Source organism: Miscanthus floridulus, chromosome 7, assembly GCF_019320115.1.
Source record: "Miscanthus floridulus cultivar M001 chromosome 7, ASM1932011v1, whole genome shotgun sequence".
Taxonomy (NCBI): Eukaryota; Viridiplantae; Streptophyta; class Magnoliopsida; order Poales; family Poaceae; genus Miscanthus; species Miscanthus floridulus.
Window position 1 is genome coordinate 123,472,403 of NC_089586.1, and position 68,186 is coordinate 123,540,588.

General features: G+C 45.4%; 8 protein-coding genes across 11 annotated transcripts in view; 6 read left to right on the forward strand and 2 right to left on the reverse strand.

Moving 5' to 3' along the window:
- Positions 1-6,447, forward strand: part of LOC136467828 (kinesin-like protein KIN-7D, chloroplastic) — a 16,574-nt gene extending 10,127 nt beyond the window's left edge. Inside the window, exons 9-23 of the mRNA XM_066466619.1 lie at positions 1-9; positions 472-534; positions 698-802; positions 1,444-1,548; positions 1,627-1,734; positions 1,838-1,984; positions 2,374-2,556; positions 2,693-2,848; positions 2,996-3,214; positions 3,646-3,786; positions 3,874-3,999; positions 4,085-4,135; positions 4,508-4,555; positions 4,641-4,832; positions 5,518-6,447. The exon at positions 1-9 is cut by the window's left edge and continues 59 nt beyond it. Of these exons, the coding sequence (XP_066322716.1) occupies positions 1-9; positions 472-534; positions 698-802; positions 1,444-1,548; positions 1,627-1,734; positions 1,838-1,984; positions 2,374-2,556; positions 2,693-2,848; positions 2,996-3,214; positions 3,646-3,786; positions 3,874-3,999; positions 4,085-4,135; positions 4,508-4,555; positions 4,641-4,832; positions 5,518-6,042 (2,178 nt within the window). The 3' untranslated portion in view covers positions 6,043-6,447. The remainder of the gene's footprint in view (positions 10-471; positions 535-697; positions 803-1,443; positions 1,549-1,626; positions 1,735-1,837; positions 1,985-2,373; positions 2,557-2,692; positions 2,849-2,995; positions 3,215-3,645; positions 3,787-3,873; positions 4,000-4,084; positions 4,136-4,507; positions 4,556-4,640; positions 4,833-5,517) is intronic.
- Positions 6,448-7,375: 928 nt separating this feature from the next.
- On the forward strand, positions 7,376-8,243 carry LOC136464575 (uncharacterized). Its single transcript, XM_066463523.1, has one exon. The coding sequence runs from the start codon at positions 7,461-7,463 to the stop codon at positions 7,911-7,913; it is 453 nt and encodes a 150-aa protein (XP_066319620.1). The 5' UTR covers positions 7,376-7,460; the 3' UTR covers positions 7,914-8,243.
- A 1,565-nt stretch (positions 8,244-9,808) lies between these two features.
- Positions 9,809-14,385, forward strand: LOC136464576 (replication factor C subunit 3-like). 2 transcript variants are annotated; one of them, XM_066463524.1, is made up of 9 exons: positions 9,809-10,135; positions 10,494-10,710; positions 10,811-10,890; positions 10,984-11,143; positions 11,598-11,679; positions 12,942-13,071; positions 13,156-13,219; positions 13,330-13,398; positions 14,012-14,385. In XM_066463524.1, the coding sequence occupies exons 1-9, from the start codon at positions 9,949-9,951 to the stop codon at positions 14,109-14,111; spliced, it is 1,089 nt and encodes a 362-aa protein (XP_066319621.1). In that variant the 5' UTR covers positions 9,809-9,948; the 3' UTR covers positions 14,112-14,385. The 2 variants fall into 2 exon arrangements, with proteins under 2 accessions (XP_066319621.1, XP_066319622.1); XM_066463525.1 differs by having other exon boundaries at positions 10,984-11,011.
- A 141-nt stretch (positions 14,386-14,526) lies between these two features.
- On the reverse strand, positions 14,527-15,489 carry LOC136464578 (metal tolerance protein 3-like). The gene is made up of 4 exons (XM_066463526.1): positions 15,356-15,489; positions 15,090-15,277; positions 14,912-15,004; positions 14,527-14,798 (listed from the first exon to the last, which is right to left on the reverse strand). The coding sequence occupies exons 2-4, from the start codon at positions 15,207-15,209 to the stop codon at positions 14,619-14,621; spliced, it is 393 nt and encodes a 130-aa protein (XP_066319623.1). The 5' UTR covers positions 15,210-15,277; positions 15,356-15,489; the 3' UTR covers positions 14,527-14,618.
- A 22,136-nt stretch (positions 15,490-37,625) lies between these two features.
- LOC136464579 (DNA-3-methyladenine glycosylase-like) lies at positions 37,626-40,198 on the forward strand. 3 transcript variants are annotated; one of them, XM_066463529.1, is made up of 6 exons: positions 37,626-38,031; positions 38,235-38,306; positions 38,406-38,526; positions 39,310-39,398; positions 39,516-39,573; positions 39,667-40,198. In XM_066463529.1, exons 1-6 carry the CDS (start codon positions 37,732-37,734, stop codon positions 39,828-39,830), a joined length of 804 nt encoding a protein of 267 aa, XP_066319626.1. In that variant the 5' UTR covers positions 37,626-37,731; the 3' UTR covers positions 39,831-40,198. The 3 variants fall into 3 exon arrangements, with proteins under 3 accessions (XP_066319626.1, XP_066319624.1, XP_066319625.1); XM_066463527.1 differs by having other exon boundaries at positions 38,406-38,522; positions 39,328-39,398; XM_066463528.1 differs by lacking the exon at positions 38,406-38,526 and having other exon boundaries at positions 39,328-39,398.
- A 3,259-nt stretch (positions 40,199-43,457) lies between these two features.
- LOC136467831 (uncharacterized) lies at positions 43,458-46,409 on the forward strand. Its single transcript, XM_066466622.1, has one exon. The coding sequence runs from the start codon at positions 43,583-43,585 to the stop codon at positions 44,051-44,053; it is 471 nt and encodes a 156-aa protein (XP_066322719.1). The 5' UTR covers positions 43,458-43,582; the 3' UTR covers positions 44,054-46,409.
- Positions 46,410-46,572: 163 nt separating this feature from the next.
- Positions 46,573-48,122, reverse strand: LOC136467830 (thioredoxin-like 3-1, chloroplastic). The gene is made up of 5 exons (XM_066466621.1): positions 47,564-48,122; positions 47,282-47,353; positions 47,053-47,119; positions 46,908-46,925; positions 46,573-46,784 (listed from the first exon to the last, which is right to left on the reverse strand). The coding sequence occupies exons 1-5, from the start codon at positions 47,872-47,874 to the stop codon at positions 46,686-46,688; spliced, it is 567 nt and encodes a 188-aa protein (XP_066322718.1). The 5' UTR covers positions 47,875-48,122; the 3' UTR covers positions 46,573-46,685.
- A 14,312-nt stretch (positions 48,123-62,434) lies between these two features.
- LOC136464580 (protein trichome birefringence-like 1) lies at positions 62,435-65,371 on the forward strand. The gene is made up of 6 exons (XM_066463530.1): positions 62,435-62,636; positions 62,751-63,704; positions 63,812-64,004; positions 64,110-64,306; positions 64,412-64,570; positions 64,657-65,371. Exons 1-6 carry the CDS (start codon positions 62,566-62,568, stop codon positions 64,997-64,999), a joined length of 1,917 nt encoding a protein of 638 aa, XP_066319627.1. The 5' UTR covers positions 62,435-62,565; the 3' UTR covers positions 65,000-65,371.
- The last annotated feature ends 2,815 nt before the right edge of the window (positions 65,372-68,186 follow it).

Below are 68,186 nucleotides of genomic sequence, written 5' to 3' on the forward strand. Positions count from 1 at the left end.
TTCACATTGGTAATGAGGCAGCACAATATGTGCAGAATAGTTTTTGTCTATCCGCTATGTGAAGAACAGTGATCTCATATTTGGTTTTGCATTGGTATATTGCAAGTCATTACTGTTGAAATATAAGTGAATTGCCTATTTTCCCCATCACTTAAGTTTTTGGGTTGAACTGGTTGGTGCATGCAATTTAATATGGTTCAGAGCCAGAGGGTCTTGAGTTCAAATCTTGGCTATCACAATTAAAGAAAATATTTGTTGCTCACTCCTGTTTACATGTTTGAGGCTTGAGGGCGCCTGCACGTGAGGTGGAGTATTGAAATACAAGTGAATTATCCACCTTTTCCTATCAGCTTAATCTTTTGGGTTAAACTGATCGGTGTATGCATCTCAATAATCAATTGTATCTACATAGCATGCTTTATTTGAAAGAGCTGAACATGATGCTTATGGATTCATTTTATTACGTGACAGACTATAGAGAGCAGCCCTTGTGGTGAGTCTAATGAAGGGGAAGCTGTCACTTTCTCACAGCTGGTGGGTTTCTTTCCTGCTATTTGTTACTGTTGATGACCACCTTAGTATGTAGTTACATATACTAGTGTAGATTTGTGCATTTTATTTTGTTTTGCATCCGGCACCTCTTGATGCTTGCAGCCAGAGCATAAATTGATTCTTTAATTGTGTCACTCATTTGCAGAACCTCATCGATCTGGCAGGTTCAGAGAGCTCAAGGGCAGAAACAACTGGAGTACGGCGGAAAGAAGGATCTTATATCAACAAAAGCTTGCTAACTCTTGGAACGGTAGGACTCACTAATAACACACATCATTTTAGTCGTGTATCACAATATTTTGAATCCGACCATTATCACTTTCATGTTTTATCCATTCTACCAATCATGGTCCAACATGTCACAGATTGACTTGATTTTTCATGAGTTCAATTCAGATGGATAAATTTGAAATGTTAAAAAGAAACTTGGGGGGGGGGGGGGGGGGGGGGACGCTGTCACCATGGTATTGTCTGGAAGAAGAAATCTCAGCCTTCGACTGACTGAGAACCCCCCTGGACCAAGACAGTAGACAATATCCTAAGATTCGCTCCCACTGGAGTTGAACCTAGAAACTAGAGGTGCTATTCAGGAGTCAAGCGCTGGCTATGAACCCTTTTGCATAAATTTAAAATGTTCACATAATGAAATCCATTTGAAACATTGGAAGCCTCCATATGGATGTGTGGACCTGTTTATTTACTTTGCGGGCACCATTGATTCAGTAAATCACATGTTTATGTGGTAAATATTAACTTCATGGGCAATTTTTTTTTTCAATCAAGTTGGATGAAAGAAGATTGCCTATTATCCCTTTTACCTTCAAGAATCTGGTTAAACAATGCTCTTTTTATTTTGCATGTCCGCTCTAGCTCATGTTTTCCCCATTTCAGGTGATATCAAAACTGACTGATGGAAAGGCTACACATATTCCATTTCGAGATTCAAAATTAACACGACTACTTCAGTCATCCCTCAGTGGTCAAGGACGTGTTTCAGTAAGTTGCTCATTGCATGGCGGATACTAATCGCTAATATTATCAGGATATTTTCATAACTGTTTTTTTCTTTCGCAGCTGATTTGCACAGTTACACCAGCATCAAGTAATTCTGAAGAGACCCATAATACACTAAAATTTGCCCACCGTGCGAAGCGCATTGAGATCCAAGCATCTCAAAACAAAGTAGGCCTGACATTTACTTGATAATTATTATTAGGTTGTATTTTATCCCTGATGTCAGTTGTTTCTGATATATATGCTCCTTATCTGTTTTTCTGTTTTGCAGATTATAGATGAGAAATCTTTAATAAAGAAGTACCAAACTGAGATTCGGAGATTGAAGGAAGAGCTAGAGCAGCTGAAAATGGGTATTATTACCGGCACACCGTCGAAAGATACCGAGGAAGATAATATCATTCTTTGGAAGCAAAAGGTGCTATGTTGTTTTATTCCAGTTTAACATCTGCTTGTGGCACTATGCTGGGCATAAGTGAATTTTGTTCAGATAGCCTTATGCCTTCAAGTGAAGGGCGGGCCTGGTGCAAGCGGTAGAGTCTTACCGCTTGTGACCGGAAGGTCCCGGGTTCGAGTCGCGGTCTCCTCGCATTGCATAGGCGAGGGTAAGGCTTGCCACTGACACCCTTCCCCAGACCCCGCACAGAGCGGGAGCTCTCTGCACTGGGTACGCCCTTTTTTTTTTTAGCCTTATGCCTTCAAGTGCTATAGACATAGTATAGATTAAGATTAATATAATGCCACATGTGTGCATTGTCAGCGTGCCCTCGAATCCTCCTAACAATTGTTTTTCCAACATATGAAAAGCTTGAAGACGGTAACGTCAAGCTGCAGTCTCGGCTGGAACAAGAGGAGGAAGCTAAAGCTGCTTTGCTTGCAAGGATCCAGCGTTTAACAAAACTTATACTGGTTTCTACTAAGGCGACTCCGACTTCCAGATTTTCTCCACATCCTGGACCAAGACGAAGACATTCTTTTGGGGAAGAGGAGGTTTGTCTATATATACTTACGAAATGATGATGGGGAGCATTCAACTAACTTCTGTATATAATTTTCTCTGTCCATGCCTTACCAGTGTTTCTGTATCAAACATAGAGTTGCTAAAGTTTGCCTGCTAATTTTGCAGCTGGCATACCTTCCGTATAGAAGACGAGATATAATGATGGACAATGAAAGAAATGAATTACTTCTTCCTGTCGAAGGGTTTGGTGTATCACTTGAAGATTCTTCGAAGGAAGAAAAAAAGAATAGGAAAGGACTTCTTAACTGGTTCAAACTCCGGGTATGCCAGCTTTCCACTACATTGCAGCTTGTGTGCGTGTCAATACTCCATAAACGCAACTTTTTGGACACTCCATAGAAGTTCTTATGTTGATTCCTGGTTTTAAATTTAAAAGCAAATCAATACATGTGCTACACTGATTTTCAGAAACGTGATGGAGCTTCTATTCTGACAAGTTCAGAAGGTGATAAGTTCAGTTTGACTAAATCAACCGCTCCTTCAACACCTATTGGGGAAAGCGTCAATTTTCCTGCTGAACCAAGAATATCTAATTCATTAGCTGGTGAGAATGTATCAGCTGATCTGTTTAGCATTGGTCATGGGGAATTTCCTTCTGGCAGCATTCATGGCGAAGAAACTCCTTTGGTATGTTTCTTTTAATCAGATGGTACATAGCAGTTCCAAGAATAAGAATTGCTGTATCACTAGTGAGTTTAGAGAAGAAAAAAGATGTTCAGAAGCATAGTTTTGTCTTGGAAAGGCCAATTATTGCGACTTCTCAGTTACCGTTCTAAATTTATGCCACATTTGTCAGGATAATTTTTCTACTACCATAGTATTTACTGTTCTTTATAGCTATATTAGAATATTAAGATATCAGCAGATCCTAGTCTTTGCAGTTACTGGATTGGCTTAGGAGTTTATAGATTGCATAAATGAAACTGTTAATTGTCTCACTGTCAACATTGAGATAGTGTTGCCCTGTTCAGGATCCAATGAGACCAGATATATATGCATTTTTTTTTGTTTCAATAGGTTTCTTTACTGACATGCTGTAATATTTGATGGGGTACCAGGCCAGTGGAAAAACGATGGACCATGTTGATTTGTTGAGAGAGCAGTTGAAAATTTTGTCTGGGGAGGTTGCATTTAATAAAAGTGCTCTTAAGCGCCTTACAGAGGAAGCTGGAAGAAGCCCAAAGAACGAGAAGATTCAGGTACTCTCTTACGGTCTTAGCTAGTGTTGTGTGCTTTTACAAGCTTTCTTTGATATTGTAACCTTTTACCATTTTTGGTATTCAAAGATGGAAATGAAGAAGAAGACTGATGAAATTAAGGGGAAGCAGAAGCAGATAGCATCTTTGGAGAGAGAGATAGCTCATGCAACATTAGGAACTCAAGGAAAGGTTGACAAGTTAGAGCTTTCACCGGTAATGTTCTATATTTGTTTTGGTTCTGTGCTATCTCTTTACTGAGCATTTCTAACAATTGGATGGTTCTTATTGATTTTTGCAGTCGTATCATGAACTACTTGAGCAGCTCAATGAGAAATCTTTCGAACTTGAGGTATTGATATAAAGTCTGCCTTGCTCAACTACCCCTGGACTAAAACTGATGCATTAGGTCACAAGTAGGAAAAATGTGTACCAATTTCAATTTCAATAGTTAACACCTTTTTTGAGACATTGATGACATGCCATAAGAAATTTAAGATTTATGAAGAAATTTCATCACTATGTTGTATGTTCATGCTGCATGTCACCTTAAAATTGAAAATTAGTATGCCTTTCAAATTGTTCTGAATTTAGTCCGCCCATCAATTACCCTTTTTTTATTTCATTTTATTGTAAAAAACGCGTGATTGCAATAATCCAATTATATTTCTTGGTCTTTTCATTCGATTGGTGTTTGGTTATCATTAAATATTTCTTATTGCAGGTGAAGGCTGCAGATAATAGAGTGATACAAGATCAGCTGAATGAGAAGGTTAGATGTGCAAGATTGTTTTAGATGAATGGTGAAATGATTACGGTCAATTTATGACACTTCTTTGAATTACTTCTGCTATCAGATAGGTGAATGCATGGAATTGCAAGCTGAAGTTACTCATCTCAAAGAACAGCTGTCCCAAGCTCTTGAAGCTAAGGATTTACTGTCGAATAGCATGACACAGAATAATAGAGATAACCATGAAGTTGAACACCATGCTGATCAATACGTTCCAAGAGAGAGCTCTTCTGAACCACAGCAAAAACCGCAGCAGGTTTGCTTTCTGTGCCCTAGTTTCCACTTCCTTAATAACTGGATCCTAGGGATTATATCTGTACACTAAAAAAACGGAATTTGCAGTTAGCCATTATATTTGTGGTTGGGCAATATTATGGCTTCATTAACACTCAATATTCAAAGTATACATGTAAGGATTATTAATCATAAACACTAAAGACTTGTTAGCACTATATATGCAAACTTCCATGAACGCTGCTTGGCTGCTGTTAGTTTTAGTGGCTGCATGCTTATAAAAACTATAACTTTATTTAAGGTATAAAACAGAAGCAAACACTTTTTCACTGAAAATTTCTATTGTCTTCTATCCTGTGGTGAATTTGTTGAAATAGGCAGTATTTAATCCACATTTTTGTGGTCATCCACTTCAGTGAAACAATTACTATGTTTGCAAATAGTAGATTATGAAAACATTCTTTGGTGTTACTAGTATCTGTGATGTTCAAATAGGCCCAATATCATATGAAAATTTTGCATTCTATATTGCAGTGTCTATCCCCTAGTTTGTAAGTATAGGACGTGTAGGCCAAGCTAATTAGTGAAAAGTGAACTAATTAACTTGTCTTAAACGTCATATTTTAAACGGAGGGAGTAGCATTTTTATATTTTCATTCTTATTTTTTTAGCTAACTTTTCCATCTTATTGGCACTATGGTTTTTAGTCAGTTGAAATCATTGAGCTGAAGCAAAAGGTGTCTGAACTCATTGAAATCAAAGCTCAACTTGAGGATCGCAATCAAAAGCTACTGGAGGAAAGTACATATGCAAAAGGCTTGGCTTCAGCTGCTGGTGTCGAATTGAAAGCATTGTCAGAAGAAGTGACCAAACTGATGAACCAAAATGAGAAGCTTGCGACCGAGTTGTCATCGCTGAGAAGTCCGACTCCAGCTCCACGCAGAGTTAGCAATGGACCAAGAGGTACTAGGAGGGAAAGCATGAGCAGGCGACACGAGCCAGCTAGCAGAAGAGACACGAATGCAAGCCATGAAAGGGAAAAAGCTCTAGAGACCATGCTTATGGAGAAGGAGCAAAAAGAAGCAGAGCTCCAAAGGAAAGTCGAGGAGTCAAAGCAGAAGGAAGCCTTCCTGGAAAGTGAGCTTGCCAACATGTGGGTTCTAGTAGCAAAACTGAAGAAGTCCCAGGGTTATGACCATGAGGATCCGGAGGCCAAACATGATGGCTCGTGACCTCGACATTTAAGATATCTAATCATGAAAAATCTGCTTGGCTTGGGTGTGGGTTTTCTGTATGTAAGTTTTTCGTATTGGGTTTTCTGTTTCTTAGCATGAATTAGTGTCTCATTCTGTATATTCTCCGCGTGATAAATATGCTAGTAGTGCCTTGCCTGACTGTGCCTAGAGCTTTCTATTGATGCTAGAGCGGCATTTTTGGTTCTTCAGGCACATAATCTGGGTTTGAAGAAACAATGGAAAGTGTTTGGAAATCTGACGGGCTTCTGATGCCCACTCAAATATCTAACATGTATTAGTCTGCTCATCCTGATCTTGGATATTGAAAGGATAACAATGTGAATATGCCATGAAGTGTGAGTTCTATTGTATCAGAACACTTTCGTTTCAACATCATCAATACTGTGTATTGCCTGCCTGCCTGCCTGCCCGCCATTACTTTTATGCTTCATATTCTTACCAGTTATGCTTGTTTTTGGTCTTTTTATGTGACGATGCAATGCAACGTTCTGGCCTCGACTAGCCTAACCTTGAAGTACGTTTTGGTTCTCTGGCGTTAGGGGGTGTTTGGATCTAGAAACCCTATCACATAGGACGTTTGCATGTTAATTAGAATGATTAAACACAAGCTAATTATAAAGCCAATTGCATATACTGAGGCTAACTTGGGAGATGAATCTATTGGGTTACTGTAGCATCACATTGTTAAATCATGAAGTAATTAAGTTTAATAGATTCGTCTGGCAAATTAGTCTTCATCTGTGTAATTAGTTTTTATAATTAGTCTATGTTTAATACTTTAAATTAGTGTCAAATATATGATGCAGAACAGGAAGACCAGTGATCAGCAGTCAAAAAACCAAAATGTGCGCGAGCGGACGGACCAAGTGGTCAACACAAGAAACCCTTTGCATCGCACGTCCGCCGTGAGCCCGTGATTCTCAAGACCGACCACAGCCGGCCAGATCAGGCTTGGGAATCAATCGCTCGCGCCGACGTGTGAGCAGCGCTTTCCAAGCCATCAACCACTCACCCTGAACGCCCTGTTCCATCCGTCAGTCAGTCGGCGCCTGCCGCCTCGTGGACTTGAGCGCCGCGCCAGCGCTTGCGCTTCCCAGATTCCAAGCCTTGTGACGGCCGCCAGCCCGGCTCCATCCGTCGGCGCTTGATCGGCTGCAGGGCACGCGCCCCCGCGCGGTTGGCTCCGTGTCGCGTCGCGTTCACCCCTTGGCGAAGGCATCGCGGAGTCCTCCCGTCCCAAGTAAAGCGCAGCTCGGTGCCTGCAGACTCCCCCTTCCCCTTCTCTGCCCATATATACCGCTCCCTTCTCAGCCTGCTCGGCACGCTCACTGGCACACACACGGACACACCACACGCGCGCACGGTGCACGAACACAACTGATCGAACAGCTAGCATGGCGAGCGGCGGCTACTACTACGACCAGAGCGCGGGGTACGGCGGCTCGGCGGCGCCGTTCCACCTCCTCGTGTTCCTGGGCACCGTCGCGCTGCTGGGCGCCACGTCGCTCTACTCGCGCTACGAGTCCGCGGTGGAGAGCCTGGTGGAGCAGGTCCGGTTCGCCGTCGTGCTGTCCCCGCTGCTACTCCTGCTCGCGGTCCAGTACTGGGCGGCCACGGCCGGGTCGCGGCGGCCGCGAGGCGGCGCCCTCTCGTCGCTGCTGGTCGGGGACCAGCCCTCCTTGTACGCCGGCGGCGGATGGGGCGGCCAGCACCACCAGCGGGACGGCGGCTCGGGGCCGTCGTCGTCGCCGTGGGGCGTGGCGCTCGCGCTCGCCCTCGTGCTGCTCCTCGTCTCCTACCAGTCCTGCTTCCAGGACCTGTGGTTCCCGCTGGTCAAACGCCGGTGAGCAGAGCTCAGTCCAAGCCTTGCAGGCTGCATGCGTCACCAGCTTCTTGCAGTGCTGCTCGATCGCGCGCGCGCCGGAGATGGGGAAGAATCACCAGCTAGCATCTAGTAGGATGCTCCTGCTAGCAGTGGGGGCGGTGTGATTTCGAGACACACACTAGCTAGCTAGCTACGTATACGTATTTAGAGCGGATTTATTTCGATGGACGGATTGTCAGTTAGTACATCTACACGGACTGTGATCAATAGTAGTATATAATGTAATTACTGTAATGATGATAGATACTGAATAATAATAACGAAAATGGCAGAAAATTCTTGCACCTGTCAAGTCATGTATACTCTTGAGCCTTACAGTATTACTATCTTCGTCCCAGAAAGAATACCATGGATTGCGTGCCACGTAAAGTGGTTCACGTGTGACTAAGTTTTTAATAAATAATATTTACATTTATTACTTTAAATTAATTTATTATAAAAATATATTTCGTAATTAATCTAATAATATTTATTTTATATTATAAATATTTATACTTTTTTTTTATCTATAATTGATCAAAATTGATATACTAACACGTGACGCTGTTCCAGAATTACATTTTTTTGGAACGGAGGGAGTATATATACTACTAGCAAACGACTTTATTTTAGATGCCCCACTTATAAGAATATCTTTTTTCTAGAAAAAGACTTGTAAGAGCCTCTTTTCTTGTTTATAACATGCCGTGCATGTATATTTTTTTTTTCACATTTCCTGTATTTTAGATGCCTGACTTCAGAACGTGAACATGTAACATTGAAATTGAAGCAGTCCTTTTTTCCGTTAAAAAGGAGCAAAAGTTATTACCACGGCCGGACAAAATGGACATATCGCTAGTACCCCGGCGCGCTCTTCTCGGGTAGGAGCGCGCAGACCGCAGCTCAGTTGTACCATTTATGTAATATCGAATTTCGAATTTGTATACTAGGAAGGTTCATACCTCCTAGGTCAGAGTGCGTCGTTAAACTCTTCCTCTTAATTAAAACGATGCGTAAATCTTTTGCGTATTAAAAAAAATGGACGTATTGAGACGTCTCGTCAAAATGGAGAGCGTGTGGTAAGAGACTAAGAGAGGTCGTTGAAGAGGATAAAATATGAAAAGACCAACAAGAGTTGTTGACATACATAAGGTAACCACCAGTTGCAAACGTTTACCGGATCTAGACGATGGAGAATTTCAAGACGTAGAGATGTGGAATCTAAGTCCTGGCTTTCGGCAACAAGACAAGAACCTTGCACTTTATTTCTCTGCTTTCGGCCGCTGATAGATGACTAAAGGAGCTTTCTGAGCTAATCACCGTGTGGGGCTTGAGCTACCAGCTTGCCACACATGCCACCCAAAACCCCAAACCAAAAAGACCCTACTATTCCAGAATCCAAATTCTTTTGTTAAGTGCCACTTTCAGGTCTCCCGTGTATGATTGTTCTATTCCCCAGATGATCGTCCACTACGGTTGTTCATTGCCGTAGTTTTACTAAGAGGAAAAACTCCTACCTTGGTACTATTACTCCATTATAAACCGTCCATTGAGCATGACAGGTATTTTCGTAATTGGATATTAGAAGTACAGAAATAAGCATCGTGATTGCAGAATTAATAATTCTACAGAAATGCCACTTAATTTCTATTACTAAAAGTACATATGGAATTATGGATACAATACAGTCCAGGAGAAACACCATCAGTCCTGACAAAAAGCCCATCAACGTTAGACTCCATATACAGTTTCACATGGGCTTTTATTTTTTTATAAGATGGGCTGGGTTAATGTCTCTCGTATCGGAGTCGAGCCCAAAAGCTTGGCCTTCTTCCAGCTACCATACTCCTGACTCCTGAGCCCTACGGCCGGCCGCAGCGCGGCGCGCGCTGACGTCTGACCACTCCGACCTCTCTCTCACTCGCCAAGGCCAAGCCGTCCTAGAGCGAGAGGGTTTCGAATTGGCGCCAAGCATTCCCCCCAAATCCCGCCAGCCAGCACTAGGGTTTCCCTCCGCCATGGCGGGAACCACCGCCGTCGCTCCCATGGACATCGACGCCGCCGCGCCGCCTCCCCCGCCGCCCGGGGCGGCGGCCAAGGGCAAGGCGCCGCTCTCCGCCGGCGGCAGGGCTGCGCCCTGGGTAGAGAAGTACCGGCCCCAGTCCCTCGCCGACGTCGCCGCCCACCGCGACATCGTCGACACCAGTAAGTGGCCGCGGCCGTTGTGCTCGTCCGATGCCTGCTGTGAGGTTTAGGGTTTTAGGAGGGATTTGGGTGGGGTTCTATTAGATTTGTGTTCCAGTGAACGCTAACTCACGGGGGCGTGGTCGATACGTTACCGTGATTTTCTTAACGCGTTATTATGTTATTCTTTGTGTCTCGTATAACCTGTATGTGGGTTGACTCTTGGCCCTGAATTTATGTCTATCTCCGCCACCACGTATTGTGTGATTCCTGAGCTATAACTTGTTACAGTATTGGCTACTAAATTCTTTGCACTGTGCTGTTTGTGACTGTAGCATATGTATGAGGTAAGCTGATGATTGCCATTTTCTTCTTGTAGTTGACAGGCTTACAAATGAGAATAGACTTCCACACTTGTTGCTATACGGGCCACCTGGCACTGGGAAAACATCGACGATTCTGGCTGTTGCGAGGAAGCTATATGGGTCTCAGTATAGCAACATGATCCTGGAGCTCAATGCATCAGATGAACGTGGTATTAATGTTGTCAGGCAGCAGATCCAGGATTTCGCTGGCGCACGCAGCCTCTCTTTTGGGTATGCATTAAGTCGTGCAACTTTTTTTTTCTTTTGGTAGGGAGTCTTTCAGACTTGATATACAATCAAGTAATGTTGCCTTCTATTTAAATTTCTACAGAGCAAGGCCTTCTGTTAAGTTGGTCCTCTTGGATGAAGCAGATGCAATGACAAAGGATGCACAATTTGCATTGCGAAGAGGTGTTTCTGTTGTTAAGACTTTACTTTGTTCATTGCCATGATATTGCTGTGCATTTTCTTCCTTACATCTATTTAATCTGCCCCTCCTTGCAGTCATTGAGAAGTATACAAGGAGCACAAGGTTTGCACTCATTTGCAACCATGTCAACAAAATTATCCCTGCACTACAATCAAGGTGCACTAGGTTTAGATTTGCTCCACTAGACGGCAGTCATGTTAGAGAATGTCTTCAACATATAATAAAATCTGAGGGGTAAGCACTTGTTTTCCTTCTAAGATTATACTCCCTCCGTTCCTTAATATAAGCCATATAGATTTCTAAAGAAAATTCCAAAATATAGGTATGTATCAGCTCCCACGCCGATTAGTTTGGAAACCTTCCCACCGTACATAGCACATGCCCCAGCCAATCCTTTAGATTTAGTAAGCAATCTGATTGGGAGAGAGAAGATGGCCTGATTTTTCTTTTTTCCTCGGTCTCACATCCTTCCCTAAGCCATGCATTAATATTGGTGCTAAAACCTATATGCCTTATATTAAGGAACGGAGGGAGTATAAGAATTCTCAATAATTATTTTGTGTCACTTGGGAACTCACTTATATTTTGTTCCGTTATATCATGCTTTGCAATCTTCACATTGTGGTATACTATACTGGCATAGGATTCTGGTCCTATCTGAAATGTTAATTTTTGCATGTACTTGCAGGCTCAGTGTAGATGAGGGTGGCTTGACAGCCCTAGTGCGGTTAAGCAATGGTGATATGAGGAAGGCTTTGAATATATTGCAGGTTATCCCTTAATTGCTATCACGCTGTGCATTTGACCCAACTGTTTTTGACCAGGAGTTTTGATATCTAGTAATTTAAAGATATAGAAGTTCTGCGCATGTGGGAGCAAGTTAAAACAAGGCACAAAAATGTTGATGTTTTAGATCTGAACAAATCATACATTCTGATTTGCATAACTGTTGTGTGTACTTCAAGTATTTGACTAATGCTATTCTTTCAATGTTAGCTATTACTAAGTTCAAAATTGAGATGAACCATAAACAATGTTCAAGAAGGCGCTAGGCGGTTTCTAGGCGACGAGCCGACGACCCACGGCCTAGAGCCTAAGCGAGCCTAGGCTAGCCTAGGCGTTTCAAGGCGTTTTCCTAATTTTGCATTCAGCGTGTAAACTAACAAGTGAGTAAGTGACAGCTAACTAGCTGAGCTATGCATTCAGTCAATCAGCTAACTAGCTAAGCTATACATTCAGTCCATCAGTCATTCAGTCAATCAGCTATACATTCCTAGTTCAGGCAATCACAGATACATACATGCAGCCATCAAAGGATCAGTCAAATAACAGAGGAGAGGAGCAGGCTTCAGATTCAGTCATTCAGAGGCTTCAGATTCAGTCATTCAGACCACTTCAAAGTTCAAAGAAAACAGAGGAGAGGAGCAGGGGAGGACAGACTGACCTGCTGGCTGCTGCCGCTTAGGGAGGAGACCGGCGGGGAGGGGACTGACCGGCGGGAGGAGCGCGCCCGACGGGGAGGCGGGCGCCCGGCGGGGAGGAGGGCGTTCGGCGGGAGGAGCTCGTCCGGCGGGGATGCGAGCGCCCGGCGTGGAGGAGCTCGTCCGGCGGGGATGAGAGCGCCTAGGGGTCCGCCTACCCCCATAGGCCAGGCGGGACCCCATCGCCCAGCGATTAGGCGTGCCTAGGCGGGGAGGAGGCGTCGCCTTTTTGATCCTTGACCATAAAGCATGCTAACTCTCCCAAAATTTAGCCACTTTTGGGTTTGTCTGAGGTCAAACTATTTTAGTTTTGACCAAGTTTATAGAAAAACAATTAACATCTATGAAACCAAATAAGTACATTGTATACTAATTTGGTGTCCTACATGTTTAAGTTTTGTACTATAATTTGGTCAAACCTAACACAATAGGACAAACCTAGAAATTTTGGGATGGAGTAGTTTTTTTCATTATATCAATTGTTTTGTTCTATAAACTAATCCGCCAATTACAATGGCTTTGACAATGACTTACCTTTTTTTTATGTGCAGGCAACACACATGGCATCCCAACATATGACAGAAGAAGCTGTCTATCTTTGCACAGGAAACCCCATGCCAAAAGATATTGAGCAGATATCATTTTGGCTATTAAATGAACCGTTTTCAACCAGCTTCAAATGTATTCTTAGCTACCATCTGTCAATATGATCCTTCTGATTATTCAGGATTCATTGTCTAAATGTATGTTTCCTTATCTGTTTAGATATATCTGACATGAAGATGAGAAAAGGGTTGGCCTTGGTTGATATCATACGGGAGGTTACTATGTACGCACTACCTGCTGCCTACTAGCTCATCATTCTTCATATTTTTTCTTTTGTAGCATTGAATTTGAACCCCGTGTAGCATTGTTCTAAATTTTGTGTCTTTTGTGCAGGTTTGTGTTCAAAATACAAATGCCATCTGACGTTCGTGTAAAGCTAATCAATGACTTGGCTGATATTGAGTATGTCCTTTATACACTTCTACAGTTGAATTGTGTCGTTCTGCACATAAATTAGCTTACCTGTCATTCTATGTCATAATTATGTTTTGTTGCTAATTCTACTCAGATTGCCAGAAGTAGTCATTTTAGTTCACACAAAATTATAGGAGGTAGGTAATTTGCCCAAATTGAGGATGCTATGATGGAAGACCAACAATGTATGGCCAAGCTAACTATTTACTTGATACGTCTTATAGTTAACTAAAGAACAACATTACGACTTTGTTAACTAAAATTGTCATGAATCATTAAATCAGCACATTGATATAGATGTATAGTTTAGCCCTTGCAACAGTGCTAAACTGGAACATGTTTTTGTATTCAGCAAACTCTGGATGCAGTAGTTCCCCACGTGTAAATCTCCTTTCAGAGAGTGGAAACTATAGCTGTTTCCATGAAGCGATTACTTAAGAGCCCACTCTTTTTTTTTTTGGAGGGAAGCTCACTCCAATGTTTGAGATAGTGACCTGTGATTGAGCTTATGATCAGTTGGGAGAACTGTGATAACTCTTTCTGGTATCAATTTTTTTGTTTGTTAGCAACATAATTTATGGCTTTTGTCTTTGATATGCAGGTACAGGCTAAGCTTTGCATGCAACGATAAACTGCAGCTGGGCGCACTGATCTCAACTTTCACGGATGCTCGCACGGCTATCGTTGCTGCTGCCAGCTAATTCCAGTAAAGTGAACGATCTTTTTGCTGCCCCCCTCTGGAATCTGAAGATGAAGCGCAGCTACATTTTGTTGGTCCTTGCCTGTATTAGCAAGCTGAAAGGTTTGGTGAGGGTTGTCTTGGATCTGTATGCCTGCTGGACGTGATGTGGTAACTGCCTGGAACTTGGGAGTACTTGTAATGACTGAACGCTGCCAAGCGTTCTTAAGTTATGCGTGTAAGATTTTATCCAATAGTGAAGCTATTATAACCCGACCCAATCTTTGATGATGTTACATGCCATTGCAAATGTAACGGAGATTTATGGTCTTCGACTACGGAAGCGTGATTAGGATCAGTTAACTGGAAAAGTTAATCCTGTATTATTTATTCCATTGAGGAATATGTGATGCTCATATTTTATTTTACAGGTGAAGTGAAGGGAATTATTACATGTAACCATTGAAGAAAAACACCGCGCTATTTAGCTAACTCCTAACAATGTACTACATGGGCATGAGGAAATCTGTCAGGGATCAGTAGACGGCAGCCTGCTCCTGACTTTGTGCTCAGGCTTATGAGTGCTCTCGAAATCGATATGAACAAACGCCCGCTCGACTTCAGGCAACTTCTCAATTTTCTCCTGCAGCGATTCACCGATGGTGTGTGCCTCTCTCAGCCGCATATCCTCCGAGAGTTCAATGTCAACCTGCGTTGTGGCCAAGAGTAGATTATTATACTGTAAGATCAACCACACTAGTAGCAGGAGATGAGAAGGAATGGTGCTCATACTGCTGTTCTAATGCTAGGTTGTTAACTGACCTCAACAAAGTAGAGAGCTCCAAAGCTGTAAGCTCTAACAGTGTCAACCCGCCTCACTCGTGGGTCGTGCTTCATGGCGAGGTACGTTAGCATCTGCAACATCGCGCCCTCTATAGTCTGCAGTATGTATCCATTTTCCACTCTACGACTGCTCAACCTGACGCCTGAACTCACTCACCTTGAAAACCAGCAGAACAATATTGGCGTAGTTGGAAATCTTCATGGCGAACTCGCTCTGCTTCTGCTCCCTATCCTCCGATTCGGAGGCCTCGACGTCCGAATCGAACTCGCCGGACATGCATCGCGCCTCCACCTGCTCGAAAGTTCTCAGGGTCGCGAACTGCTTCTCGTAGTACTCTCTCACACCTACACGCACGAGAGGCGGAGAGGGTAGGAGGGATGAACCGATGAGGGTGAGGGATCAGAGCTCGCAAGTTTTGTTACCTTGGGATAGGCCTTTGGCGCGGGAGAGGTCGAGGTCGGCGAGGCGCTCCGGGTCGCGCCCGGCGCGTACCTTGTCGGGCAGCCGCGACAGGAAGCTGCTGCGCAGCAACCGCGCCGAGTCGCGGCGCCGCAGAGACGGGGGGGGGGGGGGGGGGGGGGGGGGGGGGGGGGGGGGGGGCGCTGGCACCGGAGCCGGAACCTAGCAGCGGGGCCCTCCGGTCGTCTCCCTCCATAGTATCGGCGATTCGGCGGGCCCTCCGGTCGTCTCCCTCCATAGTATCGGCGATTCGGCGGGCGTCGACTTGAGTCCGGCGGGCTGTTCGTCGCGTCGCCTCCTCGGTTGTGTAGCTGATTTGGCAAATTTTCTCTTTTGAAGGGCCTTTCTGTGAGGCCGTGGTGTTTGGAATTCTAGTTTATCCTATTTTAGTGGTAATCTACAATGTTCTAGAAGCAAAGTCACTTAATTTCTAAATGATGCACTCAGCAGCAGGCCAAGGGTATTTTATAGAGAAATTTACCAAGATGGCCCTCTTAAAACTCAGGTTTCCTTTCTTGGCTCCAAAAATTTTTAACTTACCTATTTGGCCTCCAATCCGACTTTCGATTCCTTATCTGGCCTTCTCGTCAATTCGACCCTGTAACGGTGTTAGATGAGAGACGAAAAGTCGATTCTACCCCTGGACGCGAAAGCATCGTTTTTGATAGTTTAGAATTCAGTTTTTTATATTTTATAATTCAAATTCTGTACTGTACGTTTTGTAGATGCTGGTAAATTGCATATGTTTCATTTTGAGCATTATTTTCACTTCTTGCACATAATTTTAGAGCACATCATAACTACAGCATTAGCACACATTTTTTTTCCGAACATGGAGCCAATTGTACATATGAATTCAGTTCGAACATTTTTTTATATCTCAAATAAATTCAGTTCGCACATACCGGACATCTAAAATAAATTCAGTTCGCACATAAGTCAAATAAATTTAGTTGTCACATACACAAGCTAGTGCTACACACATGAGAAATCATAGGCTGAGCCTTCTTTTACTTCTTGTACTCATCGCTGGGCTAGCAGTCTGAGAAGTTTTGCTTCGTGTGCCCATTGCGGGGCTGTCAAGTATCACCTTTGGCTTGTTTACCGTCTCTTTGCCAAGCACTTTCTTTTTCGTTTTGAATGTGACCTTCTTTTTAGCCTTGGCCTTCCTAGGTTGTTCTGTGTGGGCAGGGAAATCAATGGAAAGTGCCTCGGGTTGATTGGAGCCACTCCTTGACCTGGACATGTGAATATAGGGCAGCAATGATTTTTAGCAAATAGAAATATGAATAATGAAAAAAATTCAGAGTTGAAAATAGTACCTTTTTGATGTGCGTGAGTTGGAGCTACCGTATTTCCCCTTTTTCTTACTTGATATCTCCAAGGATTGTGAGAGACAAGCATTCTATTTAGTATCTAAGACAAATAGTCATTCATGATGGCATAAATTCATATTTTCAGCATTAGTGATAAGTACCTTTTAGATGTGTTGGGAGTACAATCAACAGATTTTCTCTTTTTCTTAGCCGTAGTTTCCAAGCTTTGACTATGGTGAGACAGTAGGAACATAGAATCAATCATAAGTTTGAAGTGAATATGGGAGTAAGTTTGACATTGCAAGGGATATGAAATTGCAAACCTTGGTGGAAAAGATATGGATGCAGATGGTGCTTCTTCCAAAGGCATAATGGAACTTTCAGCAGATTTGTTGTTTTTTGCCCTCTTCTTTGGTTCTCCTCTGCAATGTCAAAAATAAGAAAGTCACTAATATGTCTTTTATTAAAAGCAGAGAAAGAGTAGACAAATTATTACTTGATAGCTTTCATAGCAGTAATGTCTTCTGGTCTTCCTCGCTTGCAATTATGCCTGAAAGCATCTAGGCCCCTAGTTGGGTTTCGGTGATTAATGATAATACAAGATTACTATGACTAACGTGTGTTTTGTAGATGCAATTAAGTTAGGTCATGATAATGGAGATCAATCGGGCAATCAAAGTTGTCATGCCCCTACGATAAAAATCGTTTCGGTTTTCAAAGGATGGACGACAAGGTTAAGGATGACTAGTTCTAAGTGTCGATTGGAGTTGGAGAGACACTTAGAGTAGTTTAGGATTTTGTTTTTCCTTTGGCCGTACTATTAAGGGGGGTATGGACGGGTAGCTTGACCTAGTTGAGTCTAGTGAGTTAGGTGTGGTGCACACTTGTTAAAACTAGCTCTAGGTAGCTCCTATGAATGCCTAATATCCTTTGGAGCAAACTTCATTCACATATGATCGAGAGTTGAAAGTGAATGGAGGGTCAAATGCTGACCGGACGCTGGCCCCGGTGCGATCGGACGCTGGCCGTAGGGTCCGGTCAGTTCATTTGATCAGCTGTCTACGTTCGGTGCGACCGGACGCTGGAAAGGTCAAGTGACCAGACGCTGAAAGGCAGCGTCCGGTCGACTCCAGTAAGGTTCCAGAGAAGGGAATCTGTGACCGGACACGTCCGATCAGTGCTGACCGGACCCTGAGGGTTCAGCGTCCGGTCGAGTCCAGTAAGGGTCCAGTAAGGGTTTCATGCGACCGGACCTTGCCAGCGTCCGGTCAATACATTTTTACTGGTTCGCGGGTTGAACTGACCGGAGCGTCCGGTCACCTCGCAGAAGCTCATAACGGTTTATTTTTCAGGCTGCCTTATAAATAGAAGCTCTACTCGTGTGTGGAGGAACTTTTGCTCATTCCAACAGCTGAGAAACACGTTTGTGAGTGCCAAGAAGAGCAAGGTCCTAGTGAGGTGTTTGTGATTTGAGAATCCAAGAGTAAAACCTCATTAGTGAATCAAGAGTAGACAAGTGTGCATCCATCTTCTCATTAGGCTTCGCGTGGTCAAGTGAGAGTTCGTGCTTGTTACTCTTGGTGATCGCCATCACCTAGACGGCTTGGTGGTGATTGGGAGCTTGGTGTTCACCCGGCGGAGCTTGTGGGTGATCCAACTCAAGGTGTGAGCGGCTTTGGGTGATTCGTCGTGACGGAGTGTCGAAGAATCAACCCGTAGAGAGCACTTGATCCTTGCGTGGATCAAGGGGGAGCTACACCCTTACGCGGGTGCTCCAATGAGGACTGGTGGGGAGTGGTGACTCTCCGATACCTCGGCAAAACATCGCCGTGTTCCTCTCTTCATTTACTTTGAGCATTTACTTTAAGTATTTACTTTGAGCAATTCAATACTTATCTTAACATTCATAGAATTGTCATGCTAGAGTAAGTTTGGAACATAGGTTGCAAGGCTTTTGTGCGTTAATTTGATAGAAACACTTTTCTAGGCACAAGGGGTTAATTGAGCCATCCGTATGATTTGATTATTGCAAGAAAATTTAGAATTAGCCCAATTCACTCTCCCTCTTGGGCATCTTGATCCTTTCAATTGGTATCAGAGCCTCATGCTCACGTTTTTAAGCTTAACCGCTTAGAGTAAGATGTCTCATGGGGATGGACCTCCTCCTATCTTGGGGGGGATGATTTTCCATATTGGAAAATTCGCATGGAGGCATACCTAGAAGCTCTAGACGTTGGAATACTTAGAGCCGCCTCTCAAGGGTTCCGAACACCTAAGAATCTCGCACAACTTCAAGGCGATGAAGTGAACTATGAAAAATGGAATGCAAAGGCTCGCAACACCATCTTTAGAGGTCTTTGCAAAGATATGTTCAACCGCGTAAGAAACCACAAAGATGCCCATGCATTATGGTCGGACGTTTGTGGGCTCCATGAGGGAACTAAGAGTGAGCGTGAGGAACGTTATCATCTTGTGATTAAAAAGCTAAATTTATTTGAGATGCTTCCCAAAGAATGTGCTAATGAGATGTATTCACGTTTGAATGTTCTTGTAGAGGAAGTCAATGGGCTTAGACTTACTCAAATGTCGCCATCCGATGTTGTGAGAAATATCTTGAGTGTCCTCCCCATTGACAAATATGGCCATATTATGACCGTGCTACACCAAGGTGATCTTTTCACCGCTACACCGACACAAATCTTGGAAAAGATCAATGCTCATGAGATGTACATGCACATCACCCCACAAGATGGCTCATCCTCTACAAAGAAGAAAGAGAAGGACTTAGCATTCAAAGCGAGTCAAGATAAGGGCAAAGCTAAACTTGAGTATGAGAGCTCAAGTGATGAAGAAGATGATGAAGAAAGTCTTGCTCTCATGGTGAAGAAGACCGCCAAGATGCTAAAGAAGCTAAACAAGAGTGGCATCAAGTTTGATGGTAAGAAGAAAAAGTTCTTCACTAGCTCAAGAAGAAAGCCAATCTCCGAGATGGATTGCTACAATTGTGGCAAACTTGGCCATCTTGCTCATCAATGCACAAAGCCCAAGAAAGACAAGTTTAAGAACAAGAACAAGGGCAAGAAAGATGACTCAAGCAATGAAGATGAAGATGAGAAGAAAAAGAACAAGCCATACAAGAAGAGAGATGGCAAGAAGAGGGATTTCCATAAGAAGAAGAAGAGTGGAAAGGCCTACATTGTCGGTGATTGGCTCACGAACATAGATTCATCAAGTGGATCATCCGATGAAGATAGTGATGATGAAAAGGTGGCCGCCATTGCTATTGATCTTGCATCTTCACCACCACCATCGCCATCATCCTCTACACACCTATGCCTTATGGCCAAAGGTGAACGCAAGGTAACTAAGAGTGATGATAGTAGTGATGATGAACATGCTAGTGATGATGATAGCGATAGCAATGATGATGACTCACCCACATATGATGATCTTGTTAAAATATTAAGAAAATACACTAAGATCATTAGAAAGAGTAGAGCTACAAATGAAAAGCTTGATGCTAAAAATGATTCACTCTTAGCTAAGTGTGATACATTGGAAAAGGCTAATGATGAGCTTTGAGAAACTAATGATGCTATATCATCCAAACTCAAGGAGCTCAAATCCTCCAAGAAAGAGCTTAAAGATAAACATGATAAACTTGAGTGGGTGCACAATGAACTCATCACTAGCCACAACAAGCTAAAAGATGAATACACTACTCTTAAGATTAATCATGATACTCTTGTTATTGCTCAAGAATTCTTACCAAATGAGCCACATGATGCTACTAACCATGTTGTCAAGATTGATATAGCTACTTCATGTGATGATTTAATTGATGAAAGCATTGAACATGGATCTAGTAGCAAAGGCAAGCAAGTGGTTAAGTGCAATGATTATAATAAGTATGTCAAGCTCAAGAGTGATAATGAGAAGCTCATGAAAGATCTTGAAGAGATGAAAAGCCACAACACCATTGTGCTAGAAACTCTTGATCATGATAAAGAGTTGATCCTTGAGAATGAGAAGCTCAAAGAAGAAAACAAGAAGCTCAAGGAAGAGAAGAACAATGATGTTCTCAAGGAAGAGAACAAGAAGCTCAAGATGGAAAAAGAGCATCTCAAGGTGGGATTGAGCAAGTTTGCTAGAGGCAAGCATCTCCAAAGTGAGCTACTCATGAACACCGTCATGAAGATGGATAGAAGTGGCATTGGATATGTGGCAAGTGTAGAGAAGAAGAAGGCTCAAGCTCAACATCAACAATCAAAGCCAAAGCCAAAGCCAAAGAGATATTTTGAGTGTGGACAAGAAGGCCACTTTGCTCATGAGTGTCAAACTCCACCGCCACAACCCTTGCCCAAGCATGCTAGACCTTTTGCTTTCAATGCTCACTATATGCTTAGAAAAGATTCTAGTGGAAAGATGAAAGTTATGTTCTTAGGACTCCCTAACAAGAGTAGGCCTAAGAAGATTTGGGTGGCTAAGTCACTTGTTGAGAAGGTGAAGGGTCCTCAACAAGTTTGGATTCCTAAAGTTTGAATCTCATGTGTGTAGGTGAACTACAAGACCGGTGGAAGTCATTGGGTTATTGATAGTGGTTGCACTCAATATATGACCAGTGATCCTCGTATGTTCACCTCACTAGATGAAGAGGTAGATGGACAAGAGAAAATAACATTTGGAGATAATTCAAAGGGCAAGGTTAAAGGATTGGGCAAAGTGGCAATATCAAATGATCATTTCATCTCTAATGTGCTCTATGTTGCTTCATTGAGCTTCAACTTGCTATCCGTTGGGTAATTATGTGATCTTGGCTTTCAATGCTTATTCACCGAGAAGGAGGTTGTTGTATCCAAGGTAGATGACAATCAAGTGATATTCAATGGATTTAGATACAACAACTTATATCTAGTTGACTTCACCTTCGAAGATGCAAACTTGAAGACTTGCCTATTCACCAAAACAATACTTGGGTGGCTATGGCATAGAAGACTTGCTCATGTTGGGATGAGCTCACTCAAGAAGCTTATGAAGAATGATTTGGTGAGAGGGTTGAAGGATGTGAAGTTTGAGAAGGACAAGCTTTGTAGTACATGTCAAGCCGGCAAGCAAGCTGCAAACACTCATCCAACCAAAGCTTTCATGTCAACCACAAGAGTGCTAGAACTCCTACACATGGATTTATTTGGACCAACAACATACAAGAGTTTGGGAGGAAATCTCTATTGTCTTGTGATTGTGGATGACTATTCAAGGTATACATGGGTGTTCTTCCTTCATGACAAATCCAAAGTTGCCTCTTGCTTCAAGAAGTTTGCCAAGAGAGCTCAAAATGAATTTGAAGTGAAGCTCAAGAAGATAAGAAGTGACAATGGCAAAGAGTTTGACAACACAAACATAGAAGCTTATTGTGATGAAGTTAGAATCAAACATGAAGTCTCCGCAACTTATACTCCTCAATAAAATAGTGTAGTTGAGAGGAAGAACCGGACTTTGATCACTCTTGCAAGGACAATGCTAGATGAGTACAACACCCCCGAAGCTCTATGGGTGGAAGCAATCAACACCGCATGTTATGCATCCAACCGCCTATTCCTTCAAAAGTTTCTTAGCAAGATACCTTATGAGTTGCTCAATGGGAAGAAGCCGGACGTCTCATTCTTTAGGGTGTTTGGTTGCAAATGCTACATCTACAAGAAGCGGTAACACCTAGGGAAGTTTCAAAGACGTTGTGATATAGGTTTTCTTGTTGGTTACTCATTGAAGTCCAAAGCATATAGAGTATTTAATTATGTCACCGGCTTGGTTGAAGAAACATATGATGTGGAATTTGATGAATCTAACGGCTTCCAAGGAGCACATGAGAATCTTGATGATGTAGGTAATGAACCATTAAGAGAGGCTATGAAGAATATTCCAGTGGGAGACATCAAGCCAAAAGATGATGAAGATGATGTACAAGTCATTAACCAACATTCTTCATCAAGTGTACCACAAGATGGATGAATGTAAGCCAATCAAGACACCAATGCCTACCAATGGACATCTCAACCTAGATGAGGGAGGTAACCCGGTTGATCAAACTCTCTACCATTCTATGATTGGTAGCTTTTTATATTTAACCGCATCTAGGTCCGACATCATGTTTAGTGTGTGTATGTGTGCTAGATTTCAAGCTAGTCCTAAGGAAACACATTTAATTGCCGTAAAAAGAATCCTTATGTATCTTAAGCACACACCAAGCATTGGCCTTTGGTATCCTAAAGGAGCTTTATTTGAATTAATTGGCTATTCCGATTCGGATTACGCCGGTTGCAAAGTTGATAGAAAGAGTACATTCGGAGGGTGCCATTTGCTTGGTAGATCACTTGTGTCTTGGTCCTCCAAGAAATAAAATAGTGTGGCTTTGTCCACTGCCGAAGCAGAATACATTGCTGCGGGTGCTTGTTGTGCACAAATATTATACATAAAACAAACTTTGCTAGACTATGGAGTAGTTCTAGAGAAGGTACCTCTTTTGTGCGACAATGAAAGTGCCGTAAAACTTGTAAATAATCCGGTTTAACACTCTCGCACCAAGCACATAGATATCCGCCATCACTTTCTAAGAGATCATGTTGCTAAAAATGATATATCACTAGAAGGTGTAAGATCCGAAGATCAATTAGCGGATATATTCACTAAACCGCTAGATGAGGCTACATTTTGTAGATTGCGGAATGAGCTCAATGTACTTGATTTTAGCAACTTTACTAAAATTTGAGTTTGTGTTGTCCCTTGCATTCATTGTAATATACAACATGTTTAAATTTGTGGCAATGCATATAGGGCTTGTCTAACATGGTTAAGATAACCGCTGAAAAGCATGTGAAGAAGCTTAACCTTGGATCAAACTTGACAAGCAACTAGATTTACTTACAAGTATTGCATATGCATGAATGTTGTTCTGTTGTTTTGTTCCATTTGCCCTCTTGTTGCCTATTTTCTTAAAAAGAATTATAGCCTAAGGCAAAATATTTTGAAAAATATGAGGGTTTGAGAGAGGTCACTCACATCAGTCCCAATTGGTGTTTATTTGGATCTTATTCAAGTTGGGACTTGATTGGGAACAGGCAGCGCAAAGGAACTTTGAAGATTTGCTGGAAAAGGTGCACCGGATGATGCACCGGACGCTGCTGTCCAGCGTCCGGTCAGTTCACAGGAGGTGAACTGCTGCCGAAGGAGTGACCGGACGCTACGTTTATGCATCCGGTCAGGAGGGGATCCAGCGTCCGGTCGATCGAAGGAAGAATAGGCTATACTGACCGGACCCTGCCTGCGTCCGGTCATGGACCACCGGACGCGTCCGGTCCCGATTCCAGAGGATTTGGACCTCTCTAGAATCGACCGGACACTGGGTGGTAGCGTCCGGTCGCTACCATCGGAGCGTCCGGTCAGTGGATCTCGTGCGATTTCAGGACTCTTTTCGGTTTCCTTCTCTGTCGCGTTTGGGACCCTCATATAACCGCGCCTTCGGGTTCTTTTCTCGTTGACCTAATCTAGATAGCACCCAGCGCCGCCGCTCCCACGCCCGAGCTCGCCGCGCCGCCGCAACCTCCTTGCCATACTCCTTGCGCCAGCCTCGCTCGCCACCGCGCTACCAGAGCCGAGCTCATAGCCAAAGTCGCCACCGCGCCTACCCTTGCCCGTGCTCGCCCCTGCTCCGCTGTAGAGCCGTGTGACGCCTGAGTCAAGACCGAGGGGGTCTCAAGGCCGATTCAAGTGCCGCCGTCGGTTCCTCTGGCACCAAGCTTCATTCAAAGTCGATTCCAGTGCCTTCAGCCTACCTCCTCTCGGTAAGGCTAGCTCCTTGTTTCAATTTCGATTTGCTTAGATCAAATTGCAATACAATGCGCTGATTTCAAAAATTCTAGGGCCACTAGTTCATCACTGTTCCTCGTAACCCTAGCCCCTACCGGTTCCGAGGGTTCCCCCGCATGTCGCCTTTCCTTTTCTCGGATCGCCAGATCGTCAGGTAGCTTGCCCATCATCTCAATTTTGTACCTACATTGCTTGCTTCCTAGGCTTTCACATCTAGTAGATATATTGTATTTATTCGTATATCTATCTATTCTATTGTACAGCGAGTCGGTGCCGTTGTGGTTCGTGTGGCAGTTGGCAGTCAACTCGGAGCCAAGCTCGCGAGTAAGGATCGAGGCCAAGCCTCGAGAGTGTCAGTTTGTCTGTTGATCTTCATCAGCGGCAGTTCACCCTCTTGTCAGATCAGGTGGCTCGCACCAAGAACGTTGGTGGTGGTCCAGGTGATGATGATCGGAGGCCCCCGCCTCGCCAGCCTATAGGATCAAAGGGCAAGTCAACCAAGCAGGTGACATCCAAGAAGCGCAAGTATCCCGACGCAGAGACAGCGAGAGCAGCAGCTGTTGTAGAGGCTGCAGAGCGTGCCGAGAGGGGCGGTGCCCGCAGTGGAATCATCATAGCAGATCAGCTGGCACCAGATGCGCAGGACAGACTGAGGGAGATTGAGCGGCTTCATGGTAGTCCACCTGGGACTGTCATGATGGCAGGACGTCGTCTGGTCATTGAGGAGCCTCAGCGTCAGGGGGAGTCCCAGCAGGAGGCACAGCAGTAGCCCCCACCAGTAGAGCCTCAGCCAGCCCAGGAGACTCAGGAGAGTCAGCAGACCGAGGTGACCGAGCCGGCACCCTAGCTATGCCGCTCAGGTCGTACCAGTGCTATAGTTCCACTGAGGCTAGCTACACAGCGCAGGGGGTCACGCCCTCCGCCCAGACCACAGGGTTCGCCTCTAGTGGTACACCTCGACTTGAGGGCCGCTACAGCCAGGCAGGTTCGCCAGCTGCGCTTTGTTGAGTTCGATGTGTGGTTCCCTCCGAGGAGAGATGAGAGAGCAGCTGAGGGGTTCTATACACCGCTCCAGGAGGACTTCTACAATGCCTATATCAACAGTGGGGCAGTGTTCAGATCATAGAGGGTTTACAGTTTGGAGTCTATCATGGCAGCAGCTAGAGAGCACATCCGCCCCTACTTGTCATATTTACCGGGGCTTGCAGATCTGATTGGCCAGACAGGAGTATATGTACCATCTTGGGTCCGACAGTTCTATGCTTCACTCTATGTTGATCCGCATCACAACTTCATTCATTTTGCATTCAACGGCAGAGATTACCGGGTGAGGAGCTCCAGGGCCCGGGAGATACTATGGCTACAGGATCAGCCTATCAAGCTGCATGAGGTATGCTATGGACAACAGGAGCCTCCCAGGCGTCCTCATGGAGGGTTGGTGCCCCCTACAGATTTAGTGCAACATTGCTTCAAGGAGCCCTTTGGTGAGGGGTCAAGCAGGAACCCCAGTGACTTGACTCCTACATCGAGAGTGCTAGAGGCCATTATTAGGAGGACACTGCTTCCCAGGTTGGGATACAGGGAGGGCCTGACTCGCTTACAACTCTGGCTTCTTAATGCCCTGATGCAGCAGACCGTATTCGACATTTGGGACCTCCTTCTATCAGAGATGGAGGATACTATTGCTGAGGGTTTCAAGGATCGCCGACAGCTTCCTTATGCACATTGGGTCACATTCTTGATGCTCAAGTGTGTGTAGGTCAGGACTCCTAAGTTAGTTGCTGAGTACAGGGCTGCCACCACAGAGTTTCCAGCATACAACATGGCATAGAGGATCAGGCACAGCACTCCACAGGCACCAGCTCGGCCCAGCCGTCGTCCAGATGTTCTCGAGTCAGCAGCTCAGCAGGATGAGATCATTAGAGGCATCGCCGCTATAGAGGAGGAGGAGCTTGAGGCACAGCAGGAGATGATCGAGTCCAGTGATAGCTCGGATGATGACTATCTGCCGATTCCTCAGATGCCTCCATGCAGACATGATGCAGAGGCCGGTAGTTCCAGCTCAGCTCCACCAGCACCGCAGACGGATCCCGCATTGATAGCTATTCTTGAGCGGATGCAGCAGGACCAGGCACGATAGGCATAGGAGACCGCTGCCAACTTCACACAGTTCTAGGCTCGTTAGGACGAGTTCCAGAGGCAGCAGCAGCTTCTCCAGCAGCAGCAGCAGCAGATGCATCACCAGCAGATACTTATGCAGTAGCAGCTTATGGGCTTCATGCAGCATGTCGTGACAACACTTGGGGCCCCACTGCCACAGTCTTCACCCTAGCTTGCTCAGCCTGCCTCCACCACGATGACTCTAGCTATACAGCCCAGCGGGCTTCAGAGTTAGGGACAGCCTTCAGCTCAGTTTGCTCCACCTACAGTTCAGGTGTCCCAGTGGTTGTCCTCACCGGTGGTTGCCCCGCAGTTCACTCCATATCACACGGGTTTCTCACCAGAGCAGTCACCCTCGCTATTTGTGCCTGACACGTCAGTCTCTAGAGTCTTGGAGCATCTTTCAGCGAGCTGACCGACATGCCTACACCGCCTCATATGCATACTGCCGGTCCATCCATAGCAGCTCCAGCCGTAGTGACTACTCAGAGGCTCCCCTCGTCTGTCGCCTCGTCAGATCCTATGACAAACATACTAGCAGCTTCACAGGCAGCACCAGCCTCAGCTCAGACCCAGACCGCTTCAGCGACACTTCCTACCACAGAGGGTCAGTCAGTACAGAGCTCAGGGTCAGATGATGATGGTGCTTAGTTCCAGCTTGCCCCACGTACTTCAGCGCCTGACTCATCCGCTACAGCCCCACTGGCCGACCCTTAGTTTTTGGTGTTTGACGCCAAAGGGGGAGAGGGTTCGAGTATGTAGACTCAGGGGGGGCGTGATCTAGGGGGAGCTAGTTATAGAGCGTGATCTAGGGGGAGCTAGTTATATAGTATTAGCGTATTATATACATTTGGAGTTTTATTTGTGAGATACACTTACTTATGCATTCGTGTGATTACTTTCATGCATATTATTATATCTATGTGATAGTGCTATCTACGTGATTGTGATATATGACATGTGTGCTCTCTACTTTACATTATTTATGTGTCATATCACTTGTGTTATGCTCATTTGCCTTTGCTTCCATAGTTTTACTCCGATGCAAATGAGCTTTGTTACTCGTACTCATGCTTAATTCATATTCTTTGAGTACATTGTGTTGGCTTGGGTCATATAAGCTTGACTAACACTTTTGTTCTTATCGACAAAAGCTTATATGAACTAAGCCCGTCAAAAACCTCACTCTTTCACATACTCGAGGTGGTATTGTCATCAATCACTAAAAAAGGGGAGATTGAAAGCATCTAGGCCCCTAGTTGGGTTTCGGTGATTAATGACAATACAAGATTACTATGACTAACGTGTGTTTTGCAGATGCAATTAAGTTAGGTCATGGTAATGGAGATCAATCGGGCAATCAAAGTTATCATGCCCCTACAATGGAAATCGTTTCGGTTTTCAAAGGATGGACGACAAGGTTAAGGATGACTAGTTCTAAGTGTCGATTGGAGTTGGAGAGACACTTAGAGTAGTTTAGGATTTTGTTTTTCCTTTGGCCATACTATTAAGGGGGGTATGGACGGGTAGCTTGACCTAGTTTAGTCTAGTGAGTTAGGTGTGGTGCACACTTGTTAAAACTAGCTCTAGGTAGCTCCTATGAATGCCTAAGATCCTTTGGAACAAACTTCATTCACATATGATCGAGAGTTGGAAGTGAATGGAGGGTCAAATGCTGACCGGATGCTGGCCCCGGTGCGACCGGACGCTGGCCGCAGGGTCCGGTCAGTTCATTTGATCAGCTGTCTGCGTTCGGTGCGACCGGACGCTGGAAAGGTCAAGTGACCGGACGCTGAAAGGCAGCGTCCAGTCGACTCCAGTAAGGTTCCAGAGAAGGGAATCTGTGACCGGACGCGTTCGGTCAGTGCTGACCGGATCCTGAGGGTTCAGCGTCCGGTCGAGTCTAGTAAGGGTCCAGTAAGGGTTTCATGCGGCCGGACGTATCTGGTCAGTGCTGACCGAACCCTGCCAATGTTCGGTCAATACATTTTTACTGGTTTGCGAGTTGAACTGACCGGAGCATCCGGTCAATATGACCGAAGCGTCCGGTCACCCCGCAGAAGCTCATAACGGTTCATTTTTCAGGCTGCCTTATAAATAGAAGCTCCACTCGTGTGTGGAGGAACTTTTGCTCATTCCAACAGCTGAGAAACACGTTTGTGAGTGCCAAGAAGAGCAAGGTCCTAGTGAGGTGTTTGTGATTTGAGAATCTAAGAGTGAAACCTCATTAGTGAATCAAGAGTAGACAAGTGTGCATCCATCTTCTCATTAGGCTTCGCATGGTCAAGTGAGAGTTCGTGCTTGTTACTCTTGGTGATCGCCATCACCTAGACGGCTTGGTGGTGATTGGGAGCTTGGTGTTCACCCGGCGGAGCTTGTGGGTGATCCAACTCAAGGTGTGAGCGGCTTTGGGTGATTCGCCGTGATGGAGTGTCGAAGAATCAACCCGTAGAGAGCACTTGATCCTTGCGTGGATCAAGGGGGAGCTACACCCTTGCGCGGGTGCTCCAACGAGGACTAGTGGGGAGTGGCGACTCTCCGATACCTCGGCAAAACATCACCGCGTTCCTCTCTCCATTTACTTTGAGCATTTACTTTAAGTATTTACTTTGAGCAATTCAATACTTGTCTTAACATTCATAGAATTGCCATGCTAGAGTAAGTTTGGAACATAGGTTGCAAGTCTTTTGTGCGTTAATTTGATAGAAACACTTTTCTAGGCACAAGGGGTTAATTGGGCCATCCGTAGGATTTGATTATTGCAAGAAAATTTAGAATTAGCCCAATTCACCCCCCCTCTTGGGCATCTTGATCCTTTCAATGCCAATGATGTATGTAGTCCATGCAAATAGGGCATTGGTGCTGGCCTTTACTCCTTTTCTTATCAGAGCTACCTTTGTGCCTCTCTGTTTTAGGCCTACCAGCTACTGGCTTTAATAGAGGTGGGTGCATGAAAAAATCATGAGTAAATTTCGACCACTAAGTCTTGTCAGGCATAGCAGGGATAAGCTGACTATATGCAACTCTAAATTTCTCAATGCAGTAATACATGTCAACATATTGCTCTGTTGGTGCATTGCTAAGTGATGTGATGAATGCGAGTGCATGCTTGCAAGGAATTCTAGAAACCTACCACTGTCGACAAGAACATGTCCTCTCAAGTAGGTTAACCACAAACCTGAAAGCCACTACCACCCATTGCTGTTATTTCACCCACATGTTCTCCGCATTCTAGCACTTCCAAGTTTAATTCTCTACTGGCCTCATTCAATTTCTTTATTATGTGAGGTAGAATCAAGCCATCAAGTTTCTTTCCTATTTTTCTCCTTTGGTTCCACTTGGTCATAAGCAGTTGCCTAAACTTATCCATGAAATCATCCAAGTTTAGGGACTTGTGATGCTTAATCCAATTGTTGAAAGACTCTGCAAGGTTGTTGGTTATGTAGTCTACCTTGCAAATGGTGGAGAATTGGCTCCTAGTCCACAGCTTCTTGTGACACTTCCTTAGATAATTAGTTGCAGATGGCTTTGCTTTCTCCATTGTAACCCAATGTTTCTCAAACAAATATGGGTTCCATGAGTAAGTTGCTGCCCAAAGATGATCATTAAACACCTTTCCATGGAACCTTTTTTTGAAGTTGCTCACCAAATGAAACATGCATTCTCTATGTTCAGCCCCTGGAAATACTTCACCCACCCCTGTCATCACTGCCTATCCAGCATCCGTGCATATGGCTAGACCCGGTGGTGATCCTGGCTAGTCAAGAATGTGCTATCTATTGCTAGGTACGGTCTGCAACCATTGAGGAACCCATCTATGCAAGGTTTGAATGCAAGGAAGAATCTTCTAAATCTTATCTTTCCATTAACAGTATGATGGTCAATAATTACTAAGCTACCAGGACAAGAAACCTCAACTTGTGCTTTAAACCTATAAAGATTGTCAAAGCTGCTATCCCAATCACCATAAAGTTGTTTCAATGCTAGTTTCTTCCCATCATATACTCTCTTGTAGTTGATGTTTACCTTATGGTGATCTTTAATCTTCTTTTGCAAGTCCTTTGCTCTCAAAGTTGCATCCTCTATAAGGAAGTCCTTCACTTTTGCACATATCCAATGTCTGGTTGCATTTTTGTGGTTCTTTTTCCTTCTTGTACTAGAACAAGCATGGGCACAAGGATTTCTTTTCACCTACAAAAGAGAAACACAAAGTCAGAAAAAGATAGCATAAAAGTAAAAAAAATAGCATAAAAGATTGTACAATTACCTGCACAGTGCATTCGTCTTGAGTGGTAGATGCAAATATCCACCATGGACAATTATCTAAGTCCCTCCGCGAACAATATGCTCGAAACTGATTTGGTGCACTCTTTGCAATGTTGAACTCAAATTCATGTTTTATTGCATGCTGAGAAATAGCCAGTCTAAACTCTGGCGTGCTATCATAAGTCGAGCCTACTACCATCGGAGGATCCTCTGTATCATATTCTACATTTGGAGCATAGTTTTCCTCATCATATGGCAACTCCTCTTCACATGGTAACTCATCTGACACATCCTCACCCTCACTATCATCAAGGGACACATCTCCACCCTCACTATCATCAGGGACATAGGCCGAGTCTCTCTTTCCTTTATCAGAAGAAGGCACAACTGCTAGACCATTAACGGGTTCATTCTCCAAGTACATAATCTCCTCATCAACACCTACATGTTCGTTCTGTGGTAGTGCATTTTTAAGATAATCATCCTCAACCAGATCTGTGTTGGTGTTAACTGGCTCTGTGTTGGTGTCCACTGCCTCTGTGTTGTTGTCAGGCTGCCTTTCATCATTAAAATCCCACTCAGAGATTTGCTCAAAAGCATCAGAAGGACCACAATATGCAATGAACATGATGATAATCTTGCTCTTAGAGTGCTTACTAAACATAGTCATCAATTGTTGGTCAGATGTTATTTCTGGGAAGCTTTTTAGAACATCATCATAATATTGAACATGGGCAACTTCCAAATAACCTGGTGGATACCTTTCTACCGCTGATTCAACAAGATCCTTATAATTTGTCAAGTCCAAATCCACAACCATCTCAAAGCTAAAACATTTAATATCCTTTCTGCACTTCTTTCTGTTGCCCAACAATTTATTTTTCAACAAGAAACTTGAATTTGGATCAAATCTGCTATTTCAACAAGAAACCTAAGTAACGCAAACAAGATCTACAGATGCATGTCTAGTACTGCAGTTGAACAAAAAAAGATGGACTCACCCGTCGAGCCAATCAGTCTCCACTACTTGCGGTTCATCGACAGCTGCACCATTGGTGACGGTTGCTGCAGAGCCCGAACCGGCGTCTCTAGAACCCTGGGAAGCACCCGCCGCTTGGTGCCGAGCAGCTAGCCCCGCTGCCTCGACGCGCGCGGCTCGCCCTGTTGGCTGGGCACGCGCGGAAGGTCCGGTCGCCTAGGTGCACACGAGAGCGCCCGCTGAAGGTCCGGCCGCCTGGGTGCACGTGAGAGCGCCCGCTGCCTCGGTGCGTGCGGCTCGCCCTGCCGCCTCGGGGCGCGCGGCTGGCCTGGCTGCCTGGGCGCGCACAGGAGCACTGGCCACCTGGGCGTGCGTGGCTCGCCCCGCCACCTGGGAATGCCGCGCGGAGCAGGCCTGGGCGAGAGCCGGCACAACCCCTGCCGAGGAGCGCGACGCCGCTCCTGCCTCCGCCTGGGCGAGCGCCGGCCCAGCCACCGCCGGGGAGCGCCGACCCTGCGCTGGCCCTGCCGCCGCCGCCGCCGGGGGACGCGACCCTGCTCGCGCGGTCCGCAGGGGCGAGCGTGGCCCGGTCCGCAGGGGCGCAGGGACGCGCAGGATGGCCTCCGCCGCTGCCTCGCAAGCCGCTGGAGGCTCCTCCGCCTGCGCCGACTCCGCCTCCATCCGCACGGGCGCAGGAGCTGTCCGCCTCGAAGCTTTTTTCCCGATCCGGTCTGAGTCGTGCGTTACTGGAAGAAAAGGAAATGTAGTGAAGGGTAATCATGTCATTTCGTATTAGTCTTCCGTGGGACTTCATGATGCCCTCAAACAGAACTGACGGGAAGGCCGTACAAGAAATCGAAAATTGGATTGGAGGCCAAATAGGTAAGTTGGAAATTTTCAAGGCCAAGAAAGAAAGACTAAGTTTTAAGAGGGTCATATAGGTAATTTTCTCTATTTTATAGCTGGAATAGCACGAGGCATCACAGTGACTGATACCGTACGGTCATTGAGGCATTTGGATAAAATACGTACAGTCACTAAGAAGAACAAGGTGAAGCCAAGCAATTAAAAAACGTTGGGAAGTCACTAAGATGCAAGGCAATCGATCGAACAATTGAAGTTAAGAATTTTAAAACTGTCGCCAAGACATTAGGAGCAGCTGGATTTTTACATCGACCACAACTCAAAAATGTAATTGCCACAAAGACGTCATATTCTCTTGTTCGGCCTATGTTCTTGGTGATATACATCCAATTAGTCGCCTAGAATTTAGTACTAAGTATATGTAGCCTAATGTTGTATTTCGATATCATATTGATATACACTTAAATTATGGAGCATCATAACGATCGATTGTTATTAATAATACGGTACTAAAGAAAATAATAAGGGTAGTAGAGAAAAGGCAAATCTTTGATCTGATGTCGTCTGTTCTTGTCTCGTATCCAGGAAAGAATGCAATTCTAGTATAGTGTCGTGGTTTTATATCTTAAGTTCGATTAATTATAGATAAAAAAGTATCAATATTTATGATATTAAATAAATATCATTATATTAATTACGAAATAAATTTTTATAATAAATTATTTTGGAGCCGTAAATGTGAACACTATTTATTAGAAATACGGTCAAATATAAACTATTTTTGCTGACACGCAATACGTAGTTGTATTCTTTTCCGGACGTAGTAAGAATCCATAAAGCGTTTAGTTGAATGATACGTACCAACAAAGTATTCACTAAGCAGATATGGAGGTCGAAGAAAGTTGTTTGAACATCAACTTGAAATAAAGTGCCATGACCTATAAAGTTTTTATCACCCTTATTAGGCCTTGTTTAGATTGAGGTTAGGAATCAGTATTTGGCACTGTAGCACTTTCGTTTGTATTTGACAATTATTGTCCAATCATGGCCTAACTAGGCTCAAAAGATTCGTCTCGTAATTTACAATCAAACTGTGTAATTAGTTATTTTTTTATCTACATTTAATAATCCATGCATGTGTCCAAATATTTGATGTGATGGAGAGAGAGTGAAAAAACTTGCAATCTAAACAAGGCATTAGAAAAAAAATCAATGTATTGTTCATCTTCGTCCTTGCATAATTTTGGTCTAGAAGAGTATTTTTAGCATACAATATTTGCCTAAAAAGGAAGCGTATGTGTCAACGACCCAGATATGTAGATACTATGTAGTTTAGAAAAACGGATATTGGTTTCGCAAACCGAAACATTTGGTTTCGGAAATAACTTCTAATGACTATGGATTTCAACATTGTGTAGCTCTAATCGAGGCAAATTGAAATACATATATAGATCAGCAGTGGATGTGTAATTTATGGCAGGGGCGAAGCTACATTCAACCCCCCTAAAATTGGTTAAAACGGTGATTTTGTCTAAATTTTTACCATACTAACAAATATGTCCGTACTTGCAACAGGACAACAGTCTATTATAGTGCCGGTGGTATGGACATGGCTGCATGATAGAGCCACGCACGGACATAACCAATCCCCCTCCTATTTCTTGCAGGCCTTTTCTTTTTTGGAGAGGACCCTGTTCTAGACAGAGAACAATATGCAAGTGAATGACGCCTAGATAGTTTCTTTGGTTACCTTTTTCTTCACATGTCCTTTGCTTTTTGGGGGTTTGCAATGGATCAACTAATCCTAAATTAGGTTGACTTGGCATACTAACCGTGTCAACACTCGTGTCTACTACTTTTTTAATTCTTTACAATCCATCTAAGAGCAAGGAAAGGCACCTGCTGCAGCTCATGTTGATTCCTTTTAATAATAATTTTCAGGGTTGGAGATGCTCCGAACATATTCTGGCTATGTTTTAATTTTTAGATTCTCTTTTATCTCAGCAATTTATTGGTTTAATCCCCCCACTTTCCACCCGTTCCTCAACCTTCTCGACGCCTTCTTCAACAAGGACTCTCCAATTGGCTGATGCTACCAACGGCGCCTCGCATGGCGCGGATGGAAAACAACTCGGCCACCTACACGAGTTCCGACAACCCCCTGCCTCCACCTCTTCGTCCAGGTCATCCCCGACACGTCGGCGTAGCGCGTGCACGCACAAGCTCTACAAGGACAATGCGGAAACCCAGAAGATCATGCGCTAAAAGTCACGGAGGTCCGCACCACAAGGCTGGCCGGAAAGAAGCGCGCACACGGCCAAAGCGTCGCGCCTCAGCCCGACGCTGGCCATGCTTGGTACTTCGTCAGCGCCGCGCTGTCCAACCCCAAGACGAAATCCAAGCTAGTATGCCAGAGAAAGACCGGTGCTTTTAAGAGAGCTTCGGTGTAGTGTTTTGTAGAAAGAAGCAAGTCACGTTCTCTACCGGCATGTGTATATATATAATATATATAATAGAAAAAGGAAAAGCAAAAAAAAAAAAAAGCACCAGCCACCTTGCTCTCCGTATGAGCGTCCGGGTAGTATTTTGGAGAAGAAAAGTCACGTGTTTTGGCTTATCCAGCGTCGTTTGGCCATCGGTTTCCTTAACAAACACAACATCGAATATGTGATGGTTTCCACGTTCACGGAGTTAGTTAGACCAGACCAAAATAATGGTATAAAAAAATGGCTGAAATTTTGTTTCTTTATTATTAGGTATAGATATGCACCCATATGACACATGTTTCCACAAAGCACGAGCACCTCCCCTCTGAGGTTCTAATTTGCTTTAGCTTCGCCATTGATTTATGGCAACTAAAATCCAAGAAACCAGAGTGTCCTATTTCATAAATCAAAGGGTTTAGTTTTTTTAATATGCAAATCAGTTTTTTTGAAAGGCCAAACTAGTTTTTAGGTCTCTTTAAGCTTAAATCTTGATATCTTAGTATAAAATCATGGGATAAGGCTTCCCGACCGTATATAACGAAGGGACACGGCTAATTAAAGCATCAAACTGATTAAAAACCAATTGTTGTTATTGTTGGTCTTCTTCTTCTTCTTCTTATTGTTGTTATTATTTGCCTTTGGCTTTTACTCTTTTCCTCCTAATCTCTTCCAAACTCTAAATTGGTATTCTTCTTTCATTTTACAGTATTTTAGAAACTAGTAATGATCCAATTTTCACAAAAGAAACCCAAAGATGCACTTGTGTGAGTTGCACACAATGTTGGTGTGGTGGTGCTTTCCAACATCAACAACAGTATAAATGTAATCCTCCGTCGATCACGGTCAGCCCATCCATTTCAGTCCTCGTGAGTTTTTTTAGTTAAATGATCAATACAGCTAATATATCCGCTCTTTACCGCTCATTATATCTTCCTTTGCCCTCCTCTAACCCCCTCAACGTTTGGATAACCAGTGTGTGGCATCATAACTCGTGGTGGAAAAATCGTAGAGTAGTGAAACCACATGTTAAGGCATAGTTTTAGTTTTCTCAATGTGACATTACGCCATGAGCACATACATTGCCAAGCTCAAGCTATTGATAAAACCATCTCAGCAGTCAAATGTAATACAAATAATGCAAGTCATCGGTGTTCGTTGCTTGCCGAACGACTATGGAGTTTCAGGCGGTGTTGTACCTTTTCTTTTCTTTTTTTTGCTTTTTTGCACATAGTATGAAATCTACCTCTATTTTCTATTATATATCAATAAAAATAGATATTGGTTGTCGGCTCGTTAAAATAAAAACATCAAAGCTAAAACTATTAAATCTCCTTATGATCCAGAAGACCAGGACAATTGCCCATCATGAGCAGCAACTACTATTGTGCTAAGCACGTAATAAGCTATCCATCAACTCCTACCAACCTCAAGCAATTTAATTTAAGTGGGAATCTTCCATAAAATTGCTTAGACTCTGCTTGATCTTATACTCATAGTGATTTAGGTAGTGATATAAAATACAAATTGTAGATAAAATGAGGTGCATGAAACATAAAATATTATCTTTGGATAGCGAGAATCTCTAAATAGTTATATCTAGGATTTTGTAATTCAAGGTGTCGATTAGTTCAACGATGAGAGGAAGTAGCAATGGGAATGTAATTAGTTGACAGTGCTACCTATTTCAGTGGAACAGAAAGCACCATTTGCTTAGTTGGCTTTTGGGATGTTTTTCATATCCTGCGATGTTTGGATAGGAGCAATCGGAACTGCAGTGGTCAACATTATTAAGGTTTGGAGAGCATGGGTAGGGTTTTAAGAAAGGGTAAGGTTGAGAGAGAGAGAGATCAGCACCGGCAAGCGCATGGGGGTTGAGGTGGTAACGTCAGTAGTATTTTTAGCACCGGCGAGTAAGTTGGCGCTGTTTGGTAGAACGATGGCCTTGTTTAGGTTGCTCAAAATTCCAAGTTTTTTCACTCTCTCTTCATCACATCAATTTTTGGACGCATGCATGGAGTATTAAATGTAGGTAAAAAAATAACTAATTACACAGTTTGGTTGTAAATCACGAGACGAATCTTTTGAGCCTAGTTAGTCCATGATCGAATAAAGTTTGTCAAATATAAATGAAACGTGCTACAATGTCCAGATTGTAAAAATTTACAATCTAAACGAGGCCGAAACGTTGGTAACACAAATGTAATGGCTTTAAAGCTACGGATGTTACCGCAAGCCATTTGATTTGAACTAATATTATTATTTTCGTTTGCGATACTGTAGAGTGAACCAAACGCTGCCATTCTCTTTCCACCGTCAACTCCACGCGTCCCTTACCCTCCCGAGCACTGAAGCCCAGCAAGCCCCACCTCTCCCCGCGGACAAACGCTGCCGGCGAGCCATCGCCGATGACCACCTCCGGCGCGCCCAAGCCCCCAACCTTCAAGCGCTCCTCGTCCAGGAACAAGTCGCGGCTCAGAAGCCGCGGCGTCGCCGCTGGTGGCGGAGAGGACGAGGCCGAGGCCGAGGCGGCGGGGACCCCGGCGTTGGCGAGGGCACTGCTTCCCGCATCGGTGGAGTTGGACGCCGTGCTGCCTGTTGGGCGCGCATTGCCGCGGGAGTTCTTCGAGGTGGATGCCCTCGACCTCGCCCCCCGCCTCCTCGGCAAGTTGCTGCGGTGCGACGACGTCCTCCTCCGGATCAACGAGGTTCTTCTTCTTCAGAAGTCTCGCGTCTTTTCATATGAATCAAGATTATACTCTCTTACAATAGCTTCAAGCTAAATTTCCCTTGCTATGTAGTAGCACCTATCTTTATTTGGCAAAAAATCTCGCTCTCCTCTGCGATGTGCTAAACTAATGGAAACACATTGTTATGACTTATGACATTCTGAATTTTCCTGAAATTTCAGGTGGAGGCTTACAGGCCAAATGATTCCGCATGCCATGGCCGGTTCGGCGTCACAGCGAGGACTGCTCCAGTGGTAGGATCAGCCCTTCCCTGCATTGTTCTTTCTGAGCATGGCAAATTTGGGGCTTTGAAATTTGAGCATGAGCTAAAATCTGGGCCTCTTTGTGTGTAGTTTGGACCAGGAGGCCATGCATATGTCTATCTGTGCTATGGACTCCACATGATGCTCAATGTTGTTGCCGATATAGAGGGTGTTGGTGCTGCTGTTTTGATCCGGTCTTGTTCTCCAGTTAGTGCTACACATTGCTCAATAGCACTTCATCACCGAACTTTTCACGCTGCTTGGATAAAGAGTGATTTTTTTATCTGTGGATTCTGCTAGGATCATAAGATATACCATAATTACTGTGTGACATTACCAGTCTGACAATTGCAACTGAATGGAACATGTTAGGTTAATGCTGGAGTTGGTCATGGTCTCATGGATCTTGCTTTGTTTCTGTTTTTTATAATATCAAAACTAAATTGCTCTGTTCAACAGCTACACCTTTGCAACCTGTGACAAAGATTTTGTACTAACTTTACTCTTTTTTTTTTACCTTAGCGTAGCTAGAAGAGGAAAATGGAAATTTGTGCCACTAGATAATTATGTGATCAAGAGGGATAGAGGAGGTGTTGAGTGTTTTTGCCCACATACCACAACAATTTATTCTCTGTGTTTCTTCCAATTTGAGGCAGAAAAGTAAAATAAATCTCTTTGATTGGATAACTAGAGCACAACCTTTGTCTCAAATTCCAGTTCTACTAACTTAACCACATGTTCCCGCTGTAAATTGGATTTCCCGTATCTGTCTATCAGAAGGTCTTTTGGTAATTTCAGCATGTCTTGCTTTATCGCTGCTCTTGCATCTATCATACTTTAAGCTCGATGCAACGACATCAATGAATTTCCTGAATTTTTTTTAGGTCTTGCAGTTCCCTTATCTGTTAGTAAAACGATTTTTCCATAGTTTGAGTGTCTCTTGCCTTGTCAATGCAAGCTTGTATAACATATTTCGAAATAGACTTGAATCAAGTTCTTGAAATTGTTTCAGGTCTTGAAACTATCCAGCAACACCGAGGTCAACAGACAGAGAAGCCTGTCCTACTTACAGGACCAGGAAAGGTAGGTGCCTTTTTTTTTTGCTTAGCTACAAATGTTACCAGATTTTTGTTCTCTTAATGTTCCTGCACAGCTGTGTTAGCATTAAAAAGGTTTAAAATTTCTGTGCACCGTGGTCAGGTTGGACAAGCTCTGGGCCTATCCACCGATTGGTCGAACCATCCTCTCTACACACCTGGTATGCTTGCTCAACTGACCTCCACCACGGCCTGAAACCGCTGACGCTGATTTATCCATTTTCACCAAAGCAATGGCTCGTTTTCCCTCCCAGGTGGGTTGGAGGTATTGGACGGGCCAGAACCGGAGAGCATTTTGGTTGGTCCCCGCGTTGGCATCGAGTACGCATCTCCCGAGCATGTCGCGGCGCCGTGGAGGTTCGCCATCGCCGGCACGCCGTGGATCAGCGCCCCCAAAAATACGCTCCGGCCGCGCTGAAGACCTGAGGTAGAGCGGGAAGGGAAGCATGAGGATGAACTGAGCAATGTCTGAACAAGAAACCACTCGAGTCCTCTTTCTACCCAAATTGCCATGTGTTTGTATTTGCTTGACACTTGGGAGTGCTGCCTATAACTGGCTCCTGTAAATGTATCGCTGCCTTTATTTCGTACGTGCAGTATTACACAAAGCAGCAAAAGACTCCGCTCTTCAGCCGGGGCCTTCCTTTGTTTTGTTCTCATCTCTTCTTCTCTAGTTCTCTTCTTCCACGAAATGGAAGAGCGGCTCAGCCTGGGGCTCCACTGCGCAGGAGGAATGGAGGCGGGCGCGCGTCAGGCCTCAGGCGACCGCTTGTAACGAGTTGTTGTATCCCGCTATTATTTACTATAAATTTTCTTTCGTCGTAAAAAAAAGAAGTGAGAGAAAAGAAAATGAAAAAAAAAGACCGACGGTTCAGATTTTGTAAGTTGTTTATTAAAAAAAACAAAAGACCCGGAACCTGCTGGCTTGTAAATTGATATAAGCAAAGAGGTAAAAGTCCAATTAGGTGGAGCCCAAATTTTTTTTTTGAAACATAACGGAGCCCAAAAATAAAAGAAAGCAAAAAAAAAAATCTAGTCACGATCTATTGTAACAAAACGACGTAGGTGCTTTGCCCCGGCCCCGGTCCATAAACGGGTTTTGACCTTATCATTCCTTCGTTTCCGAATAATTCAAAGGACGAGAACTGCCAATTACTGGGCTGTTTTGCTTCCATTTTGCAAGTTGGCAGGACAAAAATGGGTGAAAAAAAGAGAGCTTTGCTTCCATTTTGCAAGTTGGAAGGGAAAAAATGGGTGAATAAAATAAAAAGAGACGACGCCTGAGAGATTCGAACTCTCGCGGGGATACCCCATGTACTTAGCAGGCACAAGCGTTAGCCACTCGGCCAAAGCTTCGTTTTGTGTTGAGGCAACAGAAGTTTCTTTGAAGAATGCATATCAGTTGCAGCGCTATGCTTCCAGTGTTTCTGGTGGCATCTCTTGCGACAAGTCAAGCAATCACCCTGGCATGTGGGGCATGGCCCGCCCGGCACCGCCACACAGTTCGGGCGCCGGCACGTTTGCTCCGCTTGCAAACCGCGTGAGGTTGGCCGGGCGCCGAACGCCCTGTTTGGGCCGTTTTGGCTTATAAAGTAGGGTTAACTCCAATTTACGCCCTCCAACTTCTAGTAAAGTTCGGATTTTAACCTCAAACTTTAAAACTGGACAATTTTGGCCCTCTAACTCTCGAAAAAGTTCAACTTTCAACCTTCTGAGCGGTTTTGCGGGTGAACAGTAACTTTTGATATTTTTGGGAGCGCCGAAATTTTATATTATTTTTTCGAGCATCTTAACGTCCTCAAATGAAAAAACTTAAAACTACAAAGTTGTAGATCTCATCAAGGTCTACAATTTACATATAAAAATTATCTTCATCCGACATCGTATTGAAGGGTTTTCTATTTTTTGAAATTTGAATCTCATCACGCGATAAAATATGGTGCTGAAATTTTATATTATTTTTTAGAGCATCTTACTTTCCTCAAATGAAAAAACTCAAAACTACAAAGTTGTAGATCTCATCGAGGTATACAATTTACATATAAAAATTATCTTCATCCGACATCGTATTGAAGGATTTTCTATTTTTTGAAATTTGAGTCTCATCACGCGTGAAACAATTTTGTCGCGTGATGAGACTCAAATTTCAAAAAATAGAAAACCCTTCAATACGATGTTGGATGAAGATAATTTTTATATGTAAATTGTAGACCTCGATGAGATCTACAACTTTGTAGTTTTGAGTTTTTTCATTTGAGGACAGTAAGATGCTCGAAAAAATAATATAAAATTTCAGCACCATATTTTATCGCGTGATGAGACTCAAATTTCAAAAAATAGAAAACCCTTCAATACGATGTCGGATGAAGATAATTTTTATATGTAAATTGTAGACCTCGATGAGATCTACAACTTTGTAGTTTTTAGATTTTTCATTTAAGGACGTTAAGATGCTCGAAAAAATAATATAAAATTTCGACGCTCCCGAAAATATCAAAAGTTACTGTTCATCCGCAAAACCGCTCAGAAGGTTGAAAGTTGCACTTTTTCGAGAGTTGGAGGACCAAAGTTGTCTGGTTTTGAAGTTCGAGGTTGAAATCCGAACTTTGCTGCAAGTTGGAGGGTGTAAATTGGACTTAACCCTATAAACTATGACCGAAAGTACTGTCGATTCGTTTGGTATGAGAGAAAATACTGTTCATAACTATGGCTGGTCGAATACGACGAAACGAACAGTCTGTGTCCACCCTCCAGGCAAGCCGGTGCCGGTGAGGCTTTACTATTTCTTGGCCCGGGCAGAGGAGACGAGGCCACGTTGTTGCTGCTGTCACCCGTTGAAAACCCAAGCAATGCAAATCAAGGAGGCACATCCGCACATGGAATCGTTAATCATATTGTCAAGTCAAGAACGTTCCTTCTCATGGCTAGAAGATTTCGATTCTTTTTTTCACACCTGGGTATCTCGAAGGCGAGCGTTTATTGGAACGTCGCGTCGATCCATGGACCGATGCAGCCAGGGGTTCTAGTAGAAACCAGAAAGGGACAAGATGGGTTTTGTGTTTCCGGATGGTCTTGTTATGAATCATCATCTCGAGTCATTTTCTTTCTGGATGGATGGCGTTGGTCAAATCAGTTAATCATGTGATTAAAAAAATCAGTTAATCAAATGCTCTAGTTGTCACTGCCGCGACAACGAAGAGATACTGACCCTGTTCGCTTAAGCTTGTTGGAAACTATCTTTCAGCCATAGAATAATATTTTTCTCCCACAACATTTTAACATAAACATCAGCATCAACGAGCGTGACGACTAGTCACGAGCGACGACCCAAGAATGAAAGGTCAATGATGCGGTCTTACCTTTTCTCTTTTTTTTACTAGGAAGTATTATATATTATATATAACAGCAAACCTTGACGCGGTAACGATTAGCCAACCAAAGCCTTGCACCCAAACCCATGTGCTTAATGTGTTATGGTTACGTTGTCTAGCTGCTTCCAAGACAGCGACTGCGGCTCGAAACGGGTTGGAGCAGTTTATAAGTGGTATTTTTTCCAGTTAACAAAAAATATTTTTCTCTCATAATAAATTAGCTGACAATACTTTAGCGCGTGTTTAGTTTCAACCCCAAATTTCCAAAAAGTGCTACAGTACCCATCACATCGAATCTTACGATACGTGCATGGAGCATTAAACGTAGACGAAAAAAAAACTAATTGCACAGTTTGGTTGGAAATTACGAGACGAACTTTTTGAGCCTAATTAGTTCATGAGTGGACACTAATTGTCAAATAAAAACGAAAGTGCTACAGTAACCCAAATTCTCAAATTCACCGAACTAAACACGCGCTTACTTTCACTCATGGCTTACGGTCAAGCGAACAGGTTACGAGGATGCCACATCACCCCCTCACTTCCTGTCAGTGTCAGCAGCCCGCACAATTGACAGATGTCCCGGACCCCAGGTCAAACTGGCCAACTGCTCCGGTAAACAGAAAACGTGAACAGTCACGAACACAGACTTGTTCTTCTAGCTTCCTTGCAATGCAAAGCAAAGCAAAGCAAATCACACCCCGGAAGATACCTACGAAACCCACAGCACTCCCACTTCACCGCTTGCGTGTACGGTCACGACAAAACAACTCGCAACAGGCTGCAAACGCAAGAGCACATGCTGCAAACCCACAAGCCACCGGCCGCTGCCGCAGCCGCTCTAAATAAAGCAGACCAGAGCAGGCAAGGACTACCGATCTCTCCCCAGCATCTCACATATCACCCATACGCGCATCCACATCCACACGCATCTCCCTCTCCACCTTGCCAGCATCTCTCCGCGCCCATGGACGGGTCGGCGTTTATGTCGCTGTCGCCGGAGCTCCGCGACGCGCTCGCCAAGGTGGCTGTGTTCGTGCTAGTGCAGGGGCTGGTCTACCTCATCCTCCGCAGCTCCTCCGACGTCTTCTCCAAGGACGGCCGGCTCAGGTCCCTCAGCTTCCGCCCCATGCGCTCCATGAGCGTCAGGCGCGTGCTGGCGCCGCTCTCGGACGTCCCCGTCGGCACCGACGAGGCCTCGCCTTCGCCGTCGTCGTCGATGTCGCCCGCCGCGTCGTCGTCGCGCCGCAGGGCTGCCCGCGAGGATTGAAATGGCCGCAACTTCTGGGCACCTTGGAGGTAGTTTGGGACTTTGGTCGTTCTGGATTGTAATTGGTTCGTTACTGTGCATGGAAATGGTATTTGAGTTCCTATAGTACTATGTAAGTAGCAGTACTAGAATGGATGGAATCTTGTAGATATATCGATTGAACAGAATTGAAAAGACGGGATTATTTGTGTCGGTGTTTCCGATCACCAACCAGTAATTTTGTGATTTGTGTGTCTAACTTGGATGGTGTGTAATTTATATTGGTTCAGATAAAATGTCCCTACGTCCAGTCTGTTGCTGCTCGTATTACCGGAACTAGTTTGTAGTAGGGGTTACAAACAGACGAGAGAGGGAGCAGAGTCTCTGGTGAAAGGGTCGAACAGAGTTGAGTCTCGTTGAGCTCGTTCAGCCCTGCCCTTTATGGGGCGTCGTGCTTCCCCTTTTATAGATGAAAGAGAAGACGCAGGTTACACGAGAGAAAGAGAGAGAAAAGCGAGGAGGAAGAAGGCCTTCGGGGTCGCGGCGCCCTTCATCTCTTTTACCTGGGTCCCGCTGGTCCTGTAGATAATGACGAGGACGGTGAATAGGCCTGTCAAAACAAACACTCAAATTTTTATCAGATTCGCCCTGCGGCACTGCAGCTCTGAAGGGCGGCACTGCCGGACTACGACACTGACGTACCAGAACAGCGGCACTGCCACACCTGCAGACAACTTCGAGTCACAGTTCAAAATCAGTTAACGGAAACTTAGATCAGAGAAATTTCTCAGCCGACTGCAGGTGTGATGGTCACAGATAAAGAGCTAGAAGTTGTAGGAACACCACACACAAGTATATCGACTAGAAACCCTAGAAATCACCTAAACCAACAATATGAAATGCAAGTAATGTAAATCAAGCATAAGTGACACAATGATTTATCCCGTGGTTTGGCTTGCCACCAAGGCTTGCCTACCTCCACGTTGTTGAGGTTAGCCACTAAGGCTTAGGGCTTTCCAACCCTTCCTCGTTCTCAACTCAAGAGACTTAACTCTTGAGATGAGGGGTGAGTTTACTAGCTTCAAAAAATGGTTATAAACCTCCCAGGACTGTCACACAAGTTGGCAAAACGGTTACAAAAAATGGTTACAAACCTCAAGAGACTACTCTGCTCTATGTTTTTCAGCTCCGCTCCATGTTTTTTAGCTAAACGGTTTCAGCTTCACGAACTCTGTTCGATAAAAAAGGATGGAGTTGTGCGAGCACCTAAAGATGTGCTCCACAAACTCTAGTTTTTTGTGGAGCTGCTCCATGGTGGAGTTTGTGAAGAAGAGTTTATGAAGCAGTCCCAAACACCCCCTAAATGTCGCACAGTTCAGGTATTTAATCACTTGCTCTTCTGGATCACAAATTCAGAAGCCATACCTTTCCTATTAATTCTTCTTTCTATTCTCCATCCTTGCATAGCTGAATATGAATGTGTTCCTTACTTCCTTGTGCTGGGATAAAAATTCATCTAGTTCCAACATATACAAAAGAACTGAACAAATACAGTATGACCAATACCGGCCATTTTCTGAAGATAGAAGCCAAGATGGACCAGACGATACATACAGAAAGAAGGATAAGATAATTCAAGATACTCCCTCCATCTTGATTCATGAAATACAGTATATCCTATGAATTTTACTCTTTTTGTTGTTATAATATACTCCCTCCGGTCCATTTTATCTGGCGTAAGTTACAATGATACGGTCTCCTAGATTATACTTTGACCATTCATTTACTTTATATTATATTATTTATGCTTATAAACTTATAATCATTGGATAGTATAGTTCCTTACAAATTTATTCATGTAAAATTTATATTATAATTGTTAAAAATTATTAGCCTAATTATTGGTCAAAGTTTTAAAAGTTTGAATCTTGATATGCGTGTGCGCCAAATAAAATAGACCGAAGGGAGTAATTGTAAGCCGTTTTAGTTTTGTCATAAGTCAAACTTCTTTATCTTTGACCAAGTTTATAGAAAATTGTAGAAACTACAACACGAAACAAGATTCATTAAATACACAATGAAATGTATTCTGATATTGCATTTGTTTGATTTTGTAGATGTTAATATATTTTTTCAATAAGCTTTGTCAAAATCAGACAAGTTTGGCTTAGGATAAAACTAAAACGACTTGTATAGCTTAATTTGAAAGAGGGAGTAGCACATTATGTGGTAAAGAAAATGAGGTACCTAACCTCCCATAATCGTTTGGAGATTACCATATTTGGTTGGTGATAGTAGTAGGCATGTGAGTGCTTCCCTTTTTAAGCTGAACTAGGGGTTCCTTCTCCTAGAATCCTTTATAATTTAGGATAAATTTTAATGAATGTTTAGATACCTTATATTTCGTAGGGAGTAGGGAACAGTATCATTTGGTCATTTCCAACATGGTTGCTCTATCTGTGTTCGAGTCATAGCATTATACTGTTTCAGGGATTCAGCTGGAAGACCGACAGAATCTTAACCAGCTCGGCTATGATAAGGAGCTGAAATATGGTTTTATTGATTTGATTTCAGCTTAGTATATGAAGAGATCGTCTGATCTCTATTTACATTAAACACAGTACAATACCCTTTGCATAACTTGGGTGTTTAGTCACTTGTTCTGCTGGATCATTTCTCTAACCTCATCCATCACAAGCCAAGCTTTGTGGCCTCCTATTACTTCTGCTTTCCACTCTCCATCCTTCCATAGCTGGATATGAATGCATGGTTTAGGATCAACGTTTTTCTAGTTGCAATCATATAGGAATAGGAATGAATTGATGGTTTCTTAAAAAAAAAGGGAATGAATTAACGGAAGAAAGTGCAGTGGCACCTGAATAGTGGGCATTTTCTGAAGGTAGATGTGCAGACCATCGGAATTGCAGTATGCACACAGAAAGGCAAAGGACTCAGATTATTTCAGAGTCATTTTGAATCAATTATTATCTTGTCAACAATCTCTGAATTTGCCGACTTACAGTTACATTCCCTCTTTTCACCACCGCTTGTGGAACTTTATTGACATCAATGAAGTAAAACCTGACTCTGCAACAGAAACGTGAAGCATGATTTAAACAAATCAACACATTTCATAATCTGAAACGTGTATGTCTTTAGAACTCAGGATCAGTTTACTTGCTAAGGTATCAATATGACAGAACTCGAAATTGTGCCCAAAAAATATTCTACTGGTGAAGTCACACTAACCCAGGATATTCTCCTGCTATCTTCTCCATTCTGGGAATCAGGTAGATGCATTTCCGACACCAACTTGCCATCCTGGAAGCAATAGACAACGTCTCAACTTCTGATGAGATATGATAGTATATCTAAGCATGCAGATAAATACTAAAGGCGAAAAATCATCTCGATTCCACTATAATGACAATCAACATCCGAATCACTGGCCACAGACACACCACACAAGTCAATGGAAGTTGAGTGATCTATGCAGGTCGGGCAACATGTGATGTGCGACAGCACTCGTACCAGTCGATGATGACGGGCTTGTTGTTCTCGACGGACCACCTTAGCGCGTCGTCGAGCTTCTCCATGCTGTCGATCTCCTCCATCTCCACCGGCTTCGACACGTCCCAGAAGTATGCCTCCGCCCGGACCCTCTCCCGGCGCTCCCTCCGCCTCCTCCCCGTCCCTCCGCCGTTCCACAGCCACAGCGCCCGCCCGGCCGCCCCGCCGCCGACCGTTGAGCACGCGGCGGCCACCGACGAGTGCGGGTGCGGCGCCGCCGCCGCGGCCTCCCGCACGCAGAGCGCGCGCGGGCTCGGCGCGAGGAGCGCCATTGGTTTCCGATTTTCCGTGTACCGGTTCCGGCGGTGATCAGAACTCGGAGACGATGGGGCTGCGGCGCGGCGTCCTAGTAGTTGGTGATGTGTCGGAGCAGAGGACGGGGTGGAGAATATGCGCGGGATCGGAGAGCGCGAGGTGGCGACGGGAGGCGGATGGCGGAGAGTTGATCGAGTTGTGGAATCGGAAGCATGTGGCTTATCCGGTGACGAAGATCCGTAGCAACAGCCGCGCAGGAGGCGGGTGGGTGCGGTGCGGGCGTGGGGCAAAAGCGTCGGGGTCGGCGTCTGGGCCCAGCGGATCGTAAAATATCTTGAGATCTTTTGCATGTGAATTTTTTTTGATCGATCGAGCGCAGCGCGGTGTTAGATGGGTTATACTCCTTAGTTTATTGGGCTGCAGCCCATTCCACCATAGTGCGGAAAGACGATGTACAAGGTCAGGTAAATTGGCCTATTCTGGCACTGTTTGTATAGCAGCTCATCTTCAAAAGTTGTCTGAATACGTTTCAGGACCGGAGATCGCTTCGAACAATATGATTATGCATTAGGTCATGCTTGATCAGCTATATAGTTTATATATAGAAATCCTAATAAAAAGCTGGAAGATGTTGATCGGCTATATAATTGTCAAACGGGTGTGTGAGGAGAGTTTGATGGCTCCTCCTCCTCCCTCCCCCTCCCCCTCCCCAGCCCTGCCGGCGACCGCTCAGGCGCCGCCAGCCACCTTCACCTCGCCGGCCTCAGGTAAGGACGCCGCCGCCTCCTCCTCCCCCCCCTCTCTCCAGACGCCGAGCCCTTCTTCCAAGGGGCACGGTCGGCGGGAAGGGGCAAGTCGCAGCGGTGGGAGATGGACTCCTACGACTCCGACACCGACTTCGACTGCAGCTCGCCGGAGGCTGCCTCATACCTCGACGTGGCACGCCGCGGGTGTGAGGCCGCCTCGACGGGTCGCGCGGATGCGCAACCTGACAGCCAAGGCCCGGGGGAGACCGCGGCCGAGGCGAGTCACTGCGCACCCACCAAGACGTAGAGCCGCTGCCGTCGTCGCGCCAGGGCAGCAGCTCAGCGGGGGACGGGCAGAGCCACGACGACGCAGAGGATCGTCCCTCAGGCAGCGGAGAGGGTCCCCGCCCATCGGCGGCTGGGGCCCCAGAGACGAGCCACCCCGCGCGGACGCCAACGGCTGGCAGAAGGTGCTCCCGTGCGACGAGGGCCGTCCTCCACCAAGAGCGTCGCAAAGACAGTCCCAGTCCTAGCCCGGCCGCCGCATCCCACCGGAATTCGATGGTCGCTGCCTCAACTGCCTCTCCTACAGCCACAGGGTGGCCACGTGCCGCCTGCCGCACCGGTGCGTCCGCTGCCACAGTCTGCACCACCTGGCAAAGGACTGCAAGCGGCCAAGAGACCACGCCGACAGCGGGGACAGGCCGGCGGGGCGAAGATTCATCAGGGCGCGCCGCGACGGCTCCACCACGCCGCGGGGGTCAGCTGCGAGGGGCCCGACGCCACCTCTCGAGCCGCTGCCACTCCCCGACCGATCCTCCAAGGAGCCTGCATCCGAGTTCATCGACGGGGCACCACCTGGCCAGCCCGCCACTAAGCCGCGGGAGGCCAAGTGCTTCATCCAGCGCGACCTGGCCACGAACTCCGCGGAGACGATGCTGCACCTAGCCCTCATCGCGCAGCCGAGCGGGTTCACCATTGGGTGCTCCACATCAGAGGTTCTGCTGGCGGTCATGGCCGCATCAGGGGTGGCGGCGGACGATGTCCGGGTCAAAAAGTTCTACCCGGAGCAATTCATCATCTTGTGCAGTTCACCGGCGATCAAGGACCAGGTGCGGGCGGCATCGCCGGTACCGCTCAACGACACACCGCTGGTGCTCCTACCGTGGACTCAACTGGCGCACGCAAACCTATCGACACTACAGTACAAGCTCACCGTCGAGCTTGAGGGGGTGCCGCGCGCACGTCTGGCATGAAGACGTTGCAGCCAAGCTCCTCGCGCCGTATTGCTGGATACAGAGCATCGAGCCAATCACGGCCGCCGGCGATGACCTATCCTCGTTTCGCCTCACAACATGGACGAATAAGCCGAGCTCCCTGCCACAAATCTTATGGCTCAATGTCACAGAGCACGAGGTTAGATCAGCGGAGACCGAAGGGGTCAGATTCTGCGGGACTAAACCGTTCCTGTGGAAGGACACGCTGCGGTACAGGATCATCGTCCACCTGAGATGCGTTCATGACTACTCGCCGCAGCCGGATTACAGGGATGATGGATCCTCGTCCGATGACCTAGCCAAGGACGGTAGGAACAGCAGGCATCACCACGGTCACCATGACTCCGGCATAGAGATCTACCCCTTCCCCTGCCGTCGTGGCGAGCCGGACGGCAATGCTCCGGGGACATCAGGCGGCGGCGGGTAGGACAGAAACCGGGACCGCCAGGGCCCGCGTAGGCGTGTACCAGCACACCAAAGGCTAGGCCCACACGGGAAGGCTCGTGTACCTGCTACCCAGCGAATCGGAAGCTACGAACAGCCTCGCCCCGGTCAAAAAAGCAGAAAGCAGTTCCAGGTGCCGCGGCAAGTCTGGCGTCCTAAGCAAGCTAAGAGACAAGAAGCAGCACCAACCCAGCCAGAGATTGCCAAGGCTAGCAACCACTCTGCTGCCACTAGTATGGGGGGCACCAGGATAGCTACTCCCCAGCCAGCCCACCTGGTAGAAGATCAGGATGCCCAGGGAGGCCAGCTAGCCACCGATGAGCAGCTCCAGGACAAGCGGCCACCAATCACCCAGTTCGCGTCGGAAATACCGGAGGCGGCGGCCGACGACGTCACAACAGAAGCGGACGGCGAGGACCTGACAATAGCGGTAGATGAAGCGATAGCGATCCCACAACCGGTATAGATTCAAATCATAGCCGTTTCAGGGGACCTAGTGGTGGACGACGTCGACGATGGTCCGTTGGCAGCCGAAGAAGCAGCCAAGGCAAAGGACGCTGCCACGTCGACACAGGGGGACCGAACATAGGCGAAGGGTGGGCCAGACAAAAGCCCGCTGCCATCAACCCATGAAGGGAGCACACCTCAGTCCAACGGCCCACCTGCCCATGAGGCCCAGGAGGCCAGTCAGGCCGTAGCAGTTGATGTCGATCGTTCAATAGCCCACCAATCGCAGCCATGGGACGGGACGGTGCCAGATGGGGAACAGGGGGCTATAACACCACTGGTCAACAGGCCGGAGCGCACTACACCATCGCCACCGAAGGACACAGCATCGGCGCAGCGAAGGTTCAAGTCGTTCGCGGTGAAGGTCAAGAGGCCCAAGCCTGCGACGCTACTGAAGCGCCCATCACCAGTCAAGGCGGCATAAACGCCTAGGAAAAGGCCGACGCGAAGCCGAAGGATCGTGGTGCAGAGTCTGTCGCGGATTCCGGCGTCCAAGCGTGAGGAGTATCTGGTGCTCAAATGCCTTGGACATGCTTCCCCACTCTCCGCATCCACTGCTAGGAACAAATTCGACGCCTTGTTCAGAAACAACCCTGAGGACGACGAGGCGCTCATGGAACTGTTCCCGGACGATGGCAACATCGGCGGCCGTATGAGGCGCCGTCTTGCGTGGGCTTAAACAGCTCACTTCTCGGTCGACAACAACAATGGATAACACAACCATTGTGTGTTGGAATGTTCGCGGGCTCAACGATAGAGCCCGGCGGGACAACGTGCGCACAATGATGAGAGACGCGCACGCCCATGTTGTTTGTCTAGTTGAGACTAAACTATAATCTGTAAACCAATGGCTAATAGCCTCCATGCTAGGAATGAATTACATTGATTACGCGTATGTGCCAGTAGCTAACACCAGGGGCGGGATAATTATGGCAGCACGCTCTCCAGATGTCGCACTGCAGGAGCCACACATCGGTTGCTACTCCGCCATGATCAAGGTGTTAACGCATGGCGCAGATCCATGGTGGCTGTCCGTAGTCTACGGCCCGTAGGATGAATCCGCCAAGGAGCACTTCTTAGAGGAGCTGGAAGCGATTAGAGACCAATGCCAGGGGCCTTGGGCCATCATTGGGGACTTCAATCTAATACTACAGGATTTTGACAAGAACAATAGTCGCATCAATAGAAGGACGATGCAGCGTTTCAGCCAAACGGTGGCTGCTCTACAGCTGCTAGACATACATCTCCATGGACGGCGGTATACTTGGAGTAATGAAAGGGAGCAGCCGACCATGGTGAGGCTTGATCACGCCCTAGCATCGCTTAATTGGGAAGAGTGGTTCTCGGACTGCCACCTACAGGCTCTCGCATCAGACGCCTCTGATCATTGCCCGCTGCTGCTCCAAACAAGCCTAACAGCCTACACGAAGCCAAGATTCCACTTTGAGACACCTTCCTAGATTACCAAGATGCACTAAAACAGGGCTGGAGCTGTCCTGACTCGGTGCATGATCCGATCGTAAGGTTGGACATCATGTTCAAGGAGCTGGCCAAGGAACTGCGAAGCTAGGCCGCGCGCAGGATTGGGTTGGTGCGCGAGCAGCTACTGATGGCCAGAGCGATCATACTAAAACTCAATCAGATCTCTGAAGAGAGAGCACTGTCAGATTCAGAGACGGAGCTGCGTGCCAAGCTCAAACACAAATGCCTCGGCCTATCCTCACTGGACCGAACGATAGCAAGGCAGAGGGCCAGAGTACGCTATTTATCAGACAGAGATGCAAATACCAAATATTTTCACTTGTTGGCAAGAGGTAGAAGAAGGCAGAACATCGTTACCAGGTTGAAGGTAGGTGACACCTTCACATCGGACCACGACACCATGGCCAGCGTAGTACACGACCACTTCATGGCGGTGTTCGGTGTCAGCAACAGTCTAGACGGGGTAGTCGACTTTGAGCAGCTCGGTATCTCGCAGGCTGACCTATCGCACTTGGAGTACCCACTGACTGAAGAGGAAACCTGGGCTACGATTCAGGCGCTGCCTCCTAACAGAGCACCCGGCCCTAACGGTTTCACGGGAGCGTTCTACAAGTCTGCGTGGCACGTAATCAAGGACCAGGTAGTCGCTGGGACCAATGCGGCGCTGTTTGGAGATGCCAGGGCATTTGGTAGGCTGAACGGTGCTCTGATCATCCTACTGCCAAAGACAGCGGACGCCAACGAGCTGTCCCAATTTAGGCTGATAACAATGATACACAGCTTGGCAAAATTGGTGTCCAAGATTCTTGCTCTCAGGCTAGCGCCCAGGATGAACGACCTAATCTCACCCAATCAAAATGCCTTCATCCGAGGAAGGTCCATACACGACAATTTCAAGTACGTGCAGAGGGCGGCAGTGCTACTGCGCAAGAAAAAGATACCCAAGATCCTTCTCAAACTGGACGTGGCAAAGGCCTTCGACACTGTCGAGTGGCCATTTATGCTTGCTGTGCTCCAGGTGATGGGGTTTGGCCCGTGCTGGAGGCATTGGATAACCACTCTACTTTCGTCGGCAACCTCCAACATCCTGCTAAACGGTCAGCTAGGGAAGCCGATCATACATCAACGGGGGTACGGCAAGGTGACTCACTATCGCCATTGCTATTCATCATAGCCATGGAAGTGCTCGGAAGACTGTTCAGCACGGCGAGAGAGCAGGGGGTACTGCGCAGTATGAGCACGGATGGAATCAAGTTCCAATGCAGCATCTATGCCGATGACGTCATACTGTTCGCGCACCCAGACGCCAACGAGGCCCTGGCCATCAAGGGGATTCTGCAAATCTTCGCGGACACCTCAGGGCTAAAGACCAACATGGCCAAATGCTCGATTACCAACATACATGGGGCAGAGGACGCCATCGAACATGTCCGACAGGTGCTTGGCTGCCAAGTGACGCCTTTCCCCATCCGCTATCTCGGGCTACCCCTAAGCACAACCAAGCTAACCAAAGAACATGTCTAGAAGACAGTGGACGTCGTCGCGCGGAGACTGCCTGCATGCCACGGCCCCCTCGTGGCCAGAAGTGGGAGGCTGATATGGGTAAAATCAGTGCTGACCGCAATCCCCGTCTACTGCATGATAGCTGATGGTCTGCCTCCATGGGCACGGGTAGAGATCGACTTAATCTGTAGATGATTCCTATGGACTGGAAGTAACGGCGATGTCAGGGGGAAATGCATGGTGGCCTGGAAGACGTGCACACGGCCAAAAGAGCTCGGGAGGCTGGGAATCACAGACCTGGAACTCCAGGCAATGGCATTCGAAGCAAAGTGGCTGTGGCTTCAGAAGACTGACGTCGATAGAGCTTGGACATCGCTGCCACTGCAGCAATCTAATGAAGCGAGGTCCTTCTTCCAAGCATCAACTTACACAATCATTGGCAATGGCCGAAATACTCTATTCTAGCAAGACAGCTGGGTTCATGGGGTGTCAATCAGAGCAATGGCGCCCACCTTGATGCACTTTGTCCCTAAACGAGTCATCTGTAGGCTAACGGTGGCGGAAGCACTCACGGACAGGCATTGGGTGCGCACCATATCCGGCGAAGTAACTGCCCCAGCAGCCGCGGAATACTTGCAGGTCTGGCACGCGATTGAGGACATCATCCTCACGGACGCACCGGACCGCCTCGTCTGGCGATGGGAGTCTGACGGAAGCTTCTCGGTCCGATCGGCTTATCAGGCATTACATCTCAGTTCTCACTCCATTCCGGGCTGCGTCAGGATTTGGGAGGTGTGGGTGCCGCTCAAGGTCAAGCTGTTTCTCTGGCTGGCAGTTCGCCGTCGACAATGGACAGCGGACAGACGACGGAAGCATGGGCTCGATGCACACGACACCTGCTTCCTGTGCGATCAGGAACCGGAAACCATTGATCACATCATCGTCGAATGTTCCTTCGCTAGGCAGTTGTGGTTTGAGGCAGCCACGACGCTTGGGGCAGCTCTGACCGAGCAACCAGCCGGCGCCATTGTCGACTGGTGGGAGACCTGGAGAGCTCTTTGGCCAGCGTCATTTGCAAGAGGCACGGACTCCATGTTCGCGCTAATCGCTTGGGAAATCTGGAAAGAACGTAATGCGCGTTGTTTCCGCGGAGCAGCCACACAGATTCCGCCGATCAAGGCAACCATCAAACTTCAGGCAGAGCTATGGGTCCAGGCCGGTGCTAAGCACCTAGGTTGTTTAATTCAACGAGTAATAGGTTAGAGAAGAAGCTGAGAAGGGTGGGTGCGCTGAGTGTTAATCTTGTAAACCACCCGAGATGTAACAAACTATTCTTCTACTTAATACAAAAACACGCAAATCTTTTGCGTGATTGAGAAAAAAAAATTGTCAAACACGTTTCTGGACTTTGATTTGAGATGGATGGACAGTCCGAATGTTGACGTGGGTGTCCCTCTCTCTTATCCTTATCTACACATACGTTATATCTAAATACATAGCAAAATTGATATACTGAAAAGTCAAAGTGACTTTTAATTTAGAACTGATAGAGTATCCATTTCTCCTTTCTATCCTACTCTTTCCCTTTCTACGAGTAAAACAGGCTAGAGATGGCAATAAGACCCATGGGTTTAGCACCCCACGGGTTTTCTCAAGTTGAGTGCCAATGCTTCCACCGCCTCCCGTTGACCTTGACATCGCTCTATCGCCTCCACCGACGCTGTCGCCCACCGCCGGCACTAATCCAAGCCATCATATCCCTCTCGATAGATGGCTCTGCCACTGGCATCACTCAACCGATCTCTCCCATCGCATGGTGAGCGATGCCCCGCTACTCCTCCCCATCATCTTCTCGATAGCCACCACCTTCACTCTGGTGACCCCCTCAAACCTAAGGGCTAAAACCATGGGAACCCCCTTCCTCTCGGAAACCTTGAACCGTAACCCTCAAAGCCATTAACCCTAACGCTGACGAGCCTTCAGTCTTAGGGGTACCATCTCCGCCATCATTTTCCACTGTCGTGAGTTAGAGCCTATTTGAAAAATAAGAATTTTACATGAATCAATTTATTTAAAAAAAACATGCAGATAACAGGAAATGAAAATTTACCTGCATTCTAAAGAGGACTTTAACTTTTTTTCATCTAGTCTGTGCATGCCGGAGTGAAGCATCGGTGAAAAGATTAATAAGAGGTGGAAATGAATAAATGATTACTGCGGTGCGGACGGCCGGGTGGGCCGCCAAGAGTGCTAGACCAAGCGGCAAGCGCACGCAGGCTGACAGCTTGTCGTCCCGGCCCGTTTGTAAATTCAGCCTCAGTTCGTTGTAGCCTTTTTTTCTTCTTCTTTTTCTTCAGCCGTCTGCTGTGTACGAGCTCGAGTGAGTAGTACTCGCCATGCTGTTTGCCTGTTTACTGCACCTGCATGGCTTTCCCGGGCACCCGGCATGCATGTTTCGCTCCTCGCCTTTTGTACGCCTTGTGTCCCACCCCACGGTAGTAGCAAGATAAAAGCTCCAAATTAAAGGTACACGCCCTTGCTCAAAGCCCCGTTCGGCTGGCAGAATTTTGGCTGAAACTGGCTGAAAAATACTGTTCTGGCTGAATTATTGTGAGAGAAAAACACTGTCCCGACTAAAAAAAGAAGTAGAACAAGCCGAATATGGGATAAGCCGAATAGGGCCTCAGGCTTACTCCATGGATCTCTCGAGTACTTCACAGCTTTCATGTCTCGTCCATCCGGATCTTTGGGCGGAAAATGCACCTGGTTGGTTCTCATCATTACCTTGTACTCATGGCGCCAATACCTACGTCTGTACGTAGGTCATATTCATATCATACCGGAGATTAATTTATAAGTAGATATGGTGACGCGTAATACCTTTTCAAGAAGATCATGCATGGGGGTACAACGAAATGATTTTGGTTCAAAAAGAAAGGATCGTAGTGTTCATGACGATGCTATGGTACGGTACGGTCCTGTCTATCTCCACACCGAAGCGTGTGGCCCCCACTTTTCATGGAGAGAATGGTTCCAGCAAGTCTGCCGTCTCCTCCCTCCGTCATCACAAAAAAATATACAGTTCTCACTTTCTCATGAATCATACAATTTCAAACTTAATAATCAATCAATTCTACAAAATACATTGATATTTATGATACCAAATAAATACCATGATATTAGATTTAGTAATTTATTTGAGATATAAATATTGATATTATTTTCTTATGATTTTAGTCGTCAAACTCATGAATGTTTGATTTGTCCTAAATCTAGAATTTATATATTTGGGATGGAGGGGTACATCTTTTTCCATGAGGAAACTTAACATGCCCATTGCTTTCCACTAGATCTCCAGATAAGCCAGAGTGCCATATACCGTAGTGATGATTGATGACCAACCTCACCTATCTGCTAGTGGACCTTTTCTCATGCGGCCTGGCCTTCGTGGCAAACATAACAAGTCAAAAGGAGCAGAGAACAGACTGGTCGTTTACCAAAGCAACAAAGAGGTGAGTTGCAATCGTCAAAAAAAAGAAGAAGAAGAGGGGAGTTGCGAGTGCAGCGTCGACACGGTGGGATCCTGTGAACCAACAAGCTAAGTGAGCTGAGACCTAACTCACTCCCCATCTCCCTATTTAGAGCCATGTTCACAATCACAACACTGTCTTCTTTCATGCTAGTGTTTACATGCAGTTCCTTCCCTGTAGCTCCATCGCTCTGAAATGTGTTAGGCTCACCTTCACTATTTGGCAATCCATCACGGCATCTCCTGCACTTTTGGCCGGAATCTTTCTCCCTCTTTTTTGCCGTGTCAATTAGTTATTAGCAGTACGTAGTAATGTCTAATCTGGCTTATAAGCCATGGCTAAAAGTACTGCTGGCTAGTTTGGTGTGAGAGAAAAACACTATTCAAACCGTGGATTATAATAAGCCGAAACGATAAGGCTAGGAGTTGGCATATGGATCATCTGAATCGGATCATCAGTCAACCCACCATCTAGTTTACCCTAATTCTTTCGGTAACACCCACGCCTGGACATTATATTATACAGTTATAGAATGCAGTGGCCAGTGCTCTGTATACTTTCTAGTTAGGCGGTAATGCAGATCTAGTTGCCTCCTTCAATCAGATTTTGCAACCTGTCTTAGATGTTTCGGCTTGTGCGGATGGTGCAGCTGCATAGAAATGGCTACTAACTATCGTATTATTATTGTCTCTCTGCATGAACCACTGAAGTAGCTAGCTTTGTATATAATTAATTATGTTAAAAGAAAACAGCTACGGCAGATCAGTTAAGATTCAGACCAAACACTGAAACACATAATCTCATATCCCTGATCTTTCCGTTTCACCTAGCTAGTTGGGGCCATATGCGGAGCTACCTAAGTGGACATGTGGTCCATGGACCACCCTAAAATTTAGTTCAAGGTTAAACTATAATAGATGAGCTCTCTAAAATCATGAAAACTGCACATGGATCACTCTATAATTTAGTTTTATAATAGCAAATATGCCCGTGCGTTGCAACAGGAGAAAAAAATATCAAATATTCATGGAAAACAACGACATCAATGGTATATATCTGTTCATAGATTAACTTTTCTATAAAAATTAAAAGCTATAATTTATGTTATATGATGATCATGACATCCATAATATAAGCTAATGTTATCAATAATACAATAATGTCATATTAAGTTTTTATCAAATTTAAAATATAATTTTGGTAGATTTGTTTTCTCTCAATACAAAGAACATTGTGGGGATTAGCCTCCGGACCCTCAATGGAGGCCCGCGAGGGCGGAGGTCAAGGGCGTTTCATAGGAAGTGAGAAAGAAACGGGGCGAAGGTATGGTGCCCGACAGGATGCAATAAATTCAAGAGTAAATGGACATTAAGCGGAGCTGGGGCCCGGTCGCCCTCGCTGGCGTGGAGCCAATAGAGAGCAAAGTCAATGAGGCTTGGCGAATTTACGAAGATGCACTGGTCCCTTACTCTTTGCGTGGAAGGTTTGGTGGTGGGAAGTTTGCGACATCTTGTGTTTGCGAGGGCAATCTCATGAGCAAAGGAGAGGCGGGTGGTCGCCGCGAGGGCATTACCGAACACACATAAATATTTTCATACTATCTATGCATTGATATAGTTATAAATATCAAGTTCTATGACCTTCTTTGTGGACCTATAATCAAAAGGACCGGTCTATCCCTAGAAGATTACGATGGAAGACCTCTCTATATTTTCCACGTGTAACCTTCGTTAGGGATTGTATGGAGACAAATTTATTTAGAACAGATCGGAAAATAAAATGGTCAAGATTTTAATTCAAAGTTTGATTAGTTAAACAAAAAATTCAACTGGTTATAATAAGATATTTTTTTACTAATGAAAACTGTACTAATATCTTGGAAGTGGAAATCTCTCTTTTCTTAAAACAAGACCAAGAATTTAAAAGATCCATAATATTATAATATTATTTTTTGTTTTTTGGAAAATATAAAAAAATAGAACAGAAAGGTATTAAAAAACCAGTGAAAAATAAAAACAGAAAATCAAAAGGAAAAAAGTGACTCGGAAGTCAATGTTCGGACTCGAAACGTGACAAGAGAAAAGGTAAAAGAAGAAGAAATGGATAAGGGAAAGTAAAGGAAACATAACATGGGAAGAAAAGGAAAAAAGTAAGACAGAAAAACGGAAACTGAACCCTGGAAAAAAGGAAAACTGAAAACACATACGACATTGGAACATGAAACTGACGTGAAAGAAGAAAGAAATTGGAAACCGTACAACATAAAAATAATAATAAAATCGAACATCCTCGATGATAAAAAAAAGTCAAAAAATCAATCTATTTTTATCCTTTTGTATCTGGATTAGGATTTCTATTCCTATTCGGTTATTCAGGATCGAAGGAATCTATTTAGATTAGGATTAGGATTCTAGTTTAACTCGTTTGAGCACATGTTATATATATAAGTCCGGACGGAAGAAACTCTCCATTATCCGATAGTTATTGGGAGACAGACCAAACAAATGGATGGACAGAAAGATAGGCTGAAATTTTATCTCTTTATTATTAGATATAGATATAGATACAGATATAAATATAAATATAGATGTACCGCCCTTTGCTGTAAGTCATCCTGGTAGCTCATGCTGTTCATCTTTGTTCTTCATGTTTCTGTTTGTTTGCAAAGAGTAGATTTTTTTTTTGAAAGACATGTGCCAACTCATCCTTTCCCATTGCACTGAGTAATGTTTTTTTTTTAAAATCATCTGATTACTATTTTTTTCCTTGCAGATGATGGTTTCTGGAGATTTGAGGCGACCTGATGGCTTTTGGAGTACATGTGCAACCTACCTGACATGATATGGACGTCAACTTCATGCATGAGAGATGATGGATGATACCACCTTATTATTTTACTATGCATATCATGAACTTTAGTCCTTCTGTATGAACTATATGTGCTACCTATTATCATTATCTCCGGATTGCTATTATTAATTAATATATGGTTGTGGAATTGCTATATGATAATATTTGGTTCTGGAAAGTGTATTGGACTGCAGAAATTATATTGATGGTTTTTAATTAATATAATTACTATATTGATGGTTTTTAAAAATATTGTAATTATGTTGCTCTTATTTATCCTTGATACATTTTCTATCAAATAGCCATATAATGGTATACAAAAATTTATTTATAGTTGATCCTAACTACATGCAAAACATTAAACAGTTTAGAGACCAACCCCCTGTCTGTGGGTTGTATGACATGTCTTTATACTTATCTGTACGATAGATTCGAGGCGCTTAGAGATGAACACCTGTCTGGGTTGTATATGCCCTTACCTCACAGGGCCTAGCCGCTGAGCAAGGTGCCAGGTGTCAGTGCGGAGGAGCGAAATTTGCTCTCACACTGGAGCAAGCTAAAATCTTTTACCCGCATAAGGTACGAGGCAAGCTCATCTGGGATTATTAATCATTTGTTCTTCTTTGATTTTTCACTGGACAAGGTAGTATAATGACCAACAAAAAGAAAAAGACAGACAGCCCCTTGCTCGACGTATACGAGCACAGTCACGCAGCAAGCATTGCTTTGGCAGAGGCTACGCCTACTGTTCGGTGCGTGCAAAAACAAGTGCAGCACCAATACCATGCATGCATGCTACGGGCTGCGGCTGTTCTGTTGACTGTTGGGTCTCAGAATGGCAAATACACAACGGCGTGTGTCGGAGTGGGAATGCAATGCAACGACGCCAAGCACAAGCATTCACAAGACCACCAGACGTACGGACCTGGAAGGTAAGGTCGCACTGCGTACGGGGGAGTACTGACGTGTGCCGGTCAAACAGTCAAAGAGCACTTGGCTGTTTGGATGGTGGCTGAAAAAGTCTTGAGGTGTTCGGCCGGCATTAAATTTACACGGTAGCTGCGGAAAACAGTGTAGCAACTGATTTTTAAGAGAGGAAAATACTGTTTTGGCTGAAAAAAAAAAGCTGACCAGCCAGCCGAACAAACCGTCTGTTTGCAGTTTGGATAGGGCAGACAGTGATATACAGCCTGTTAGGCTGGGCTTATACGATCGTATACGATCGTTGATTATAAACTTGAACAGTATTTTTCTCTCACACCAAACTAACCAAACCAACCAATAGTAAATAATCCACGATCATTTCAGCCAAAACGAACATGCCGATAGATGGCCAAGCGGTCGGCACGATGGTAGTATGGTTGTACTGACACTATCAGGTATTAGACACGACACTGTTAAGATACCATTTGAATCCCAAGAGATTCTGAGTATTCGGATAAAAATAGTCCTAACGGTTTTATTGGATTTTGAGATTCTAGAAATATGCAAATTTTAAATCTCTCTGGTATCTAGCCCGCTTGGATAAGGTACTAGGATTGTGGGACTTTTTTTCTATCTGGATTCTCAAAATCAGAGAATTCAAGCGGGACCTAAGCACGATTTCTTATCCGTGTTGTGCTATGTAGCACCGTCGTGCCAATATCTCAACTCAGGCACAACATTATAACCACTTATTCATGTCGTGCCGGCATGCAGTACCGCATGCATGTGCGATGCCAAGTAGTCAATTATTTTCGACTTTGACAAAATAGATATAAGAAAATATTAACACTAATAGTGCGCAGCCAGTATCATTAGATAAATCACTAAATATATTTTATAATAAACTTATTTGGAGATATAATTTTATTAATTTTTTTATAAACCTAGTTAAACTTTAAAAAGTTCAACCCAGATAATCCATAGCCACACTTTTTTTTTGAGACGGAGAAAATAGCTTCACTTATAATTCGTACCAAACAGCGGACTCCATCAGCTTCGTACACAAGACCCATAAAACCAAACTAAGAGATTTTACGAAAAAGACCAAACAGCGGCCTCTACCACCTCTCTCCATGGAAGTCTATTACTAAAAAAAACTAAGATTTTTAAAAAAAAATGTAAAACAACAAATCACATATACTCCTAGGTTGTTAGTTTTACTTCCAACAAGCATCGCGCCGACGCCGCCTCAACTGCCTCCTACAAAAACCTTTACAGTAACAGATCGATCGCTACCCAGCACGGCCACGGCGGTCTCGCCCTCCTCGCTTCTTCCCACACCGGCTGGCACCGCCTGCGCCTCCTCTGCCCTGCCGCCTCGCCTTCTCTAATAAACCATAACAAACTCCCGCAGCTCCCGCTCGCCCGCCTTCGTACGCCACCGGATGAAGGGCGCGTGGAAGCAGAGTGGCGTGGCGGCCGTGGCCGACCACATCGGCCACCACGGCGGAGCAGGGTTCGTCGGGCGCGCGCGGCCCTCCTCGCTTCTTCCCACACCGGCCGGCACCGCCTGCGCCTCCTCTGCCCTGCCGCCTCGCCTTCTCTAATAAACCCTAACAAACTCCCGCAGCTCCCGCTCGCCCGCCTTCGTACGCCACCGGATGAAGGGCGCTTGGAAGCAGAGCGGCGGGTCGGCCGTGGCCGACCACATCGGCCACCTCGGCGGAGCAGGGTTCGTCGGGCGCGCGCGACCCGTCAGGCTCTGCCTCTACGGCCTCGCGCTCACCTTCGCCGGGTTCACGGTCTTCCTCGCCTTCGCGCCCACCCTCCCCGTGCCCCCGGCCTCGTCGCCGGCCGCGGCGTGGTTCGACGGCCTGATCGTCTCCGCATCGCCGTACCGCACGCAGGTCTCGGGCTTCCTCTCGTCCCTGTTCCCCGCCAACTCCACCTCCACGGTGCCTCCTGGTGGCGTCGCGGCGAGGCGTGCCGGGCCGAGCGGCGGCTGGGGGTTCGCTGCGAGCGGTTTTCGAGGCAATGGCTCCAGCGCGGACGCGGTTCGGCCCGGCGAGCAGTTGGGAAGTGGAGGTGGAGTTCAGCCCAGCAGCGTGGGCGAAGGCAAAGCTCCCAGTCCCAGCGGCAAGGAAGCGCCAGTTCCTGGGGATGCTGCTACTGCGGCGGTGCCGAGCGGCGCGCCGCCCGATGATCATGTGCAAGGCGGCGCCGAAGCCAAACATTCCGACGGGAGTGCCGCTGCCGAGGCGAAGGGTGGCGAGCCTGGACCTGGACTCGCGAGCGGTGGTTCAGCCCAGAATGGCACATCGGCGAAAGGAGGCGTGCCAGTTCGGATCAACGGCTCCGACGACACGAACGCGAGTTCCGTGGATGCCGGAGATGGCAACGGGATTGGGAACATGGCCAGCTGCGACACGTTCTACGGGAATTGGGTCCGAGATGACTCGTACCCTCTGTATCCTGCGGGATCATGTCCTCACGTCGATGAGTCCTTCAACTGCCACCTCAACGGCCGGCCTGACAAAGCTTACGAGAGGCTCCGGTGGCAACCTAGCGGATGCAGAATTCCAAGGTGAGAAAAGTTTACTTCAACAACTGCGCGTTTTTAATTTGGTGAATTCAATAGTTATAGATAGTTATTGGCGTGTGATAGATACAGTTCTGTGTTGCTTATGTTAGATTGAACCCAACTGATATGTTGGAGAGGCTGAGGGGAAAGAGGCTGGTGTTTGTTGGTGATTCGCTCAACAGGAACATGTGGGAATCCCTGATTTGTATCCTGAGGAATTCTGTCAAAGACAAGAGTAAGGTTTTTGAGGTATCCGGCAGGAGCCAATTCAGGGCTGAGGGCTCCTACTCTTTCTTGTTCCAGGTAGATATGCCTTATTCCAATTTTTGTTATCTGTGGACTGTGGCTCTCTGCTAGTTTCATCAACTAGAACAAACTCTTATGCACAAACATGCTGTTGTTTTATAGGACTACAATTGCAGTGTGGAGTTCTTCTACTCCCCTTTCCTTGTTCAGGAATGGGAGATGCCAATCGCCAATGGAAAGGGTACCCGGGAAACTCTCAGGCTTGACATTATCGATTCAGCGTTTCCGAGGTACAAGAACGCAGATATCATTATCTTCAATACTGGTCACTGGTGGACGCATGAGAAAACTTCTTTAGGGTGAGCAAAACAATGCCCTGTGTGATTCACTGAAGATCTGCAGTTCATACATCCTGCATTTCATTTGCCCGTTAATGTTCTGATTGTTTTTAAAATGTGCCACAGGAAAGATTACTATCAAGAGGGCGACCGCGTGTACAGTGAGCTGGATGTCCATGATGCCTTTCGGAGAGCTCTCAACACCTGGGCAAAGTGGGTTGATTCCAATGCAAACCCCAAGAAAACCACTGTGTTTTTCAGAGGCTACTCAGCATCCCATTTCAGGTATGCAAAGCTATTTCTGACCTCTGCAAGTTCAGCACGATGTGCTCTATGAGTTACTGATGTTCACTAACTGTTCTGTTATGCAGTGGGGGTCAATGGAATTCAGGCGGCAGTTGTGACAAGGAAACAGAGCCAATAGTGAATGACCAGTACCTCACGCCATACCCAACAAAGATGAGCATTTTGGAGGAGGTGCTCCATGGGATGAAAACACCCGTTGTGTACCTGAACATAACAAGGATGACTGACTACAGGAAGGAGGCCCACCCTTCAGTCTACCGCAAGCAGAAGTTGACTGAAGAGGAGAGAAAATCGCCTGAGCTGTACCAGGACTGCAGCCACTGGTGCCTTCCTGGAGTACCGGACTCCTGGAACGAGCTTCTCTACGCACAGATTTTGCTGGAACAGCAACATACGATGCAACAATAAAGGCAAGTGTGGACTTGTTCTTGTACATGAACTGTTGTAGTCAGACGTCAAGTTGCATAGGATAAAAATCCACGTGAATCGATCAAAGGAAAGCTTATATAAGTGAGACCAAGGATTTTGGAATCCTTGCATAGAGTAAAACAGGCAGTTTAGTCAGATGTCTAGCTCTGAATAACAACAAGAAATCTGTATAGGCTCAATAGGATTATATGATGTAAACTTCATGTCTAGTTAGCAGAAAAATAATAAGAAAAAAAGAGAATAGATAGTTCATTAGAGGAAATAGGAGGATCTTCTTGTTTTGTGAGACTTCTGTCTGTATAGTGATATTCATTTTCGTATAACTTTCTGAATAATATGGAGAGTGGTTGCAATTAACATCTGTGTGTCTCCCGATCCTTCCTTGGCCGAAAATGATGGGAGTATTTGGATATTCTGGTCCAGCCCGACTGAAGATTTCAGTGAGGCTGTCATTTGTCAGATATATATACGTCTATTTACCAATGACCATTTATATTTTCATAGGCATGATCTGTTCTATTTTAGTTTTTTTTTTGGAAGAAACTGAAGGGGCCGAAGCCCCCTACAGGCAAATTATTATTAAAGAACAAAAGGGGCAAAAGTCTTACAGAAAAATTAAGGAACAAATGATCTGTTCTATTTGCATGGAGCAAGTAGGCAACTGCTTTGTTTTAGTCTTTTTTTAAAAAGCTGTTTAGTATTAGTTTGGTTGGTAATTGGGATCCTTCTCTGTGCCACAGTTAAACAGATAATCACTACCTGCTACTTTACAATGCCTTCACTTTGTAATAACAAACTTGTGAGTACCACTACAATTGCTGCCACAAGTAACACTTTTGTTTCAAAGTAATGATCAAATGATGTCCCGGGAGTATATGCCAAAGCACCAGGACCTAAATAGACCAGTGGCGGGCCCAGGATTTTGAATCAGGGTAGTCCCAGTAAAAAAAATTCATGTGCAATACGATAAAATCCAAAAAAAAACTTCAGTAAAATGGCTATAGATTAATCAAATTGCGATAATACATTTAAAAAGTTCGAAACTTACATAAATATGTTCAAAACTTGCACAAATAGATCATACATAGATAAGATAAGACCTTACATAAATAAGAGACTACAATAGTAGTTCTAGTTGAAGGCTTTTGCTGTGCGCTTTCTCATCGCCGAGCAGTGGCACGATGATCTGCCAACTGATGTAACAAACCTCGTTGCCGCTGCCGCTGTGAGCGCTGCAGTCTAAATTAATGGATGTGATTTCACCTGAAAACGAAAAAAAAATGATAGCAGTTTATTAATTTCTAATAAACCAATTGATATTGCTAAATATTTTTTTAGTCTAATATCAGCCGTCAGATCCTTATCAGTTATCACTCTGGTTCCTCCTCCTTCCCCAATCCGTCCCTGCTCGTTCGCTCGCGGCTCACCCAACGCCTCCAAAGTCCAAACAGGCAAACACCATCTGCTCGCGCGCTCCTCCACCGGCGCCCGCCCCACTGCCTGCGGCCCTGCGCCAGCCTCGGCGCATCTCGCGGCGGCATGGTTGACTGCCCGCGGCTTCTTCTGCCGCCCCCTCGCGTCGCTGCCGCTCAATACACGCCCTGCGCTGCTGGAAGTTGGTTGAACCAGGGACGCGCTCCCTTCGCCGTTTGTTTCAGCCGCACCCGCCACCGGTGGAGCTCCCTTCCTGGTGAGTTTGCCTCGTACGCTCGTGACGGCTGGGGTGGGCCGGGGGTCGGGAACCGGAAGGAAGACGGCCGTCTCGTCGCGCACGCGTCGGGAGAGAAGGGAGACGCCGAGACGGCTGCGGGCTCGCGGTTGAGAGTGCGTAGATTGGGAGAGATGACGAATGAGCCAAATTCTCGTGGGCTGGGCAGAGTACTAAAAACATTTTGGGCCAAATTCCAGGGTAGTCCCGGGCCTACCTGGACTACCCGGACTTGCAATATTACTAGTACTAATGCACACGCTCACACAGTACGGACAGCAGTCCTGCACAGGAACTCTCTCTCCCTCCCTCTGCTTCGCCACTCACCGCCTCTGTTCTTCATGTTGCACAGCTTTGATACCACCAGTAATGTCCTCCTGGCATGGCTCTACTGTGAATTGACCAGGAGCTGTGATAGGAACGGAGACTTGGTACTCATTCTGTGTATTTGGTGTAGCTGCCCATGCTGGCTTGCAATATTATGCATGTGTTCTTTGTGGTCCTTATGTGGCTTTTGAAATGGCTGAAATGTGGTGATTGCAAGCTTGTACAGAAATGAAATTATATTTGATGGATGATAATTAGCCGGAAGATGAATCACAAAAGCTAGAGGTGTCAATTGGCTTTGGACGGTCTTGGTATCTCGGTGAGCTACGAGAAGTAATACTATTGGGTCTGACGGCAAAACAAAAGCTAAGACATGCTTAGCTTTACATGGTCGGTTATTGCCTTTCTTTCTATGAGTAGGGGAAAAAAAAGAAAACGGTACTGTTGTATAGAAAGTGTATTTATATGCGCTGCTTTCCATACACCAAGAGCTTTCTTTTTACTATACTAGGTATCATATCCATGCGTTGCTACGGGATAACTAACATTTTGTACTTAAGTGTAAAAATTAAATATCAACGTTAAAGTGTCATTTAAATCCAAAAAAATAAAGTTTGTAAAATTAACACAGTTACAGAGAGCGCGGCGCCGCAGGCTCACAAACTAACATATACGGATGATTTTCCAGTAGGCATGTAGTGTGTATACAACATATTCGTGTAGAGTCTGATAAACTATTTAAAAGTAGGGAAAATGATGTTCTTGCCCCTTACACAGATGTGTAATTGTGATTTTGCCCTCATTTTTTTAACTTTGTGATTTTGCCCTTAACTGTAGCAAAGTCAACGCGATTTTGCCTCTGGTCAACGCGAATTTGCCCCTGTTTTTACCGTTGACCAGGGGCAAAATCGCGTTGACTTTGCTACAGTTAAGGGCAAAATCACAAAGTTAGAAAAATAAGGGCAAAATCACAATTGCACATCAAAGTAGGGACAAGAACACAAGAGCCCCTTAAAAATACCTAGGAACAACAACAAATATGGCGTTAGTGAAATAATATTTGTACAATATAAATTGAATGAAAAATACATTTTATGCGTTAGTAATGTTCTATTACCTCGCCTATGACGT

Excerpts from the sequence above, each read along its gene's own strand:
- LOC136464575 (XM_066463523.1), top strand. The coding sequence starts at position 7,461 with ATGGCGAGCGGCGGCTACTACTACGACCAGAGCGCGGGGTACGGCGGC.
- LOC136464576 (XM_066463524.1), top strand. The coding sequence starts at position 9,949 with ATGGCGGGAACCACCGCCGTCGCTCCCATGGACATCGACGCCGCCGCG. Across the intron at positions 10,136-10,493 it reads CCGCGACATCGTCGACACCA|TTGACAGGCTTACAAATGAG; the intron begins GTAAGTGGCCGC and ends TTCTTCTTGTAG. Across the intron at positions 11,144-11,597 it reads CATATAATAAAATCTGAGGG|GCTCAGTGTAGATGAGGGTG; the intron begins GTAAGCACTTGT and ends ATGTACTTGCAG.
- LOC136464578 (XM_066463526.1), bottom strand. The coding sequence starts at position 15,209 with ATGTCCGGCGAGTTCGATTCGGACGTCGAGGCCTCCGAATCGGAGGAT. Across the intron at positions 15,005-15,089 it reads TTGTTCTGCTGGTTTTCAAG|ATGCTAACGTACCTCGCCAT; the intron begins GTGAGTGAGTTC and ends GCGATGTTGCAG. Across the intron at positions 14,799-14,911 it reads GAGCTCTCTACTTTGTTGAG|GTTGACATTGAACTCTCGGA; the intron begins GTCAGTTAACAA and ends GCCACAACGCAG.
- LOC136464579 (XM_066463529.1), top strand. The coding sequence starts at position 37,732 with ATGACCACCTCCGGCGCGCCCAAGCCCCCAACCTTCAAGCGCTCCTCG. Across the intron at positions 38,032-38,234 it reads TCCTCCTCCGGATCAACGAG|GTGGAGGCTTACAGGCCAAA; the intron begins GTTCTTCTTCTT and ends CTGAAATTTCAG. Across the intron at positions 38,527-39,309 it reads CCGGTCTTGTTCTCCAGTTA|TTCTTGAAATTGTTTCAGGT; the intron begins GTGCTACACATT and ends ACTTGAATCAAG.
- LOC136467831 (XM_066466622.1), top strand. The coding sequence starts at position 43,583 with ATGCTGCAAACCCACAAGCCACCGGCCGCTGCCGCAGCCGCTCTAAAT.
- LOC136467830 (XM_066466621.1), bottom strand. The coding sequence starts at position 47,874 with ATGGCGCTCCTCGCGCCGAGCCCGCGCGCGCTCTGCGTGCGGGAGGCC. Across the intron at positions 47,354-47,563 it reads AAGCCCGTCATCATCGACTG|GATGGCAAGTTGGTGTCGGA; the intron begins GTACGAGTGCTG and ends TATTGCTTCCAG. Across the intron at positions 47,120-47,281 it reads ATAGCAGGAGAATATCCTGG|AGTCAGGTTTTACTTCATTG; the intron begins GTTAGTGTGACT and ends TTTCTGTTGCAG.
- LOC136464580 (XM_066463530.1), top strand. The coding sequence starts at position 62,566 with ATGAAGGGCGCGTGGAAGCAGAGTGGCGTGGCGGCCGTGGCCGACCAC. Across the intron at positions 62,637-62,750 it reads GGCCACCACGGCGGAGCAGG|CTCCCGCTCGCCCGCCTTCG; the intron begins GTTCGTCGGGCG and ends AAACTCCCGCAG. Across the intron at positions 64,005-64,109 it reads CCTACTCTTTCTTGTTCCAG|GACTACAATTGCAGTGTGGA; the intron begins GTAGATATGCCT and ends GTTGTTTTATAG.